This window comes from Mobula birostris, chromosome 2 (genome assembly GCF_030028105.1).
Source record: "Mobula birostris isolate sMobBir1 chromosome 2, sMobBir1.hap1, whole genome shotgun sequence".
In the NCBI taxonomy this organism is placed as follows: domain Eukaryota; kingdom Metazoa; phylum Chordata; class Chondrichthyes; order Myliobatiformes; family Myliobatidae; genus Mobula; species Mobula birostris.
In genome coordinates, this window is record NC_092371.1 from 187,645,038 (window position 1) to 187,717,126 (window position 72,089).

At 42.9% G+C, this 72,089-nt stretch overlaps 1 long non-coding RNA gene across 1 annotated transcript; it reads right to left on the reverse strand.

Annotated features, from left to right (window-relative positions):
* Nucleotides 1–23,525: 23,525 nt before the first annotated feature.
* Nucleotides 23,526–44,447, reverse strand: LOC140209879 (uncharacterized). The gene is made up of 2 exons (XR_011889088.1): nucleotides 44,179–44,447; nucleotides 23,526–24,465 (listed from the first exon to the last, which is right to left on the reverse strand). It is a non-coding gene; the product is annotated as an uncharacterized lncRNA (long non-coding RNA).
* Between the last annotated feature and the right edge of the window lie 27,642 nt (nucleotides 44,448–72,089).

The window sequence follows — 72,089 nt, forward strand, 5'->3', positions numbered from 1 at the left end:
TGTTCAACATGGAAAATGGGTATATTGCAAGTTTGGCTTTGTCTTGTGTTTGTGGGTAGGGTGCTATAAAAAGGAAGGGGACTTCCAACAGTTGTTTTGGATCTGAACAAAAAGGGTGGCGTGACAGCTAAATTCTGAAGGAAGTACAAGAAGGACGAGACTGCGCAGGCGCATGACGTAGACAGCACAGTGCGGAGAGTTTAAAAAGGAGACCACTCTATACAGCGAGCAATGGTCGGAGTGGGCAGCAGAGTGTAGGGCTTTGGCTCAATGGGCTTAGGTGGTAACAGGAAGAGATGAGAGGGAGGCACCAACTTTTTTTTTCCCCTTGGCGAATCGGCCCAGACAGATGAAGGAACAGCAGGGCTCATGCAGCTAATGGTACGAGCTAACGGTTTAAAAAGTTTGTGTGTTTGGCGAGGTAAGTGGGTGCATAGACTTATTTTTCCTTGTTTCATTCCTGTAGAATTAGGTAGCATGTCTGCAGGTTTAGTGCTTTGTTCAGGGTGTCAGTTGTGGAAATCCTGGGAGACCTCCAGCCTCCCTGATGGCCACATCTGCGCCAGGTGCACCGAGATGCAGCTCCTCAGAGACCGTGTTAGGGATCTGGAGCTGCAACTTGATGACCTACTGCTTATTAGGGAAAGTGAAAAGGTGATAGACAGGAGCTACAGGGAGGTAGTCATCCCTAGGCTACAGGGGTCAGAAAACTGGGTGACCGTCAGAGGGAAGGAAAATGCCTGGATAGTGGAGAGCACCCCTGTGGCTACCCCTGTCAGCACAAGTATCTAATTTTGGATGCTGTTGAGGGGGATGTCCTGACAGGGGATGCCCACGGTGACCGGGTCTGTGGCACTGAGCCTGGCGCTTTTGTGCAGGAGGGAAGGAGGGAGAAGAGGAATGCGGTAGTCATAGGGGATTCCATAGCCAGGGGAACAGACAGGAGATTCTGTGAACCTGATAGAGATACCCACATGGTGTGTTGCCTCCCAGGTGCCTGGGTACAGGATGTCTCGGTTCGGGTACAGAATATTCTGAATTGAGAGGGCGAGCAGCCAGCTGTCTTGGTACATGTTTGTACCAAAGACGTAGATAGGAAAAGGGAGGAGGTCCTGAAGAGAGATTTCTGGGAGTTAGGAAGGAAGCTGAGAAGCAGGACCTCCAGGGCAGTAATCTCAGGATTGCTACCTGTGCTATGTGCTAGCGAGGGCAAGAATAGTAGGATCAGGCAGATGAATGCATGGCTGAGAGACTGGTGCAGGGGGTAGGGCTTCAGATCCTTGGATCATTGGGATCTCATCTAGGGGAAGTATGACCTGTTCAAAATGGACAGGTTACACCTGAACCTGAAGGGGACCAATATCCTGGCAGGAAGGTTTAATAACCTGTTAGGGAGGGTTTAAACTAATTTGGCAGGAGATGGGAACAGGAATGATAGTGCAGAGGAGGGGGAAGACAGAAATAAATCTAAGATAGTGAGCAGTAAAGATGTCAGGAAGGACAGGCAGGTGATGGGGCAAATTTGCAGTCATTGGGATGAGTTGCAGTGCAATAAAGTTGCAGTGCAATCAAAGCAAAAAGTACCGAATACTAGACTTAAGGTGTTGTACTTAAATGCATGCAGCATAAGGAATACGGTGGATGATCTTGGCATACAGCTACAGATTGGCAGCTATGATATTGTGGCCATTGCTGAGACCTGGCTAAAGGATGCATGTCTCTGGGAGCTGTACATCCAAGGATACACGGTGTATCAGAAGGATAGGAAGGTAGGCAAAGGGGGTGACGTAGCTTTATTGGTAAGAAATGATATTAAATCATTAGAAAGAGGTGACATAGGATTGGAAGGTGCAGAATCTTTATGTGTTGAGCTAAGAAATCGCAGGGGTAAAAGGACCCTGATGGCAGTTATTTATAGGCCTCCAAACAGCTGCAGTGATGTGGACTACAAATTACAAGAGGAAATAGAAAAGGCTTGTCAGAAGAGAAGTGTTATGATAATTGTGGGGGATTTTAACATGCCAGTGGATTGGCAAAATCAGGTCGGCACTGGATCTCAAGAGAGAGAATTTGTAGAATGTCTGCGAGATGGCTTTTTAGAACAGCTTGTTGTTGAGCCCACTAGGGGATCGGCTGTACTGGATTGGGTATTGTGTAGTGAACTGGAGGTGATTGGAGAGATTGAGGTGAAGGAACCCTTAGGAGACAGTGATCATAACATGATTGAGTTCACTGTGAAATTTGAGAATGAGAAGCCGAAATCCGATGTGTCGGTAGTTCAGTGGAGTAAAGGAAATTACAGTGGCATGAGAGAGGAACTGGCCAAAGTTGACTGGAAAGGGACACTGGCAGGAAGGATGGCAGAGCAGCAGTGGTTGGAGTTTATACGAGAAGTGAGGAAGGTGCAAGACAGATATATTCTAAAAAAGAAGAAATTTTCAAATGGAAAATGGATGCAACTGTGTCTGACAAGAGAAGTCAAAGCCAAATTTAAAGCAAAGGAGAGGGCATACAAGGAAGCAAAAATTAGTGGGAAGACAGAGGACTGGGAAGTATTTAAAGGCTTGCAAAAAGAAACTAAGAAGGTCATTAAGAGGGAAAAGATGAAATATGAAAGGAAGCTAACAAATAATATCAAAGAGGATACTAAAAGCTTTTTCAAGTACTGTATATAAAGAGTAAAAGACAGGTGAGAGTAGATATAGGACCAATAGAAAATGATGCTGGAGAAATTGTAATGGGAGATAAAGAGATGGTGGAGGAACTGAACGAGTATTTTGCATCAGTCTTCACTGAGGAAGACATCAGCAGTATGCCAGACACTCAAGGGTGTCAGGGAAGAGAAGTGTGCGCAGTCACAATTACGACAGAGAAGGTACTCAGGAAGCTGAATAGTCTAAAGGTAGATAAATCTCCCAGACCAGATGGAATGCGCCCACGTGTTCTGAAGGATGTAGCTGTGGAGATTGCGGAGGCATTAGCAATGGTCTTTCAAAAGTCAATAGATTGTGGCATGGTTCCAGAGGACTGGAAGATTGCAAATGTCACTCCGTTATTTAAGAAGGGGGCCAGGAAGTGAAAAGAAATTTATAGACCTGTTAGCTTGACATTGGTGGTTGGGAAGTTGTTGGAGTCGATTGTCAAGGATGAGGTTACGGAGTACCTGGAGGCATATGACAAGATAAGCAGAACTCAACATGGTTTCCTTAAAGGAAAATTCTGCCTGACAAACCTATTGCAAATTTTTGAAGAAATTACAAGTAGGCTAGACAAGGGAGATGCAGTGGATGTTGTACATTTGGATTTTCAGAAGGCCTTTGACAAGGCGCCGCACATGAGGCTGCTAAACAAGATAAGGGCCCATGGAATTACGGGAAAGTTACATGTGTGGATAGAGCGTTGGCTGATTGACAGGAAACCGAGAGTGGGAATAAAGGGATCCTCTTCTGGTTGGCTGCCGGTTAGCAGTGGTGTTGCACAGGGGTCTGTGCTGGGGCTGCTTCTTTTTACGTTGTACATCAATGATTTGGATTATGGAATACGCAAACACGAGGAAATCTGCAGATGCTGGAATTTCAAGCAACACATAAAAAATGCTGGTGAACGCAGCAGGTCAGGCAGCATCTATAGGAAGAAGTACAGTCGGATCTGGTGACGTCATCATCCAGAATCGCAGCTTAAATCAACAGCTCCTCTGGAAAAATGCATATTTGGCCCCGTTAATCCATCAAATATAAGATCTTTCGAAAATATCTGAATTGATAAGGGGGGCAAGAATGGGGAAAAAGAATGGAGATTAAAAAAGCATCACTGTGGAGCCTATGGAAGAGAGAGGTGAAGCATGTCTCTATTGACCCAACTCAAAGATCTATTTTAATATTTTACCATAAACAGACACCATACCACTTGTTTGGATTCCATTGTGTACAAACCTGTTGGAAGCATCAAGGACTTGGAAGGTTTTGTAAATCATAGAGGCTATGATTTTACAATATATATTTTTTAAATAAATCATCAAGTTTATTGTCATATGCTTGGCACCAGCATTACAGGCACATGATGATACTTTAAAATGAAATTTAGATGTGGAGTGCACAACAGATCTCAAATTCTATGTTGCATCTTTTCGTAATATTCTTGGAGTATGTCCTCATGATAATTATTGTCCTGTTCTTAGTCATTTATTGATTGTAATTGTTCCAAGTTGTGTATGGCAAAGCATTTAACTGTCAAGTATACAGTACCTTCAATGTGGATTATATAAACCCGTGTTTCACTGCACTTAATTCAACTCTTTAGTACAGGTGACTTGGGTCTTTATGCACTGCTGTCTTTCAGAGTTATTATAAAATGTTGTAAAAATAAACTGACCAGTTTAAAACTAGCTTTTTGGATTAGTATTTATCCAGATCTGATGGTAAGAGGAACAGGAGGAGTGGAATCAAAATGAAGAACAATGTGAGAGGTCTGAAAACAAAGATAGAAGAATAGCTGAGCCTACCATTATGGAATCTAATATAATCTGGACTTTTGAAACACTGGGGGCTATATACTCTTCATTCCACTGCCTTAGGTCACCTACAACTGAAGACAATTGAGCCTGCTTAATAATGCTTTCATTTGGCTTAATTAAATATTCTGCAAGCTAAATGTTTCAAAGCAAACTGAGGAAAGGCAATTATGGGTGTTTACATTGTATAGAACATTTTTATCTCAAGCATCTTTGCACTTGATGCAATGCAGGAAACACAGTGGCAAGTTGCATAAAGTCCTACAAATATCAGTGAGATAACATAGATACTCAAAAGACACCGATTAAGGAAAAAATATTGGGAGGACTTTTCATACTGTTTTTACTATGACATCTAAGGGTCTTCCATGCCACCTGAAAGTGCATGGAATTGCACTGAATGTCACCCCCAAGACTCTGGAGTAGCACTGGGTCTGATTGATTGACACTTTTTTGAGCAAATCAAGGTACACCAGTGGTAAAACAGAATTCAGTACAGATACCTTTATGAACTGATAGTGTAAAAATAACTGCATCAGAACATAAACGGCACCAACCATTGTTGATTCAGCTCAACCAATAGACTGGGCTCTAAGTTTCAGCTCAGCTTCTATTTAACAGTGGGAATAAAAGCAAGGAGACTGCTCAGTGATTTGACGGCCCCAGTGTGTTGCTACCTGTACCCTAGGGTATACTTAGATCTGAATTTTATTCAGACTGGGAATAAATCATTGCATAATATTATATCATCTTGTTTATTCTTGGTGAGATAATATGCAGCTAGAATGTGATTTGAAATATACAGAGGAATACTGACTGGCAGGAAAAGACAGTCAGGTTTAGAAATACTTTGGGAATGCAGTTTACTTTCACATATTGTATGCAAGTTCCTCATGCTTAAAAAGGTCTTGTATGTCCTTGACTATGTTATAGTTTTTACAAAGGGCAGTCTAGATAAAAAGTAGGGTGACTGAGGGGCAAGAAAGTTAGAATCAAATGGGTTTAGCTTAGATCTTATTTGGAATGGGTTTAGTTTAGCTGACTTTGACAACAAAGAGGTATAAAAGAGTGCAATAGATTTGCTGGTCAAGTGGTATTGCAACAACAACCAACGTCACTCAACATCAGCAAGGTCAAGGAATTCACGGTGTACTCCAGGAAGGGTAAGTCAGTAGAACACACACCAATCCTCACTGACGAGTCAGCAATGGAAAGGAGAGTAGCTTCAAGTTTCTGGGTGTCAACATCACAGCAGATCTGTCCTGGGCCTGCAAAGGCATATTGGTGGCTATACTTCATTTGGAGTTTGAGGAATATTTGGTATATCACCAAAGAATCATAGAGTCACAGAACACTACAGCACAGAAACAGGCCCTTCAGCCCATCTAGTCCTTGTCAATCTATTAATTTGTCTAATCCCATTGACCTGCACCTGGATCATACCCCTCCACCCACGTACCTATTCAAATTTCTCTTTAATGTTGAAATCAAACTTGCATCCATGACTTCCACTGGAAGCTCGTTCCCCACTTGTTCGTTTGAGAGATGTTTCCCCTCATGTTCCTCTTAAACATTTCACTTTTCTCCCTTAACGCATGACCTTTAGTTCTAGTCCAGCCCAAACTCAGTGGAAAAAGTCTGTTTACATTTATCATATCTACACCCCTCAAGAATTTTGTAAGCCTGCAAAAGACATTTGAAAATTTCTACATATGTACTGTGGAGAACATTGTGACTGGAGGCGCCAATGCGCAGGATCATAAGAGTCTTCAGAGGATTGTACAAACGTAGATTCAGCTAGCTCTATTATGGGCACAAGCCTCCCCATTATCAGGGACATCTTCAAAAGGCAATGTCTCAAAATGGTGGTATCCATCATTAAAGACCCACACCATCTGTGACATGCCCTCTTTTAATCAATACCATCATGATGGAGGTATTGGAACCTGAAGATCCACACTCACTGTTTTAGCAGCAGCTTCTTTCCCTCCACCATCAGATTCCTGAATGGTCCATGAACACTATCTCACTATTCCTCATTGGCACTATTCATATACCTGTTGGTTTGTCCATTTATTCTTTTAGCTTTATTGGAACTTATCATAATTTGTTATGCCTGCATTCTACTGCTGAAACAAAACAACAAATGTCATGACTTATGTCAGTGGCAATAAACCTCATTCTGATTTCAAAAGCCAATAGGCTGGTCCTGGACTTATTTCCTGGCATAATTTACATATTACTGTTTAAATATTTATGGTTTTATTACTATTTAATTATTTATGGTGCAACTGTAACAAAAACCAATTTCCCCTGGGATCAATAAAGTATGACTACTACTACGACTAAAAGGTAGGAGGTGGTATGCCTCACTGGAAACTGGTGGGATTACCATTACAGTCATGAATTTATATAAGTGGTAGATGATGTAAATTGATTTTCAATGAACCTGTTATCAGAAAATATTGAGAACACATTAAAAAAAAATACATGTATTCTAATGGAAATAGAATAACATCTAAATCCTCAAGCTTGTTCTACCATTCAGATATAAGGGTAGTCTATAGCTTAGCAGCATCTACAGGTAGTATATTTTTTGTTGGAACTCATAATTTAACTCCTCTAACTATGACATGGTTCCACAGAATTTGCTCACTCTTCTTTTGAGATAGATATATAGTACTGGAGAAGATATACACTGAACTGGATGCAGCACCTAGTACTGCTTCATATAAGAATGCCAGTAGTTCCATCCTTTTTTATTTCATCTTCCTCAAGTCAAAGCTCAACCCTTCTAATGATTAATCTGGTCTTGTTTTTTGTACTTTATTCATTAGTTCTTAGTGATTTCTGTACGGATTCTTTCTTCCTAAATAGATGTCTACAGACAATTAAAATGTATTTGTCTGTCTCTTAAATTCAAAGTGTATGATTTTTCATTTCATCACATTCAACATCACCTACCTTAGTTTTATTTCTGCAACGTTCACTTTGCACTATTCACAATTAGCTATACCCCAAAGGAGAGTAAAGCTTTTCTCATGCACTCATTTTTAAGCATTTGGACTTGCACGGCCAGGTCAATCCCTAGTTGCCATTGAGAAGTGAAAATGAGCCCCCTTCTTGAATTAATATAGTCTTTCTAGTAAAGATACCTCTGCAATGCAATTGGGCAGAAAGGGTCGGCATTTAGACCCAACAACAATGGAAGAGAGGCAATATTTTACTCTCAAATCCAACACATTATCAAATTGAGATGCTATGTAACTTGAAACAAACGTTACAAGAGATGGAGTTCCAATCTACAGCATCATTCACAGACACAGGACTTCCAAAAATCATTTTATCTTCACTGAAGTACTTTTGAAGATTTGTCATGGTTGCATTAAAGGAAAATGCAGCCATTTTGTATACCAATGTGATAATGACCAGTTGTTTGGTTTTTTTTTTGATTTGGATGAAGAGTTAAATATAGGCCAGGCACAAGAGCCAAGTTCCTGAGTGAGTAAAATCTTGATAAGTCTTATTCAATGTGTTGGAATCTGAGTTCATCACTTTGGATTTAAGAAATAGATTACTACAGTGGTCCCCAACCTCCGGGCCGCGGACCAACACATTGCCGCGAAGAATGCAGCGGTGCAGCAGTAGCTGGAACGAACCCAACACATCTTTAAGAAAAAAGCCGAAATAAACAAGCTAATTAATTAGGTGCAGCCCGGCACGTAAATGTCGGCCCAGATCAGAGGCAATGGGCACTGGGCTGACATTTACGTGCCGCGTGGCACCTAATTAATTAGCTTGTTTATTTCAGCTTTTTTCTTAAAGATGTGCTGGGTTCGTTCCGGCTACCACTGTACCGCTGCATTCTTCGCGGCAATGTATCGGTCCGCGGCCCAGAGGTTGGGGACCATCGGATTACTATGCTTGAAAATGACTGAAAGAGAAGTCATACTCGAACATTGCTGGGCTAAAATAGCTGCAGAAAATTATTTCTTCAGTTTCTGCCTTGCATTTTTATTTGGAAGGCACCCCTTACCGCTCAGTAGCACATGGAATGTTGTCAACCTTACCAGATGAGGCATCCTAATATGTACAACAAATGGCAGTTTGATGTACCTTGTGAAGGATATTCACTGTCCAGGGCCATTGGGCTTTGTTTTGCCAAGCTCAGCTTTCTAACATAGCAGTGCACACTTATAGAGATCAAATTGCTTTTGAGTAAATTAAACTCCCAACCAATATTCTTTGTTCAGATTTTTGTCGTAAACAGGAGCAAGTCTTCAGTCCTTAATGTATATTGCAAGCAATAATCATTCTGAAGTTAGAAGGACAGCTTTGCAAACAAACAGCACTGTCTATAGAGCACAGACTAATGGCCCACAGCACGATGCTGATTGCTTGAGAGCTGCAGTGTAAAACAATAGGATTATGTCAATTGGGCCTGTGTCAAACCAGACAACCCTGACTAAATTATTTAGTTCAAGGATGGTCTGCAGACCAGATTGGTAATATCACCTAGCACATAAAACAGCTGATATTTCAATAGCTGGAAGATTTGTGTACTCAGAGGTAGGGGATTCACAGCATGAATTTTGAGTGTTTGGGAGCTCTGTCACCAGAAGTTTTTAGACCATCTGTGTAAAAAAGTAACTGAATAAATAGCATATGTATGTAAAGTCACCCAGGTGGCAAAAAAAGCAGTATAAATGTTAGAGAACTGTCAGGTTTGTTATGAATAGTCAATTAACAGCAATAAGAATGACAAAAAGAGGGGTGACTAGAATCCATTCCTCTGCCTTCAATATCTGCAACTTATTGGTCTAGTTTATAAGAATTGTACCTGCCTTTTGGAAGTTCTTTATGTCTTAGAAGTGGTTTATAAATTTGAATTTTTTAAATAAAATAATGAGTTTTATATGTGATTTAAGAATTTTGTCTGAACTTAAACATGTATCACTAAAAATAAATTAATTGTGTTTGAACTACTTTGTTAGCTGACGTATCTCCTCTCACTCAAATACTGGGTACTGGCAGCTAAACTCGTGGAGGATAAACAGGGAAGTGATCTAGCCTTTGAAGAGTAGGTGGCTACATTATAACCTCCCTTTAGTGAGGGTACCCGTAGCCACCTATATCGACTATGGCTTAAGATCTTCATTTGAGTTTAAAACTTTGTGGATGGGAAACCCAATACTATCACCATCTAAGCTCTCTGAAAGATGTCTTGAGACCCTCCATTGGCGGGCGTTGACCATGGATGTTGCATCCCAGCTGTCAATGTGAAACGCGAGCCAGGGCAGTACGATGTGGAGAGCATCTGTTGCCCATGTGGCAGGCTCCCTCTCTCAACGCAGTTAGTGACTCAAAATGAGCGGCAGAGATTGATACAATTTGGCACCAGCAGCATCACAGGAGTTTCCAGTCAGTCTTGAACTCAATGTAGGACTGCCCTAGGGACACCAGTTCTGAATTTTCCCTTGGAGTTTACTCCCAAAGCTTTCACCGTGAGTGGATGGAGCCTCAAGGCCACTGAATGATGTAACGTTTGTAAAATAAAGGCGCTTGAATATCATTAATGACTCAAGAATCAATGACAACAAATCCAAGTCAAATGGTACAATTTTCTGTTTATCAAGGAAAATGCCTCAGGACTATTGTTCTTTTGATCAATTTGTTGGGTTTTGATGACCCAGTGCTATGTTGCAGGGCTGCAATGTGCCTGCTCCTTTTCACAAGATCAATACGAGGGTGACAGTCAAGTGGAAGGTATAATTTAATATATGCAAATATTTTTGGGGGTTAAAAAAAGAAATGGCAGTATCCACTTAAAGGAAATAAATTGGACAGTTTGAATGATCTTTCCTCATGGTTTAATTATCTGGAAAGTATCTATATGTAGGTAGATAAAGCCTAAAAGTTCGATATAATTTAGTGTTTTATAAAGAGGACATATTGTATAAGAGGAAGGGAGTAATTATGAGTACATGTAGAATGTTGACTAGGCCAGATTTAGATTATTACAGGTATCACATTATGGCAACAAAATTACAACCAATAAGAACATTAGTGTTGATTCACCAGAATAATGACAGGATTGGAAATTATAGGTATGAGGCGAGACATGGAATGTCTCCAGTCTGCTTGCCCTGGTTGAAGAAATGGTGATTAAGGAAAAAATAGAAACTTCTCCAAGTCGAGACACAAGCGACTGCAGATGCTGGAATCTGGGTCAAAATAAAAACTGCTGGAGAAACTCAGCAGCAGCTATGGAGGGAAATGGACAGTCCATGCTTTGGGTGCATTTCCATCGATAGGTACTGCCCACTGAGTTCCTTCAGCAGTTGATTGTCTTCCTTCAAAGTTCTCAAATTGCAGGTTTTTTGGGGACCGATAACTTTTAATCATGCGAATGTCTGAGGAAGAGCTGAGGAAAAGAGAAAGCTTTCAGGATAGCCCAAGACAGTGTAGCGTATAAGCTGCCACAGTTGCAATCTAATGAATGCGTGTCTCTTAAGCAATTAATTCTGAATTGGGATGAATCTTCTGTCACTTCCTCTGTTGCCTATTAGGTGGCATTTAAAAAAAAATGTTTGTATTGCAATTTGTCTTACCTTTGTTTGTTTAATGATCCATCATGGGAAAGACCTTCGAAAAATTTCTGACTCCTGTTTCCTGTTTAGCCTTGATTGTGGTGAATATTTTGTGTCCTTTTGTTAAAAGAATTAAAGAAAAACTTTGAAATTGGAATTTAGCTGCGAAAGTACTATATCATAGAAGTGTTCTTGTATCCTAGATTAGATATTTAAAGTGCACTTAACCTCAAAATCTCCTGATTTCTAAAGAGTTTTTTTTCCTTTAATATCATTAGAGATACTGTCCCTACCTAATCATCCAGATAAAGGAAATTGCTTGGATCTAGTTCATTTAGATCCATTCTTCCCACCAATAGCTAAGATGAACAAAGTTACTCTCTTTCTATCCAATCTCCCCATTCCATCTCAAGACTCTTAACTTTAGTTATAACATTCCATCTCTTGTGGGTCCATCATTGCTATGAACTCATCCTGACACACAGAACACACAGCAGATGCATTTTACTTCACAGTAATCTCACCTCATCCCTCTTTCAGTTTTAATATTATTACTTTTATTGAAGTTAAACTTGTGTTGGAGGAACTCAATTTACCTTAATCCACATATTAGTAATGAATGTACCACATGACTTTATATCTGAACAACTAACTAGAAACTGAATTCCACCGCCTTTTGTTCACCAAAAATATCACTGTGTATCACACTTGCACTTGGCACCCAAAAAAGATAGCAAACTTGTGCAAATGTGCTGCTGGTGGCAAGTTGTGACAAGTAGCAATCCTGGTGACTTGAGATTGGTGTTGGGTCACTACTTTTCACATTATAAACTTCAAAGTTAAAAAGCTCAAAGCAAATTTATTATCAAAGTACGTATGTTTCACCATATACTATCCTGAGATTAATTTTCATGAGGACATTCATTGTAAATACAAAGAAACACAACAGAATCAATGAAAAAACACATACCCATCTATAGATGTTTGTCAGAGTTTTAGATGGCATGCTGAATATTCGCAAAATTCCAATTGTAATGCGCTGGTTAAGATTTTTGCTACTATCTGTAGGTATTTCATTTTAGCATTTCTGTAAGAGCAGTCTGTACTGCTCCTAGCTTGTTTGGATTTGAGCTGAGATAAGAAGCTTTGTTATTAACTTAGGAATGTGGTGTCAGCTAGTCAGGATGGCAGATTTAGGAGGTGGTTCTTGAGGATGCGGGTGGAGAGGTCTCTATAGGCAGGAGGTGGAAGAAGACGGGGAGAAAAATTTGGCTGAGGATCTGCACAAAGTGCTTTGTGCAGATGAAAGGCTTCAAGGAGGAAGAACCAATACTCCTGTGGGAGACCTGTTTGTTCAAGATGGATTTCGAGTGACATTCGGAATGTGGTGTGTGCTTTCACGCAGACCAGGGGTCTAGGGCGTGAGTGACAGACGTTCAAGATGAGCTCCAACTTAATACACGTTTTACTATTTAAGAGTAATGGTTCCTTTTTGTTATTTTCTTTCATTTAATAACAGCTTAACTTAACGTTTTTAATTATAATTCTTTTTAATAGTATGCAGTTTATGATCTGTTATTTCTTGCAGGGACAGTAAATCACACAGCATCCACACAAACCAGGGTCTACGTGGGCAAGACATCCCAACCTCATGGATTTGGTGGGACCAAAGTTGTAGACACCCTAGAAATCTAGCAATCCATAGCACACTATAGGCCCTTTTGCCCTCAACGTTGTGCCGACCAAGTAACCTACTGTAGAAACTACCTAGAATTTCCTTATCGCATAGACCTCTATTTTTCTAAGCTCCCTTGCGTTAGCCATTTCAGCCCTGGGAAAAAGCCTCTGGCTATCCACATGATCAATGCCTCTCACCATCTTATACGCCTCTATCAGGTCACCTCTCATTCTTCGTCACTCCAAGGAGAAAAGGCCAAGTTCACTCAACCTGTTCTCATAAGGTATGCTGTCCAATCCAGGCAACATTGTTGTCAATTTTCTCTGCACTCTTTCTATATCATCCACATCCTTCCTGTAGTGGATCTTAGAAAAATCATAGAACTGAACACAGTACTCCAAGTGGGGTCTGACCAAAGTCTTATATAGCCATAACATTACCTCATGGCTCTTGAACTCAATCCCATGATTGATGAAGGCCAACACACCATATGCCTTCTTAACAACACTGTCAATTTGCACAACAGCTTTGAGTGTCTTATGGACACAAACCTCAAGATCTCTCTGATCCTCCACACTGCCAAGGGTTACCATTAATATTACATTTGGTCTTCAAATCTGACCTACTAAGATGAACCACTTCACGCTTATCTGTGTTAAACTCCATCTGCCACTTCTCAGCCCAGTTCTGCATCCTATTGATGTCCCGCTGTAACCTCTGATAACCCTCCAGACTATCCACAACCCCCCAACTTTTGTGTCATCAGCAAACTTATTACCCACCCTTCTACTTCTTCATCCAGGTCATTTATAAAAATCACAAAGCGGAGGAGCCCCAGAACAGATCCCTGCAGAACACCACTGGTCACCGACCTCCATGCAGAATACAAGCCATCCACAACCACCCTTTGCCTTCTGTGGGCAAGCTAACCCTGGATCCACAAAGCAAAGTCTCCTTGGATCCCATTCTTCCTTACTTTCTGAATGAGCCTTGCATGGGGAACCTTATCAAATGCTTTGCTGAAATCCATATACACTACATCCACTGCACTACCTTCATCACTGTGTTTTGTTACATCCTCAAAGAATTCAATCAGGTTCATAAGGCATGATATGCTCTTGAAAAAGTCATGCTGACTATCCATAATCAGATTATGTCTCTCCAAATGCCCATTAATCCTGTCTCTCAGGATCTTCTCCAGCAACTTGCCCACCACTGAAGTTAGACTCAGAGGTCTATAATTTCTTGGGTTATCTCTACTCCCTTTCTTGAACAAGGGAACAACATTTGCAACCCTCCAATCCCTAACCATGGACTTTTTACTCTCCTCCCATCCGGTAGGCGCTACAGGAGCCTCTGCTCCCATACCAGCAGGCACAGGAAGAACTTCTTCCCTGAGGCTGTGACCCTGCTGAACCTCACATCACAGCGCTAAGCAGTATTGCATCCGTATTGTACTGTCTCAGTACTTTTATATTTGTGTGCTGTAGCACTTACTTTTTATTTGTAGTTATCTTGTAAATAACACTATTCTTTGCATTTCTGGTCAGATGCTAACTGCATTTCATTGGCTTTGTATCTGTTCTCGGCACAATGACAATAAAGTTGAATCTAATCTAATCTCAAACTCCTTGTTCTAACGAAATGCCGATCAATATTAGGAAAGTTAAAATCACCCATCACAACAACCCTATTGTTATTGCACCATTCCAGAATTTGCCTGCCTATCTGCTCCTCGATGTCCCCATTACAAAAACACCCAGTAGGGTTATTGTCTCCTTCCTGTTTCTGACTTTCACCCACACTGACTCAGTAGATAATGCCTCCGTGACTTCGTCCTTTTCTACAGCCGTGACACTATCCTTGATTAGCAATGTCATGTCCCCACCTCTTATGCCTCCCTCCTTGTCCTTTTTGAAACATCTAAAGCCTGGCACACTCAGCAACCATTCCTACCCCTGCAAGTCTCTGTAATGCCCACAATGTCATAGTTCCACGTATTGACCATGCTCTAAGTTTATCTGCCTTGTTTATGATACTTCTTGCGTTAAAGTGGACGTATCTCAAATTATCAGGCTGAGTGCATCTTTGCTCCATCATTTGCCTATCCTTCCTCACAAGCTCCCTACAGGCTGTCTCTACTTTTGCACCCACTGCCCCATATTGAGAAACCCCTCCTCAATAGCATTAGCAACCTAACTGCCGCGATATTGGTCCCCCTGGGATTCAAGAGAAACCTGTCCTTTTTGTAACAGGTCACAGCTGCCTCAGATGATCCCAATGATCCAGAAATCTAATTCCCTGCCCCCGCTCCAATTCTTCAGCCACACATTTATCCACCACCTCATTCTATTCCTATACTCACCGTAGCGTGGCATAGGCAGCAATCCAAGATTACTACCCTTGAAGTCCTGCTTCTCAGCTTCCTTCCTAACTCTCTGTACTGTTTTCAGCACCTCCTCCCTTTTCCTACCCATGTTGTTGGTATCAATAGGTACCACAACCTCTGGCTGCTCACCCTCCCCTTTTAGGATATTGTGGACACATTCAGAAACATCACAAACACTGGCACCTGGGAGGCAAGAGACCAACTGTGTTTCTTTTTCGCACCCATGGAATCGCCTATCTGCCCCCATGACTATAAAGCCTCCTATTACTGCTGCAATCCTCCTCTATTCCCTACCCTTCTGAGCCATAGGGCCAGACTCAGTGCCAGAGGCACAGCTGTTGTTGGTCATCCACCCCAACAGTACTCAAAATGGAGTACTTATTGTTAAGGGAGACGGCCACGGAGGTGATCTCCACTACCTGATGCTCTCCCTTCCCTCTCCTGACAGGTACCTTAGATGTACAAAGGTGGAGAAAGGTGGGTTTATCGCTGCGGAATCCAGGGGCTGTTAGCGAGGGGCTAATGAGCTGGTTTTTCAGAGACGCCCAGCATAAGAGGGGATTCATAAGAAAGTAGAGGGCTGTCCTGCAGTCTTTGTAACAGCGCTTACGTGCTGTACCCAGGAAGGAAATTATTATACTGAGAAAAGTTAAAGTTGTTGACCCTCTCCACCTCTGATCACCTGATGCGGACACGCTCTAGTTTCCTCCTCTGTAGTCAACATGTTAATGACCTGGACGACTGAACTGTTGGCTTGGTGGCCAAGTTTGCAGATGATACGATAGGTGGACGGGCAAGTGGTGTCGAGGAAGCAGGGAATCTATAGAAGGATTTGGATAGATTAAGAGAATGGGCAAACGAATGGCAGAGGTAATATGGTATAGGGAAGTGCACGGTCATGCTCTTTGGTAGAAGGAATAAAGGCGTAGACTATTTTGTAACCAGGAAGCAAATAGAGAAATCAGAGGTGCAACAGACTTGGGAGTCCAAGTGCAGGATTCGCTAAAGGCTAACTTGCAGGTCGAGTCAGTAATTAGGAAGGAAAATGTAATGCTAGCATTCATTTCAAGCATATAAAAGGAAGGATGTAATTCTGAGGCTTGAACGACATTGGTTAGACCATATTTGGAGTATTGTGAGCAGTTTTGGGTCCCTATCTAGGAACAGATGTGCTGGTATTGGAGAAGGTCCAGAGGAGGTTATGAGAATGCTCTCAGGAATTAAAGGATTAACTTATGAGGAGAATTTGATGGCTCTGGGCCTGTACTCACTGGAGTTTAGAAACATTTAGGAGAAATTTCATTTAAACCTATCGAATATTGAAAGGCCTAGAGAGAGTACATGTGGGGAGGATGTTTCCTGTAATGGGTGAGTCTGGGACCAGAGGGCACAAGCTCAGAATAGAAAAGCATCCATTTGAAACAGAGGTGAGGAGGAATTTCTTTAGCCAGAGGGTGGTGAATCAATGGAGGTGATTGCTATGGACGACTGTGGAGGCCAAATCATTAGGTACATTTAAAGTGTAGTTTGATAGGTTCTAGATTAGTATAGGTGTTAAAGGTTACGGGGCAAAGGCAGGAGAATTGGATTGAGAGGGAAAATAAATCAGTCTTGATCAAATGGCAAAGTAGACATAATGGGCTGAATAGCTTAATTCTACACCCATGCCTTAAGATCTTAGGGCTTAAATGCCTCTGTTGTATTTTGTGAACTTTATGTCCTTCCAATGGTGCAAATGAGGCCTTCTGACAGGTTACTTTGGTATTGCATTGGGATATCAGTCTATAATTTGTGCTCAAGTTCCCAGAACACAGGTGAAGCATAATGTCATTTTCTTGGTGGGCTTGGACACATTAACTCTCACCTGTTAACAGTTATTCCATGGTTGCTGGGGAGTGAAAAAGGATGGATTGCTGAGAAGGCACTCCAAGATTCCAGCCATAAGAAGTATCCCTTTGTAATAGTCTGAAGAGCGCGTGTGAACAAAGTTCCTCCGGAAGTGCTTGCTAGTTAGTGGTCAGTGATGCAAACTCTACCTATGTGACCTAACTGCTTGACCATAGTTGGAAAGGAGGCAGAAGATAAAAATATAAATACAACCTATCCTTCTTTGATTGCTTACCCCTTACCGCTACAGGAGGTTCTGCTAATTCTTAATGTATCTGGCTTATTTCCACAACCCAGATGGACCAAACGAGTCAAATTCTGGAGGATAATTTTGGCCCAAGTCTGGAAACAGCCCTTGTATTAAAGCACTATCCTTCCTAGAGAGGATGTTTCCTGTAGTAGGATAAGATAGATAGATAGATGGAAAGATACTTTATTGATCCCAAAAGAAGTCACAGTAGCATTACAAGTGCACAGATATACAAATATTCGAAGAGAACTAAAAAAGAATAAAAAATAAGTTATTCAAGTGGTTTAGCAGGAGGGGGGTCATCACTTCCCCTGGCTATAGGTTGATTCATTATAGAGCCTAATGGCCAAGGGTAAGAATAACCTCATATAGCGCTCTTTGGAGCAACGCAGTTGTCTTAATCTATTACTAAAGGTGCTCCTCTGTTCAGCCAAGGTAGCACACAGAGGATGAGGAACATTGTCCAGAATTGCCAGGATTTTCCGTAGGGTCCTTTGTTCTACAACAGCCTCCAGTGTATCCAGTTTGACTCCTATAACAGGGCCAGCCTTTCTAATCAGTTTATTGAGTTTGTTGGCATCATCCATGTTGATGCCATTGCCCCAGCGCACCACCACATAGAAGATTGTACTGGTGACAACAGACTGATAGAACATGTGAAGGAGAGGCCTAATAATTTTATCATAGTTGGTTGGCACAATTTGAATTTACTGGGAGATGCTAATCAGGCACCTGTGTGGCTTCCAGTCCATCCATTCCACTTCCTTCCTCAATCCTATTCCCAGCAGCAACTTCCCTCCCATTTTCTTTCCCTGGCTTCTGGTTAATTTATGGCTGCATCTCTTCAACTAATCTATCACCATCAGTATTCTCTTTGAGAAACAGTCTTTGATCTTGCTTTCTTGCAGACTACCAGACTACCTCAGAATATCACTGGCATATATCATGAAATTTGTTGTTTTGTAGCAGTAGTACATTGCAATACTTCATAATAAATAAATTTAAATTACTCTCTCTCTCTGTATAATATAACACACACAAGATTAAATGAAATAAGTAGTGCAGAAAGAGAGCAAAAAAAAAGAAAAATGGTGAGATAGTGTCCCTGGGTTCATTCTCCACTCAGAAATCTGATGGCAGATGGGAAGAAGCTGCTCCTAAAATGTTGAGTGCATATCTTACAGACATAGTGTCTTAGAATTGTAGAGCACAGAAACAAGTCATTCGGCCCACCTAGTCTGTGCTGTACCATTAATCTGGTTTGCCCCATCGACCTGCACCCAGTTCATAGTCCTCCATACCCAACCATCCATGTACCTATCCAAATTCAGTTAAATGCTGAAATCAACACCACACCCACTATTTGTGCAGGCAGCTTGTTCAACACTCCTGCTGCCCTCTGAGTGAAGCTCCCCTTTAAACATTTCACCTCTTACCTTTAACCCGTGACCTCTCGTTCTAGTCTCACCCAACCTCAGTGGAAAAGGCCTGCTTGTGTTTACCCTATCTATACCCCTCATAGTTTAGTATACGTCTATCAAATATTTCCTCAATATTCTGTATTCCAGGGAATGAAATCCTAACCTATTCAACCTTTCCATATAACTCAGGTCCTTAAGTCCCAGCAACATCCTTGTAAATTTTCCCTGCGCTCTTTCAATCTTATTTACATCTTTCCTGTAGGCAGGTGACCAAATCTGCACACAATTCTCCAAATTAGGCTTCAGCAACGTTTTACAATTTCAACACAACATCCCAACTCCTGTACTCAACACATTTATGAAGGCCAATATGCCAAAAACTATTTTTATGACCCTATCTACCTGAAACCCATTTTCAATTACTTATGTTTCTGTATTCCCATACTCCTTAGTTCTACCACAGTCCTCAGTATCTTACTGCTCATCACGTAAGACCTACCCTGGCTGGTTCTCCCAAAGTGCAACAGCTCACACTTGTCTGCATTAAATTCCATCTACCATTTTTCAGCCCACTTTTCCAGCTGGTCCAGATCCCGCTGCAACTTTTCATAGTCTTCCTTGCTATCCACTACACTCCTAATCTTGGCGTTGTCCGCAAATTTACTGATCCAGTTTATCACATTACCATCCAGATCACTGATATAGTTGACAAGCAACAACAGACCCAGTACTGATCCCTGTTGCACCCCACTAGTCACAGGCTTCCAGTCCGAGAGCTAACCATCTAGAACCACTCTCTCGCTTCTTCTGCGAAGCCAATGCCTCATCTAATTTAGGTTCAATAGATACATTTAAGGTCAGACAAATGTATACAATATACATCCTGAAATTATTTTCTTTGCAAACATCAACGAAAATAGAGGAGTGCCCCAAAGAATGATCGACAGTTAAAGGTTAGAACCCCAAAGACCCCCCCAGCTCCCCCCCTCCCACACACAAGCAGCAGCAAGACACGATCCCTCCTCTCCCATCAGCAAAAAAGCATCAGCGCCCTCCACCGAGCACTCAAGCATGCAGCAAAACATCAATAAAGACGCAGACTTGCAGTTCCCCAAAGACTACTTGTTCACCCGGTAATTCAATATACCATATGCACTCTCCCTCCCTAAAAAGGGAAAAAGAGGTGTTGTCCCCGGTAAACCTCAGGCTCGTTCAATGCCCTTTCGTCTAAGGAGATCAGCCTTCAGCCCCACCAAACTGGGTAATCAAGCTTGTGTGGATGCTGTGTGATGTACCCCACCACGCCAAATAACAGTACCCCATATGCGATAAAATGATTACACTTTATAGATCTTACTGGAACTATGTAATTAATAGAGACAAAATATAAAAGGAAAGTAAAAGGCACCAAACTTACCAAAGTTCAACCACCTCATGCACAACCGTTGGAGCTCAATTAATGGAGTCCTCTTTCCACCATTTGATCCCCTCCGACCACCTCGACCCACTGCTTGGGACCAACCATGGTGGTCGACCTGACACTCCACATGAGTCTGTCTTCGTCTCCTCTCCTCATTGAAGACCCTAGGCCTCGGACTGCCGCTCAGGGTCTGTCCCGTCGGCCAGCTTACAGCATCACATCTCCTCTCTCTGTCCCCATCGCGCCTTCTGCCCCAACACCCGCAAAAACAATAGCTTACAAACACACAAGAAAGAATAAGATCTATCCTAATTGGTTCATTCCCTCTTATCAATAATATAACCCAAACAAGGGGGGGGGGGGAGAGGGAGAGGGGGGGGAGAGGGGGGGGGAGGGAGAGAGGGGGGGGGAGGGAGAGAGGGGGGGGGAGGGAGAGAGGGGGGGGGAGGGAGAGAGGGGGGGGGAGAGAGGGGGGGGGAGAGAGGGGGGGGGAGAGAGGGGGGGGGAGAGAGGGGGGGGGAGAGAGGGGGGGGGAGAGAGGGGGGGGGAGAGAGGGGGGGGGAGAGGGGGGGGGAGAAAGGGGGGGGAGAGAGAGAGAGAGAGAGAGAGAGAGAGAACTCCTTACATCAGTTATTTTTACAGAAAAGCCATTTTAATTATAACATAGCAAAGAAGCCATTTTGTTAGCCTTCGCAGTAACATAAAAGAAGAAATCCCTTACACTGTCCCCTGACCAAATAAAGTCATGTCCTCATGACTTCTAAATAACTCGCCCACCCTTCCTGCAGACATAAAAACACAATCCAGGTACAAACAGTCACATGGCTCCCTAAACAGTAGACCTTACACCCTGTCCTACGGGCGCTACATAGGCCAACCTATCTGGGAGTTTCCTAATCTTCTGAGACCTCCGCACCCCCTCACCTAAACCCTGAAGGGTCGGACACTACTGGGGATACCTCGGGTCTGCTTGCCAACTCCTCTCTCAATCTCTCACTTATGCCCCCACTGCAACTCAGAGCCCCGCTGTCCCGTGTCTGGGTCCCTGCTTCTTTTCCTTCAGGGTCCTGCAGTAACCCAGGCTGCCCACAGCTAGCCCTCCCCACTACACCTGACTCAGTGGGAGAAGGCCCAAAAGTCTCTTCCTCAATCAAGGGGAAGTTAGTAAAAGGCAGCATGTACCACACATCCAGCACATCCTATCCTTCCTCATTCCCTCGATCGGTAGCTGCTGTTTGATTTTCTACAAACTGAAGCACTTAGCCTACACTGCCTCTGCAGCCTCTTCAGCCTCCTGCAGTCGAGAAGTCAGCTTCTTCTCTGACTCCTCCAACTATCACCCCAGTCTCAGCAGTTCTGACTCATGTTTCATGTCCATCTCCATTGGGGACGCAATTACACCACCAGCTTCTCCCAATCTGTTCTGGATCGATTTCTTGAGTTTCTGCTGATCCTTTCGAAGGTTGGTCATTGTTTCATATCTCTGGATTAATTCATCAGTAAATGACCGCAGTTTCAGTTTGGAATTCCGTTTCTCCGTCTCCACTTTGACGAGCATGAACTCCAAGTCTTCAATCGTTGTCCCGGGCTCCGGCACTCACCTCACATCATCGTCCCCCAAGGTGAATCCAAACCCTAGGCATTCATCCACATACACCAAAACTCCAAACACCTCCACATCCCCCATGGTCTTCCTCATGCCCCGTGGGAAGATTGCAGGGGCTCCGGATATGCCCTGGGGCATCTTCTCGGATCAAAAGAATCCTAGGGAACCTATAACGGCCGTCTTCTACTTGTCGACCTCACTCATCGGGATCTGGCAATATCCACTCCTCAGGTCCAGCACATTAAACCACGTCGCACCATACAAACAGACCATAGCATCTTCGGCCCTCAGGGCCGTATTCTGTTCAATGACAGTGTGCCTGTTCAGAGTCCCATACTCCACACACACGCTACCTACGTCTTCCATGACTACAGGGTCCAGTCGCTGCAACCTCTCTCTCACCGAGGTGTCTTCAGCAGTCAACTCCCCTCCCTCGTGGTATTTCGGAGCAGCTACTAAGAGGGTCTCAGCCTCAGATACTTCCCCCAGCCCATACCATAATCGGCTCTCGTTTAAATTCGGTACCGGCCCAAAGCTGCTACACACGTCCTCACAAGCAGCTCGAAATGCTGGGTGCACAGACAATGCCCCCATGAACTCCAGTTTCACTAACCAATAATCGTCTTCTGGATAATCACTGGCACTGATACCCCAAATCTCCAGTGCCCTTAATGTTGTCAAGGGTAAATACTTCAGACATCGGTTGTAAAATGAACTGTACAGCAACTTGACCTGTGCCCCGGTGTCGAGGATGGCTTTAACATAGCTTCCATCTATCTGTAACAACACACAGGGGCGTGGTCCCTCTAAGCCTTCAGGAATAGGGTCTGTTCCTTTCAGAAGTTCCTTGGTACATTTCTGGGAACGTACTCCCCCAGGGACCCCAAGCCGTTCCCCCACTGGGCCTCCACTAAGTTTCCCGACACCTCTCTGATCAGCTGAACAACTGAGGGAGGGGCTGATCCCCTGAAATGATCCCCCTGGCACTACAAGCAATTTAGCTGCCCTCCTAGCCAGAGAAGATACACTGAAAGCTTTTCCCCAGTCTCCTGACACAGGTATGGAAAGCCCGCCCAGGCACTGCATTTTACTTCCAGTCGAACCAGATGTATTTTCCCTCGCTTTCAGATAGCTGGCAGCTGTCACTACGGGGTAATTGAACCAGACAGCTCTAACACCATCAACAGCCCGCCTACTCAAACTTTCAACCAATCCCTGTCACTCTCCCTCAACCGAGCACTGCCACTCATCTAACAACAGAGATCCGCTCCGCCCATATGTCGTACGCCTCCGCCCCTTTAGGGGTGGACAATATCCCAAAAGTCAGGCGAAGCCTGCCATACACTACCTCCGAATCAAACCACTCTTTCCTCTCTCTCCTAACAGTATGGACAGCCCATGGTCCCGACTCACCCGGGGCACCAATAGACACTGGCAGTCCCACCACCAACTCTTCAGCGTTAGTCTGAACTCGAACAAAGACCCCACCCAACACGCATGCAGTAATAACCAGCAATCCCACAGAGACACACATTACTAACCGCAATCCCACAGAGACACCGCAACACTGATTTAAACAGGGCAATCATACAGCACACCACTGAATCCAACCTCGGACAAAGCCCCCAAATGTAGCCCCTGGTAAGTCTCAGGCTCGCTCAGCTCGCTTTCGTCTCGGGGGAGCAGCCTTCGGCCCTGCCAAACTGGGTAATCAAGTTTGTGTGGATGCTGTGTGATGTACCCCACCCCACCAAATAACAGACAATACACCATATACGATTAAATGATTACACTTTATAGATATTACTGGAACTATGTAATTAATAGAGACAAAATATAAAAGGAAAATAAAAGACGCCAAACTTATCAAAGTTCAACCACTTTGTGCACAACCGTTGGAGCTCAAGTAACAGGGTTCTCTTTCCACCATTCGAACCCCTCCGACCACCTCGACCCGCCGCCTGGGACCAACCACAGTGCTCAACCAGATGCTCCATATGAGTCTGTCTTCATCTCCTCTCCTCGCTGAAGACCCTGGGCTTCGGATTTCTGCTCGGGGTCCGTCCCGTCGGCCAGCTTAAACATCGCATCTCCTCTCTCTGTCCCCATCGCGCCTTCTCTCCCAACACCCACAAAAACAATAGCTTACAGACACACAAGAAAGAATAACATCTATCCCATTGGTTTGCTCCCTCTCTTATCAATAATATAACCCAAACGGGGGGGGGAGAGAGACTCCTTACATCGCAGTTATTTTTACAGAAAAGCCATTTTAATTATAACATAACAAAGAAGCCATTTTGTTAACCTTCATATTAACGTAAAAGAAGAAACCCCTTACAGAGGTGTCCCTGTTTCACAGTGTGAGGGGAGACTTAACATACAACTCGCAGAATTATGATGTTAAAAGTCTGTTGCGTCGCTTTTTCCGAGTTCTGCACTCTGAGAATCCGCCCCGGAAAGCCTCAGGTCTCCGGACACACAGTTCCTGATGTTTCATGTTCTCCCACAATGCCTCAGTCAGGGGCAGCAGCCTTGAATCAACCCATCTCCAGAGCCACAAAAATCCGGTGCACTGAAGGCGGCAATAGTCTTCCAGGCCGTGTCCTGGGCACATCAAAAACTGGCCTGTCGTGAGGCCCTGAGAGAGGATCCTATTCCCGCAAAGAACCGAAGTCAGGGTGTAACTCCAGGTCAGTTTCTTCAAAAGAACCCTGAAAAGGAAAAAAAGAGATATCAAAGATAGAAGAGGAGCTGTTTCCAAAGATGCAAGCAAAGGAATGCTATTTAGCACCATCTTAACTTTGCTCCACCCTCTTCTCAAGCCTCATCTTTAATATCCAGTAACTGAACCTGATTGACCAACCTCCCATGTGGGACCTTGATAAAGGCCTTGCTAATGTCCAATTAGACAACATCCACTGCCTTGCCTTCATCAAGTTTCCTGGTAACTTCCTCAAAAAAATCTGTAAGTTTGGTTAGGCACAACTTATCATGCACAAAGCTATGCTGACTATTCCTAATCAGTCCCTGTGTCTGTACCTCCAGTTGAACTCTCTTTTTGTGCATTTCCCCCTAACTGTCAGTCTGTGGTTTTGTATTGCCCCCTGCTCCTGCTCTACTCCTGCTCCTGTATTACTGAGTGCTCAGTCTCTCATCTGTTTCTCATTATTACCTGTATTGCTGCCACCTGTGTCTCATTGTGCTCCCCCTATCATCTGCCTCTCTGTTTATTGCTCAGTGTATTTCAGTCCTGTGTTTTCACCTGTTTATTACCAGATTGCGCCAATGAATTTTCCTGAGCCTTTCTAGCATTAATATCTGTACTCTGTCTGTCTGAATATTGACTCCGCCTGTTTCCCAATTCTGGTTTTTGGATTTCTCTGGATGATCTCTGCCTGAACTTTGACACTGACTTTGTTTGCACCTCAGAATTTGTTACTCAGTTAATATCCCTGTGTGCATAGAATTGTGTCTGCGATTGGATCCCTGCTCCAGTGCCCTGACACCCTGTTTATCCAAATACAGTATTCATATATCTGGTCCCTGAGAATACCTTCCAATAAGTTTCCCAAAATTCATGTCAGGCTCAGTGACCTATAATTTCCTGGCTTATTCTTGGAGCCTTTATTAAACAACAGAACAGCATTAGATATCCTCCAATCCTCTGGCACCTCACCTGTTGCTAAAGATGTTTTAAATATCTCTGTTTTGGTTCCTGCTGTTTCTGTATTAGCCTCCCACAGAGCCCAAGGGAACACCTTGTCAGGCTGTTCCCACCTTAATTTGCCTCGACAATAAAAATCTCCTCCTCTGGAGGAAACCAGTGGTTTATGAGTCAGTCCTTATTGTGGGATCAGAGGAACTTTAAATTCCTTGGTGTTGTAGCGGTGTGCTACACACAGCGCTAAAATAACCACACATAGTCGGTGAGTTAAAGTTGTGATGAAAGAGATTTATTCAAACTTCGTGGCCTGCTTTAAAGCCTTCCCGTTCCTGCCCTCCCTGGGTGGGACTGCTGTGGGGAATGCATATTCCCAGACCCTTTCCACACGCAGGATTTTCCCCCTGCTGGTGAAGATGGCCTGGCACCCTTTTTGGGGCCGGTCTCTCTGCCTGCGCATGCTGTTTCGTGAGCCCGTTTGTGTGTGCTAGAAGGTGGGTCGCCACTTTGTTATCATTTCAGAAGGCCTGTCCAGGAGTTTGCAAAGATTTGGCATGGTACCAAAACTTTAACAAACTTCTGTAGGCGTATAGTGAAGAGTATATTGACTGGCTGCATCATAGCCTGGTATGGAAACACCAATGTCCTTGGACATAAAATCCTACAAAATGTATTGGATACGGCCCAGTCCCTCATGGGTAAAGCTCTACCCAGCATTAAGTATGTCTGCAGGGTGTTGTTGCAGGAAAACAGCATCCATCATCAGGAATTCCCTACCACCCAGGTCTTGCTGCTGCTGCCACCAGGAGCAAGGTACAGGAGCCTCAGGACTCACAGCACCAGGTTCAGGAGCAGCTATTATCCCGCAACTATCAGGCTCTTGAACCAGAGGTGATAACTTCACTCGCCCCATCACTGAAATGTTCCCACAAACCATGGACTCACTTTCAAGAACTCTTCATCTCAGGTTCTCGATATTTATTGTATATTTATTTATTATTATTATCTTTTTGAATTTGCAGTTTGTTGTCTTTTTGCACATTGGTTGAGCACCCAAGTTGGCGTGGTCATTCATTGATTCTGTTATGGTTGTTATTCTACGCATTTATTGAGTATGCCTGCAAGACAATGAATCTCAGGGTTGTATATGGTGACATATATGTACATTGCTAATAAATTTACTATGAACCTTGAACTTTGTAATCTGTATAGGGTCCATAATCTTGTTGCTGTATTGCCTCTCTTCTATAGACTCTGTATCCATCTCCCGAGTAAATGCAGGTACAAAAGATCAATTTAAACTCTCTTCACACATACAGGAGAAAATCTGCAGATGCTGGAAATCCAGTCCTGCTGAAGGGTTTCGGCCTGAAATGTCTACTGTACTCTTTTCATTACATGCTGCCTGGCCTGCTGTGATCCTCCAGCACTTTGTGTGTGTTGCTAAAATCTCCTCTATCTCTTTTGGTTCCAGGCATAGATTACCACTCTGATCTTCAGAGGATCTTGCTATTCTTTTGCTCAAGATATCTGTAGAAGCCAAAAGACCAGAAGACCTTAAAACATAGGAGTAGAATTAGGGCATTTGACCCATCGAGTCTATTCTGCCATTTAATCATGGGTGATCTTTTTTTTCTCTCCTCAGCTTCATTCTCCAGCCTTTTCCCCATAACCTTTGATGCCGTGTCCAATAAGAACCTATCAAACTTTGCCTTAAATACACACAAGCCCTTCGGATTCTCTTTCACATTGTCTGCGCAAGCAAAATCATGTCTTGTTTTAGCCCTCCTGATTTTCTCCTTTAATATCCTATTGCATTTCATATATTCCTCAAGTACCTTGTGTGTTCCTTCCTGCCTGCCTGTATCTACTATGCACCTCCTTCTTTTTCTTAACCAGAGCCTCAATATCTCTTGAAAACCAAGGTCCAAACTACTTGTATTGCCAGCTTCTATTTGTATCCTAATTACTCCCATCACCACTTCTCATAATAATTCTTATGTTTTAAATTGTCAGACTGTGCAGATGACTTCATAACATCAGTGGACTAGGCTCTTGGCTATTCAGATTCAGTTGCTGTTGGCCTTCCTCAACTTATCCTTTCATTAGATGAGATTATCTCTAGTTTAGTTTGTAGCATAACTCAGTTCATACATCCATCAACTCTGTTCACCAATGCACAGTGGCTTCTATTTAAGTGGCACACACACAGAGCTGGAGAAACTCAGCAAATCAGGCAGCATCTGCGAAAGAGAATAAGCAGCTGGCGTTTCAGGGTGAGAGCTTTCATCAGGACTGGAAAGGAAGGAGGAAAACGCCAGAATAAGAAAGTGGGGGGAGGTAAGGAGTTCAAGTTGGCAGGTGATAAGTGAGATCAGATGAAGGAGAATGTGTGTGGGTGGGGGGTGGGTTGGAAGTTGAAGTGAGAAGTTGGGAGGTGAAAGGTGGAAGAGGTAAAGGGCTGTAGAAGAAGAAATCTGATAGGAGAGGTCAATGGATCGTGAGACAAAGGGAAGGAGGATTGGCATCAGGAGGAGGTGTGGACAGGTGAGGAAAAGAGAAGTAGCGAGAGGTGAACTAGAATGGGGAATGGAAAAAAAGAGGAACAGAAAATACTGGAAGTTAGAAAATTCGTTGTTCACACCATCAGGCTGGAGGCTACCCAGATGAAATATGAGATATTACTCGACAAATTGTGTGTGTCCTCTTCGTAGCAATATTGGTGGTCAAGCAGTGACATGTCGGAATGGGAATGGGAAGTTGAGTTGAAATGGGTAACCACTGGGAAACCCTGCCTTCTGTGATGGGCGGAATGAAGGATCCTGATGAAGTGGTCCCTCAATCTACATCGTGTCTCACTAATGTAGAGGAGGCCACACTGGAAGTACTGAATACAGTAGATGCCCCCAGTAGGCTCGAAAGTGAAGTGTCACATCACCTAGCAGGACTGTTTGGAACCCTGAATGGTGATGAGGGATCAGATGTAGGAGTAGGTTAAAGCATTGTCCTACTTACAGGGACAAGTGCCGATTGGAAGATCAATGAGGAGGGATTTCTAGTGGGCAGAATCACGTGTCCTTATTATTTCCCTAAATCTCTCTATCCTTTCTTTCAATCACTCCTTGTCCAGCACTTTCACCAAGTTTTTGGTGCCAAATTTTGAAAGCCAGCTAAGAACGCAAATCCAAAATAAAAATAGAAAACTGTGGAAACAATAAGCATGTGAGACAGAAGTTGTGGAAAGAGAAATAGTTAACGTTTTGAGCCCAGGACCTTTGATGAATTTTAAGAATCTTGTGCCTGAAATATTAGCTCTATCTCTTTTCACAGATGCCATCTGACATGCTGGGATTTCCCCGCATTTTCTTTGTCTGAGATCTCCTTCACAGGCACTATACAATTACAAGCAGTTGTTGGAAATGGCAAGTGCTGAGAATAAATTGAATACTGTAGTTTTAGCCCAAAGTGCTGAGAATTAATTGAATAATTTTAGTGTACACCTTCATTTGACCTTTGCTTTATTTGGGACATTCTTATCATTTTAGGCAACACTACAAAAATACCTTTTTACTTCCATTACTCAATCAAATGATAATCTGCAAATTAGTCAACTGAATCGGACTTTTCAGTCGAATCTATTTTATTGACTCACATTTAGCCCCTGCCTACTCGTCATTTTTAGTCAGTCAATGCTAGTTCCTGACAAAAAGCACAAATTAAAAAAAACTGTTGATAACTTTAGTCCAACAAGGAGTCGACTGTGTTTGCCATTTGCATTTGTGGTGCAGATGGGCGACATAAAGACACAAATTCATCGTTTTCAAAGCGCTCCAGGATGTTTTGTAAAATTATTCAACATGAATCACAGCACAGTGATGCAAATGGTGCAGGTGTGGACTGCTTATGTCAGTCCCAGATTCCATAGGTCAGAATGTGCTGTAGGCTCAAACATAACTAAGAAGAACTATTGTAGAGACAATATGGCATATAATATTTTAAACCAGAAACAAAGAAATCAAATGTGTTCACCAGAAGGCATCACAGACAACACAGATCAGGGAGTTAAACATTTTGCAACCCTTACTGCTACTAATCTCAGTGACAGCTGAGACAGTTTTGTGGACAATTAGGAACTCTAAATCTTCCTAAAGAGAGAGGCATTTTATTAAAAAAAACCATCAAGGGAGAAACAATCAAGTTTTTTCTTTAATTCCAAAATGCACTTCTGAAGCAAGGCATGCAGCTGTGGTTAATCCCCCAAAACTGCACCATGGTTTAAAAAAGTCGGAGGCATTCTATATTTTGAAAAATCGGGTTTATGTAAGAAGGCAAACTGTTCTGTTTTGGTTTTCTGTTCCCATTTTCAACAGGGTCTATTTAAATGTACACAAAAAGTAGTACTGCTCTAGCAACGGAGGCTTGAATGGTATGTTTCAGGGGCATGCTCACTGTGACAATCTGCATTCAGCTGACACCACGCGCTGCCCAGTTTTGAACTGCATGTGCAGTACCATCTGCTGCTGACATCATCCCTCATAATCTAGACAGGATGGTGCTCCCCCACAGCCATCTCCTCCTGTGGACACATTTCCAGGAAGGTGTTGTTACAAGCAGCTGAAATTATGCAAAAACGATGCCCACATCCTGTATACCAACAGGATATACATGCACCTCACGTTTGAGCACCTATTAGAAATAATGGCTTTCTTGTAAAAGTAGGTAAAAGTTCAATACTTCTGTGAAAAGCCTACAAAGCAGTCTTCTTATTAATCAGATACTTGGCTGATCTGTGTTGGGGTGTGGTGGGGTGTGGTGGAGGGTTGATTTCCACTATGTGTGATAGCTTATGACAAATGCCCAAAAAGGAATTTATAGCTGTACTTGTGTGTTACAAGTTCAGTTCTGTCAATAAGCCACAAAGCTGTAACATCATGGTGCAATAATGGCAGTGGTGAGTGTGGAGAGACTAAGGAGTGGTGAGAAAACTGAAAAATAAACACAGTTTGAGTGCAAAACTTCACAATGATAAAAATCTTCCAGCAGCTGCTGCATGCCCACAGTAGTCTCAAAATACCCACAGTGGTATAGTGGTTAGCACGATGCTATTACAGCTTACAGAGTTGGAGTTCGGAGATCAATCCCTGTGTCCTCTGTAGGGAATTTGGACGTCCTTCCTGTGGAATGCATGGGTGCTGTGATTTCCTCCCACATTTGAAAGACGCACAGCTTAGTACGTTAATTGGCCATCATAAATTGTCCCATGATTAAGCTAGGGTTAAAGCTAGGGGTTGTTGGGCGGCTCAGCTTGAATGAATGGAAGGGCCTATTCTGCATTGTATCTCTACAATAAAAAATAAATACTCATAACTCCTTGTCACCAGACTCACTATGAATTTCATTTACCCTGTTTCTCCACATTACCTTCTTTGTTACAGTGAGCTTTTGTTTCATGGAAATTATTTCCTGGTTCTGAGCTGCAATTTGACCTAATTTATTTCTTGCAGAAATAAACAAAAGTTAATTGTGTTACCAAAGAAGCTTAAAGTCACATCTCACCCTGACCCCAGGAACCAAACTGAATACAAGTTTAAACAAATTTGTCCTCTTCCTATGAAATTATATATATTTAAATAAGATAAGCAACCTCAGGTCATTGCTGGCAGAATCTCAGATGGTGATGAGAGGGCATACAGGAGTGAGATATACCAGCTAACAACCTTGTACTCAATGTCAGTGAGATCAAAGAACTGATTGTGGATTTCAGCGGAGGGTAAGACACACCAGAGAGTGAGCAATTTCAAGCTCCTGGATGTAATACCTCTGAGGACCTAATCTGGACCCAACATTTTGATGCAGCTGTAAAGAAGGTAAGACAGCGGCTATATTTCATTAGGGGTTTGATGAGATTTGGTTTGTCTCCTAAAATACTCACAAATTTCTGCCGATGAACTGTGAAGAGCATTCTGACTGGCTGCTTTACCATGTGGTTGGGGGGTGGGAGAAGTGGGAGGGTCTACTGCACAGGATGAAAGTAAGCGGCAGAGAGTTGTAAAATTAGTCATCTCCATCAAGGACACCAGCCTCTGTAGCACCCAGGACATCTTCAAGGAGTGAAAGGAAGCATCCATCATTAAGGATCTCCACCACCCAGGACATGCTCTCTTCTCATTGCTACCATCAGGAAGGAGGTACAGAAGCCTGAAGGCACACAATCAACAATTCAGAAATAGCTTCTTCCCCTCTGCCATCCAACATCTGAATGGACATTGAATCCATGAACACTACTTCACTACTTTTTTAAATTTCCTATTTTTTGCACTAAATAGTTAATTTAACTATTTAATATTGTGAGGGGATCCTGGAGTGCCCCTATTAATTGTTTGAAGAGAGACAGAGAAGGACATTCATCATTGATGGTTTGTTTGGAAAGGAGAGAGAGACAGAGTTATTTACCACCAATATGTTGCTTTTGAAAAGAGAGAGAGAGAGACGAAGATTAACGGTTGGACTGTCACTTTAAGGCATTGGAAGTAACTTTGGATTTTTACTGAGTTTGGAGTTGGAGACTGCACCGAGCAGCTCGTAAGTTGCTATGGTGACTGAAGGCAGTGTTAATTAATGGACACTCGATGTTACAATTTTCAGCACATTGTTGATATTTCTTCAAGGACTTGTTGCCTGCTTGTGCACTCCTTTACAGACAAAGGAAGGAGGGACTCTTTGAATGGCAGGTGATGCTCAGCCTGGTGAAATAAATGGGAGGTCAGATGATACAGACCCCAGACTCATGACACATGATCTGGACACAATGAGCATTATTGTGCCCGCACGAAAAGTGGGTTTTGGAGGATCAATCAGGCGGATTGATCCAAATTGCTATTCCAACGGTGAAGAAGGGGTTGACTGGTGGGGAGTTGTCTATGTGTCCATCCTCGCCTGGGTGATAGCTCCACCACAGAAGACCGGTCCCCCTGGTTAAAGTCACAGTCGGTGACTTGTAAAGGATTTCGGAGGACGATGAGAAGATCGACGGCATCAGCTCACCTGAAGACTCAATTCACTCTCTCTCTCTCTCAGTCGCTACTCAACTAAACACCATGAACTGAACTGAACTGAACTTTACTCAACATCGTAAGACTGTATCTTTTTACCCCTAGGCTTAAAGAAGCTTGGTTTTCATACATATCTATTCATAGAAACATAGAAACATAGAAACATAGAAAATAGGTGCAGGAGTAGGCCATTCGGCCCTTCGAGCCTGCACCGCCATTTATTATGATCATGGCTGATCATCCAACTCAGAACCCTGCCCCAGCCTTCCCTCCATACCCCCGACTCCCGTAGCCACAAGGGCCATATCTAACTCCCTCTTAAATATAGCCAATGAACTGGCCTCAACTGTTTCCTGTGGCAGAGAATTCCACGGATTCACCACTCTCTGTGTGAAGAAGTTTTTCCTAATCTCGGTCCTAAAAGGCTTCCCCTCTATCCTCAAACTGTGGCCCCTCGTTCTGGACTTCCCCAACATCGGGAACAATCTTCCTGCATCTAGCCTGTCCAATCCCTTTAGGATCTTATACGTTTCAATCAGATCCCCTCTCAATCTTCTAAATTCCAACGAGTACAAACCCAGTTCATCCAGTCTTTCTTCATATGAAAGTCCTGCCATCCCAGGAATCAATCTGGTGAACCTTCTTTGTACTCCCTCTATGGCAAGGATGTCTTTCCTCAGATTAGGGGACCAAAACTGCACACAATACTCCAGGTGTGGTCTCACCAAGGCCTTGTACAACTGCAGTAGTACCTCCCTGCTCCTGTACTCGAATCCTCTCGCTATAAATGCCAGCATACCATTCGCCTTTTTCACCGCCTGCTGTACCTGCATGCCCACTTTCAATGACTGGTGTATAATGACACCCAGGTCTCGTTGCACCTCCCCTTTTCCTAATCGGCCACCATTCAGATAATAATCTGTTTTCCTATTTTTGCCACCAAAGTGGATAACTTCACATTTACCCACATTAAATTGCATCTGCCATGAATTTGCCCACTCACCCAACCTATCCAAGTCACCCTGCATCCTCTTAGCATCCTCCTCACAGCTAACACTGCCACCCAGCTTCGTGTCATCTGCAAACTTGGAGATGCTGCATTTAATTCCCTCATCCAAGTCATTAATATATATCGTAAACAACTGGGGTCCCAGCACTGAGCCTTGCGGTACCCCACTAGTCACCGCCTGCCATTCTGAAAAGGTCCCGTTTATTCCCACTCTTTGCTTCCTGTCTGCTAACCAACTCTCCACCCACACCAATACCTTACCCCCAATACCGTGTGCTTTAAGTTTGCACACTAATCTCCTGTGTGGGACCTTGTCAAAAGCCTTCTGAAAATCCAAATATACCACATCCACTGGTTCTCCCCTATCCACTCTACTAGTTACATCCTCAAAAAATTCTATGAGATTCGTCAGACATGATTTTCCTTTCACAAATCCATGCTGACTTTGTCCGATCATTTCATCGTTTTCCAAATGTGCTGTTATCACATCCTTGATAACTGACTCCAGCAGTTTCCCCACCACCGACGTTAGGCTAACCGGTCTATAATTCCCCGGTTTCTCTCCCTTTTTTAAAAAGTGGAGTTACATTAGCCACCCTCCAATCCTCAGGAACTAGTCCAGAATCTAACGAGTTTTGAAAAATTATCACTAATGCATCCACTATTTCTTGGGCTACTTCGTTAAGCACCCTGGGATGCAGACCATCTGGTCCTGGAGACTTATCTGCCTTCAATCTCTTCAATTTACCTAACACCACTTCCCTACTAACATGTATTTCGCTCAGTTCCTCCATCTCACTGGACCCTCTGTCCCCTACTATTTCTGACTTACTTTTATATATAATCATTGCTAACTTGTTTGATTTATCTACATTTATATTACTGTATTGCGTAGTTACTAATAAATATTATTAGTTTATAGCAATACGAGACTCTAAAGTGTTTTCCATCTCTGCTGGTTCTTTATCCCCGTCACGGGGTACGTGACTATATATATATACACACTTACTAAAATTCTGAGTTTTTCTTTTTCTTCTCTATTATCATGTCTTGCATTGTATTAACCATATAACCATATAACAATTACAGCATGGAAACAGGCCATCTCGACCCTTCTAGTCCGTGCCAAACTCCTACTCTCACCTTGTCCCACCGATCTGCACTCAGACCATAATCCTCCATTCCCTTCCTGTCCATATATCTGTCCAAATTAACTTTAAATGACAACATCGAACCTGCCTCAACCACTTCTGCTGGAAGCTCGTTCCACACAGCCTCTACTCTCTGAGTAAAGAAGTTCCCCCTCATGTTACCCCTATACTTTTGCCCTTTAACTCTCAACTCATGTCCTCTTGTTTGAATCGCCCCCATTCTCAATGGAAAAAGTCTATCCATGTCAACTCTATCAATCCCCCTCATAATTTTAAACACCTCTATCAAGTCTCCCCTCAACCTTCTACGCTCCAAAGAATAAAGACCTAACTTGTTCAACCTTTCTCTGTAACTTAGGAGATGAAACCCAGGCAACATTTTAGTAAACCTCCTCTGTACTCTCTCAATTTTATTGACATCTTTCCTATAATTCGGTGACCAGAACTGTACACAATACTCCAAATTTGGCCTTACCAATGCCTTATACAATTTCAACATTACATCCCAACTCCTATACTCAATGTTCTGATTATAAAGGCCAGCATACCAAAAGCTTTCTTCACCACCCTATCCACATGAGATTCCACCTTCAGGGAACTATGCACCATTATTCCTAGATCCCTCTGTTCTACAGCATTCTTCAATGCCTTACCATTTACCAGGTATGTCCTATTTTGATTAGTCCTACCAAAATGTAGCACCTCACATTTTTCAGCATTAAACTCCATCTGCCATCTTTCAGCCCAGTCTTCTAACTGGCCTAACTGGCAAGCTTTGAAAAACTATTTCATTATCCACAATGCCACCTATCTTAGTATCATCTGCATACTTACTAATCCAATTTACCACCCCATCATCTAGATCATTAATATATATGACAAACAACATTGGACAAACAACATTGGACCCAGTACAGATCCCTGAGGCACACCGCTACACACCATCCTCCAATCTGACACCCAGTTATCCACCACTACTCTCTGGCATCTCCCATCTAGCCATTGCTGAATCCATTTTACTACTTCAATATTAATGCCTAACGATTGAACCTTCCTAACTAATCTTCCGTGTGGAACCTTGTCAAAGGCCTTACTGAAGTCCATATAGACAACATCCACTGCTTTACCCTCGTCAACTTTCTTAGTAACCTCATGAAAAAGTTCAATAAGGTTTGTCAAACATGACCTTCCACGCACAAGTCTATGTTGACTGTTCCTAATCAGACTCTGTCTATCCAGATAATTATATATACCATCTCTAAGAATACTTTCCATCAATTTACCCACCACTGATGTCAAATTCACAGGCTGATAATTGCTGGGTTTACTCTTAGAACCCTTTTTAAACAATGGAACAACATGAGCAATACGCCAATCCTCCGGCACCATCCCCGTTTCTAATGACATTTGAAATATTTCTGTCAGAGCCCCTGTTATTTCCACACTAACTTCCCTCAAGGACCTAGGGAATATCTTGTCCGGACCCGGAGACTTATCCACTTTTATATTCCTTAAAAGCGCCAGTACTTCCTCTTCTTTAATTGTCATACTTTCCATAACTACCCTTCTTGTTTCCTTTACTTTACACAATTCAATATCCTTCTCCTTAGTGAATACCAAAGAAAAGAAATTATTCAAAATCTCCCCCATCTCTTGGCTCCGCACGTAGCCGTCCACTGTGATTCTCTAAGGGACCAGCTTTATCCCTCACTATCCTTTTGCTATTAACATAACTGTAGAAACCCTTTGGATTTATTTTCACCTTACTTGCCAAAGCAGCCTCATATCTTCTTTTAGCTTTTCTAATTTTTTTCTTAAGATTCTTTTTACATTCTTTATATTCCTCGAGCACCTCATTTACTCCAAGCTGCCTATATTTATTGTAAATCCCTCTCTTTTTCCGAACCAAGTTTCCGATATTCCTTGAAAACCATGGCTCTCTCAAAATTTTAACCTTACCTTTCAACCTAACAGGAACATAAAGATCCTGTACCCTCAGAATTTCACCTTTAAATGACCTCCATTTCTCTATTACATCCTTTCCATAAAACAAATTGTCCCAATCCACTTCTTCTAAATTCTTTTGCATCTCCTCAGAGTTAGCCTTTCTCCAATCAAAAATCTCAGCCCTAGGTCCAGTCCTATCCTTCTCCATAATTATATTGAAACTAATGGTATTGTGATCAATGGACCCGAAGTGCTCCCCAACACATACCTCTGTCACCTGCCCTATCTCATTCCCTAACAGGAGATCCAACACTGCCCCTTCTCTAGTTGGTACCTCTATGTATTGCTGCAAAAAACTATCTTGCACATATTTGACAAACTCCAAACCATCCAGCCCTTTTACAGAATGTGTGGAAAATTAAAATCTCCCACAATCACTACCTTGTGCTTACTACAAATATCTGCTATCTCCTTACAAATTTGCTTCTCCAGTTCTCGGTCCCCATTAGGTGGTCTATAATACACCCCTATAAGCGTCACAACACCTTTCCTATTCCTCAATTCCACCCAAATAGCCTCCCTAAACGAGTCCACTAATCTATCCTGCCAGAGCACTGCTGTTATATTTTCTCTGACAAGCAATGCAACCCCTCCCCCTCTTGCCCCTCCTATTCTATCACACCTGAAGCAACGAAATCCTGGAATATTTAGTTGCCAATCACACCCCTCCTGCAACCACGTTTCACTAATAGCTACCACATCATATTTCCAGGTATTAATCCATGCTCTAAGCTCATCCACCTTTCTTACAATGCTCCTAGCATTAAAATAGATGCATTTAAGAAACTCTCCAGCTCCTACTCTCTATTTATCCTTAATGGAGCAAACAACTTTGTTATCTTTTTCTTCCTTGTCCCCTACATCTTTGGTGTGAGTGCTCCTGATCTCTGTCCCCTGCCTATCCTCCCTCACACACTGTATACTAGCTTTCTCTATTTGTGAACTAACCTCCTCTCTCCTAGTCTCTTTAATTGATTCCCACCCCCTAACCATTCTAGTTTAAAGTCACCTTGGTAGCCCTTGCAAATCTCCCTGCCAGGATATTGGTCCCCCTAGGATTCAAGTGTAACCCGTCCTTTTTGTACAGGTCATGCCTGCGCCAAAAGAGGTCCCAATGATCCAAAAACTTGAATCCCTGCCCCCTGCTCCAATCCCTCAGCCACGCATTTATCCTCCACCTCATTGCATTCCTACCCTCACTGTCGTGTAGCACAGGCAATAATCCCGAGATTACTACCTGTGCGGTCCTTTTTCTCAACTCCCTTTCTAAGTCCCTATATTCTTCTTTCAGGACCTCTCCTCTTTCCCTACCTATGTCATTGGTACCTATATGTACCATGACCACTGGCTCCTCTCCCTCCCACTTCAGGATCTCTTGGACGCGATCAGAAGCATCCCGGACCCTGGCACCAGGGAGGCAAACTACCATCCGGGTCTCCTGACTGCGTCCACAGAATTGTTTGTCTGACCCCTTAAATATCGAGTCCCCTATTACTACTGCCCTCCTCTTCCTATCTCTACCCTTCTGAGCTACAGGGCCGGACTCTGTGACGGAGGCAAATTTCACAACATATAGTCTCAGCTGATGCTCCTTGATTCAGTATGTGCCGGCATGGTCACCATTTACTGCCCAGTCTTTATTGCCTTTGAGAACATGACAGTAAGCCACCTTTGTTGAAAGACTGCTTTTCAGTAGGGTGTTCCAGGATTTAGACTCAGTGATGATGAATGACTGGTGGTGTATTTTTAATTACGGTGTCTGATGTGGATGTAGATGGGAGCCTGTAGTTGGTCATATTCCTATGCTCCTTTTGGCTTTAGTGATTAAGGAGTTTGAGCGATGCTGTTGGGTTAGCCCAGGTGGCTAACTGTAGTGCACCTTTTAATTTCACCAGATGGCAAACTTTATGCCCTAGTGATGGAGGGTGTGTATGTTTAAGTGGTGGATGGGATGCCAGCCAAGCTACTCCATTGTCCTCAATGCCATCAAGATTCTTGAAATTTGTTGGGCTGCACTGATTCAGTGAGTGCAGAATGTTCATTCTGGCCCTGATGCAGGGCTGGTCAATGCTGGGTATGTTTTAGGGGACAGTTGGTGAATCACTAGCAGCACGCTACCCATGCAAAACAGCAATCTTTTCCTCGATTTAAAAAAAAACAAAAGAGATGGTCATTGACTTCAGGAAGAGGGGCAGCGTACGGGGCCCTGCCTGTATTAGTGATGCTGAGATGGAGAAGGTTGACAGCTTCAAGTTCCTAGATCACCGGCAACTTGTCCTGGTTCAGCCCTGTGGATGTTATGGCAAAGAAGGCATTCCAACACCTCTACATCGTCCAAGGCTAAGGAAATTCAACATATACCTCATGATCCTCACCATTATAAAAGCTTGAGAATATGTACCCCAATGCATAAGGACAGTCTGCTTCATCATGGCTCTTGCAATTTATTTGTCTACCTGCATGGCACTTTCTCTGTAAATATAACACTATATTCTACATTCTGTTTTCTTTTCCTTTTTGTAGTACTTATGTTTGATGAAAATGTCCTGATGAAGGGTCTTTCATCAGATTCTAATGCCAAAAGGGGCATGAAATCTCTAACACAAAAAGGGGATGGTCTCTCATGTATATCAGCCACTATAATCAGAAATAAATCCGAGAACGTCTACGGAATTAGAAATTCATCAGCATCCTGATGATGGGTTGTGGCCTGAAACATTGACTCTTTCTTCCTATCCATAAATGCTGCCTGATCTGCTGAGTTCCTCCAGTATTTTGTGGGTGGTACTTATGTATGGAATGATTGGTCTGGATGGGATGCAAACAGGAGCATTTTCTCTGTATCTCAGTACATGTGATAATCATAAAGCACTTATATTTCATTCAGTCAGCTTGGTTTTTGGTGATATTATCAAGCTAGTCTTGGTGAGGAACAGTAACTCCCCTTCCAAGGTATATTCAATGTCTTGTTCCTTTTGGTGCTTCTTCCAAGTGTTGCTTATCATCTGTGAGTGGACAGTAGGAGGTAATCCAGAGGGGGTTTCTTTGCCATCTGACTTTATGGCAATGCTGAAGGTCCCATACTCCACCCCTCTTCCTGAAGTCAATAACCATTTCTTTTGTTTTATTTCCTGCTTGCATAGAATGTACCAGTATCTTAGATGGATCTGCCTTGTCATTGAGAGAGAAAATGCCCAACGATTATGATGGAGCTGTGTAAGGTGACAATAGGTGACAAATCTGTGGGACAGCTGTCCCAACTTAGACACTGCTCTCCACATATCAGTATGGACACTTTGTAGAATTGATTGGGTTTTACTGTGTTCAAGATCAGTGCCAAGACTGGTGCCCGGTCATCCATCTATTTTTATCATTTTTCTATTTTAATGTTGTTTTCTTTCATAAGACAAAGAAGGAGGCCACTTGGCCCTCTGAGTCCATGCTGGCTCTTTAACCAGCCCCATCTGTGCTATATTCCCACTTACTTTCCTTACAATCTATTCTGCAGTGCACTCTATCAACCTCCCTCCACTCTGTGCCCCGCACCTAAAATAGTGGTCAGAAAGACTTTAGGATGCAGGAAGAAACCATAGTACCTAGAGGAAACTCATACTATCACAAGGAGAACACACAAATTCCACACACAGAGCACCCAAGTTCAGGATCAAACCTAAGTCGCTAGAGCTGTGAAGCAAATTATCATAAGACTGGATGGTTTTCATAGTGACTTTTGGGAGCAGTTCAGTTAACTACATTATTGCCAGACTGGGTTGGCATATAGATCAGACTAGATAAGTGCAGCGAGGTTACTGACCTGAATGACATATGTGAAACAGATGGGTTGTTTGTTTGCAAATTCCACATAATTTTTAACTGGATTTAAAGGCCATAACATTATAGTGAGGTTTGAACACTCCGCTGGATCGTTAGTCTGGACCTCTGTTCTGTAATTTAATCAATGATCCGGTGAAATGACTCAGTTATCAGTGTTTTTTTAAACTCTGGATATTTTGCATGAATTCAGCAATCTGTCCCCGATCTATACAAGTTATAACATTACGTTTCATGTAGCTTGATCAAATAATTCTTATTTGGAGGTTTAGAAGCCAAATGGAAATCTCACATCTCATTCTTTAGGTATATTGGTTATTTTCAATGCAATGTTCTTTAACTTTCAAAAGTTAAGAAATAAACAATAAGAGATTCTGGCTTAGTTAACAACTTGGAAACAGATTTCCTTAATTAGAAAGCAAATGAAGGAACAGTTGCAGTGATAAATTAGATTATTGTGCTGTACTGGTACCATTCATTTGACTATTCCTGCTAGAAAGATAGAACCAAAATGTTTCAGACTCCAAACAAGTAAAAATGAACGAAAAGGATCCACTTCTCTGGCAGCCTATTTCAAAGAACTGTCGACTTGATTTCTTACCACTTGTAAAACTGTGCAAAACATCCGATGGACACATTCCACCTGATCATATCCCAAAATTGTAATCCAGCGTCTTATCTTTATTATAGAACTTATTTGAATTGATTAAATTATCAAAATCTCATTAAACTCTTAAATTCTCATATTTATCCTCATGCACTTTCTAGTTATCCTCTTGCTCCTTCAATAGGATTATGACACATACCCAGTGATGGTTGGAAGTGAATGGCAATGGTGTAGGAGATTTCTTCCAAAACAAAGAAATTTCATTAATTATGAGATTTCCAAAATATGTATTTTTTTTCTAAAAATGAATGTCCTGTGCTCATAAAAATGTTCAAGGATGAGGACTATAACAACTGATATATATTTTAATGGCTTTGTTTGCTTGGTTCATAATGGATCATTTCAGTCTGGCAAAGGTTAATCTTAAATGAAAGAGAAAAACTCTGTAAAACGTGGAAATCAGAAATTAAAATAAAAAATGCTTGAAAATGCTCAGCAAGCTGGGCAATATTTGTGGAATGATAACACTGGACAACAAATTTTTTTGAAAGTGCTGCTTCCTCAGAATTTATTTTGGTTAAGAGACCGCCAGAAGCTGAACACAAATATAATTTCAGACTACTTGTATCACAATGGAATTTGGAGAAATTAACTTCATTGAATATAATACACTTAATTGCATAACAGTCTTGATCCTTTGCAATAGTTCAACTAAGCTAAAAATGTTCTGTTGATTATCTTCATTTGTACTCAGCATCTGAGGCTAAAGTGTCCAACAATAATCAGCCAGCATTGATCGGTTCCAGTTGCACCGATACTGGTCCTCCGATGTCCTGATGGAACCTTTCACCATGCTCGTCACTGACAGTGCCACGATTTACAGGGAAGAAGCCCAAAATGGGAATGCAGAAAATGTGAAGAGACCAGGTTTTGGCTTGGTTGTCAATTTTACACACAAAGTAGAGCTCATAGGCTTTCTTAATAAGAGGAGTCATGCTCCATCTTTGTCACAAATATGACAGAAAGTATTGTGGCTGTTGCAACGCTGGCGAGACATTTTGCTATCACAAATACCCCTGAAAATACAATTACTTTATTATAGTGAGCATGCGCCCAGAGCATGCCAATCAATGTGATTGCAAACCGATATACATGTAAATGCAATGCATAGAATGGTGGCTTGCTTTTATAGCTTCTCTATAACATGTCCCACTTTACAGCATTTGGCCTGCCTAAGCATGCCCAGGCATGCCTGGAGAGAAAACTTTTCAGCTTACATTGTGGGCAACATTTTAATTGACTTGAGTTATGAACTGAAATAACAAGTATAGGTGATTACAAAAAAAAGTGTGTGGTAAGAAAATTTCATAGTGATTTTCATGATCAGCAGTTCAAAATTCTTAAGATACACCCAAAAGTATTCAGGAAGCAAAATCTTTGTTGTCCAGAGTAAGCACAAATTAGAGGTAGACTTTGGTGTCAAGCGAAATCTTGATCTCTGTACAGTACAACACATCAGTTTTAAATAATACATTAAATTGTTCATTGCTTTCACTTAGCCCTGGATTATTCAAAGAGATTATTCGTGGATTTGTGGAATTCGTTGCCACGTACAGCTGTGGAGGCCCGATCATTGAGGGTGTTTAAGGAGGAGATTGATAGGTATCTAATTAGTCAGGGTATCAAGGGATATGGGGAAAAAGCTGGAAATTGGAACAAGATGGGTGAATAGTTTAGCTCATGGGAGAGCTGTGGAGCAGACTCGATGGGCCGAATGGCCTACTTCTGCTCCTTTGTCTTGTGATAAGATTTTACTAATAAATTTAAACTGTGTTGCAACTTGTGGACAGTTCTTATTAGAGCTGCAGCCATGTAATTATCATGTACAAGCCAATGTTGAGATCAGGCGACATCTGGGGAATAATTGGTAATTAAACATGACAAACCATGCCATTTTTAGATGGAAAATTTGGGGAAAAGAATGTAACAATGAGAACATAAGCAGCAGAATTGAAATTGGGATATTTCAGTAAGAGTGATCAGCCAGTAGAAGCAGAATGGGTTAAGTTACAGTACAGAAAAGGATGCATCTCATTAGAAGTTGCTTTCAACATTCTTGATGGTTGTGATATAGCAGATGTTGTTTAAATATCAGGGAATGGTAGCGAAAATGAGCTGGTAGTTATGGGAGGTTTTGACCAATAATTTAAGCTATGCATTGTCTAAATTTGTACATTTATACTTCTACAAATCTCTCAGAATTTTGGGAAAAAAAGGCTTGTGTGTCATTTGCAGATAGATACTGTATATGATCTCTGTCAACTGGGAAAGTTGTTCTTTAGTGCCTGTGAACTAGCAAGCATTTGGCCCTATTGATATATAAACGCCTAAGCTAGACAGCACCAGCTTCAGTTTTATAGTCCTGTCGTATACCCTTCTTGATTCTGCATTCTCTTTTTTTGGGTGCTAAGATATTTTGGCCTCAGATGTGGCTTGATGCTGATCTGTCAAATTAGCCCCAGGCTTGAAAGGGTTAATTTATGAGATCATATTACAAAAGCTTTGCTTGTATTCTCCTGTGTTTAGAAGATTAAGGGGCGGGCTAATCGTGGTACTTTAAATATCCATGGGAGTCAAGGATGTAGAAACAGAGAAACTATTTTTCGCCGAGGGAAGGGTAGTGAACAAGAGGGCATATACATAAAATTGGAGCTGGTCAGTTCAGCAGTGGAAGCAGGAAGTACTTCTCCAGACCAAGAGTAGTGAATTAGCCCTCTTAATGGGCTGTAGCTGCTAGGTCAAGTGATATTTTCTAGACTGAAAAGACGGACTTATTCAGTAAAGTATCACTTCTCCAAGATCTCCATGTCTCCTCTTGCAGTTGTACAGCTGCCATTGGAAGAGTGTTCCTGTGGTTTTACGTTATTTACAGTTTATGATTATGTAAGTGAAAATTTTATGCTGAAGGAGCAAAGAAAGTGGGGAACTTTCAAAGCAGGTAGAAGCTTAGATCATTTTAGACTTTCAAAAACAACCGATCAGTTCCAAGCTGCAGAGAGAGAAAAAAAACATTAATGTAAAGAAAACAAAGTGTGGGGTAACTTACCACAAAGTTCGACTTCCTTGGAGTTACTTCATCATTCCAGTGACAGCTGTGTCCTCTTGCTCATTATCTGGTGGTTCCATTCTTTAATAACAATGTGTGTGCAAGCACCATATCACTCAGTGGCCCTGACACCTCAACTTCCTGTCACAGAGTCTATCTCTGCTACTTTTTAAACATCCAGCACTTTATCTGTGGCTGTTTCTTCTATTTATTTCCTGACAGCTGCCACAGGCACTGTAGCCTGCCCAGACAAATACAACATCCGGTCATTTTATGTTAACCTGTTGTAGCCTGTCCAGTTTTGAGTGCGGTAGATAATGTAGCAAAAAACAACCGAAATATTTCTTAATTTTGCTTGCTGTCATCTTTAAACTCGATCAGCAGCCCACAAATACACTGAATAGCTTTGAGCATTTTGAAAGAGGTGGAAAATTTACCTGTTGGGTATAGCAAAATTAAGCGTTTACTTGTAGAATCTCTAAATTGCTCCTTACTGACATTGACACTTCATAAACTACGGATTAAAGAAAGGGGTTAACCTTTCAGCTTTCAACTTGGAACTAAAGGACAAAAAAAAGGTTGTGGCATTAGAAGGTTTTTCAAACAGCTAGCCAAGGTACTGTGAGCTGAAAAGCCTTCCTCTTGCTATTTCATGCGATGATCCTAGCAGTGACTAAATTATTAAACAACATTAGAAGTATCCTGACTAGTTGCATCATGGTCTGGTACAGCAGGAACTTAAGAAACTGCAGAGAAGCTGCTGAATACATCAGGGGCACATCCCATCCCAAACCCTTGGTATTATCTATATGATACACGGCCTCAAGAAAGCAACATCTATCATCAAAGATCCCCACTATTTGGGCTGTGTAATTTTCTCGCAGCTACCACAGAGCAGAAGGTACAGAAACCTGAAGTCCTGCACCACCTGGTTCAAGAACAGCCACTTCCCTTCAACTATTCAGTTCCTGAACTAACTTGTAAAGGCCAAATCACTGCAGTTTAGCAACACTCTGACCACTTGGATGACCACTTTGCAGTAAACTAAAATGGTCTTTGATTTAGTTTTGATCTAATTATGTCAATTTTCGTGAAAATTCTATACAATTTACATTTAATATATGCTTTTCTTGTGAATGCTGCTTATATGATGCTACATACAGTACTTGTAATTCTGCTGCAGGTAAGTTTTTCATTAAATCTGCACATACATGTACTTGTGCAAATGACAATAAAATTCATTTTGTCTTTGATGCATTTAACAGAATCGATGACTTATTCTGAGCGCTGAGCATTATTCAGACCAGGCAGACTTCCTTGAATATTCCAGTTATGTTTCACTAATAAAATTTAAATTCTTCAAAACTCATTCAAATCTAGAGCTTGGAATCAAGCTATTAATTCAGCTTAAACTGTGCTACACATTTTTAAGCAGGTTGAACAGTGACTTAATGCTGCACAGGTCAAGAGTGGGTGGATTTTAATTTGAAATTCCGTGCCAGATAAGGATGTACGGTTAAGTAACTGGATCATGGTGAAACTCTGCAGTGGTATCTAGTTATCAGGAGCAGTGGACAACTAAGTAATGGGAGGAGGAGACTTCAAGAACCATCCTCCTACTGAATAATAGCAGGGTCTGTCATGTGACTGCAATGTTCAGCCAGAAGTGGCGAATAAATTATTCACTCTGGTTTCCTCACCTTTGTTGTTCATCTGCTTCTCATTATATTTTGCCAAAACAGTGCTGCCACAATTTTCCATTGTCTTGAGGTGCCTATTGTATATCATCCTAATTTCAGAATTATATAGGAGGGCAGGTACCACTTCTCCTGGTAGATATCGTCTATGTGTACTTCAGTAAGGCATTTGACTTGGTCCTATGCAGTAGACTTGCCTAGAAGGTTAGAACACATGAGATCAAAGTGAGCTTGCCAACTGGATGCAAATCCAATATAGGAGGCAGAGGGTGGTAGAGGAAGGTCGTTTTTCAGATTGGAACACTGTGATAGAGTGCCACAGGGATTAATGCCTGGTCCCATGTGGTTTGTCACATACTCTATATTAAACGATTTGGGTGAGAACATAGGTGCTATGATTAGTAAGTCTGTAGATAACATCAAAACTAATGCTATGGTGGAGAGTGAAGAAGATTATTTGTGGTTATAACAGGATATTTATAAGCTAGAGAGGTGGGCAAAGTAATAGCATGTGGGATTTAAGTCAGACAAGCTATGTATTTTGAGAAAGTAAACCAGGCCATGAAATCCACAGAGAATGGCAGGGCCCTGACCAGAGGTCAAGAGGAACAAGCACATAATTCCCTGAAAGTGGCAAACAGATAGGCAAGGTGGTGAAGAAAACAAATAGGGCATTTGCCTTCTTTGGCCAAAGCTTTGCGTACAGAAGTTGAGAGATCATGTTGCAGCTGTACATAAATTTGGTTAGACCACATTTGGAATATTATGTGTAGTTCTAGTTGTCACACTATAAGAAGAATATGACTAAGCTAGAGAGGATACAGAAAAAATTCACAAGAATGTTGTCTGGCCTCGAGAGCAGAGTTGAAAAGAGAGACCAGTAATGATGGGATTGATTTTACTGGAGCAAAGGAGGATGAAGGATGAATTTAGAAAGGTATACTTGCTAGTATAGAGAGGTGGATGATCACAGAATATTTCCCTGGGTAGGGAGTCTAAAACTAGAGAGCACAGGTTAAAGAGGGAATAAGTTTCAGAGGGGCAAGGTTTTCACATGAGAGGATGGTGGGTAAATGGAATTAGACCATAAGACATAGGAGTAGAATTAAGCCATTTGGCCCACTAAGTCTTCTCTGCCATGTCATCGTGGCTGATCCACTTTTCCTCTCTGCCCCAATCTCCTGCCTTCTCCCTGTATGGAATGAGCTCTCAGGGGCAGGGGTGGAGGCAGGTCCATGCCTTCCAAGCTTTCATTCTTGTCAAGGAGTAGTGTGATTCAGAGAGGGCCTTGGTCTTGTAGGTATGGAATGTAAGGCCAATCTTTTCAAATACTTTGGTGAACGAGCCAACAAAGTCCTGGAATATGGCCTCAGAGAGTGCATAAACACAAGTTTTGTTTACATACTGCAGCTCAGCTACTGAGACTTGGATGACTTTGGCCTTGGAGTGCAGCCACTGTAGATTGAGCAGTTCCCCATTTAGTTCTGAAGGTTAGACTCGGTCTCCTGCTCCATTTATGGAAAAATCTGCATTTCCACATTTGCCTCATCAGCCATCTCGGAAATGCCAAGCAATCCCAAGGGAACAGTGTAGAAAGTGTAAGAAATGTGACTCCAGTAGGTGCCTCCAGCGGTGTTATTATGTGGCACCTGCCCCTCTGTAATCTCTTCACTGAAGCCAGGATCACTTGGCTCTAGTCAAGGTGAAGATTCAAGGTAAATCTACAATTGCAACTCAGATGGTTTCTGGAGTGGTACGAGAGTGATATACAATATTTTTTAAACGTTGGAACAGGCCAGTTTATCTGTGATAGTTCTATCTTCTCCTTTCAATAAAAAATCCTGTGATGTTACATCATAGAACATAGAGCAATTCAACACAGTATGGGCTCTTCTGCCCACAATGTTGTGCTGACCTGTATAAACCTACTTCACCATCAATCTAACCCTTCACAGCCAATAACCCTCTAATTCTCTTACATCCATGTGCCTATCTAAGAGTCCCTTAAATGTCCCTATCGTATCGGCCATCCCTGGCAGTGTGTTCAGGCACTTACCATTATCAGTGTAATAAAACAACCTCCGACGTTTCTCTGGAACTTTCTGCCATCCACCTCAAATGGTTGTCTTCTGATATCGACCATTGTCATCCTGAGAGAAAGGTGCTGTCTGCCCACTCTAACTGTGCCTCTCATAACCTTATACACCTCTATCAAGTTGCATCTCATTCTCCTTCACTCCAAAGAAAGGAGCCCAAGTTCACTCAACTTTTCCTCACAGGACACGTTCTCTAATCCAGACAGCACCCTGGTAAATCTCCTCTGCACCCTCTCTAGAGATTCCAGAGAAGACCGCAATTGAATACAATATTCCAAGTGTGGTCTAACCAGAGTTTCCTTGTGTCTCACAACCCCTGAACTCAATCCCCTGACTAATGAGGACCAACCACACTTGCTGAGAAGTTAAAACCCTTCTCAATTCCACACTTAATATGATAGCGAGTAATCCAGTGATAATTCATTAAAGGGAGACAATCTTCCTTTAAGGCACTTTCAAAGACTTCTTAATCTCATGTTTTTGATACTTATTGTTTATTCATTTCTTCTTCTTATTTTATTAATTCTGTTTGCATTTCACAGTTTGTTGTCTTTTGCACATTGGTTGTTTGTCCTGTGCGCAGTTTTTCATTGATTCGATTGTGCTTCTTTGTATTTAGTATTTACTGTGGATGCCGCCAAGAAAATGAGTAGTATATTGTGACATATATGTACTTTGATAATAAATTGACCTTTAACTTTTTGAACTTTGAATTTCAAACAGTGAATCTAAGCACGCTATCACAAAGAGGCATCCAGATACGCAATTGTTACGATGGTGGGTCTTTAACCTAACACCGATTAGCTTTACTGCTAAGTCCTTCTCACTGGTCCCAATAAAGAAGGAAAGTAGAGCAAAATTTTCATGGATCCGCATTTCTGTCACTGGAATAAAAGCAGCAAATGTGATCGTATAAATGCTGGAATTTGGTTTACACGAGCTAGTCTAAATTAGCTGTAAGCCTGGGAGGTGGAAGATCCTCGGATGTGTAATTTGTTCCATTCCCTGCCTCTCCTATGGAGACTGTCATCTATGGTTTCCTCTCCTTGCAGGAAGAACCCCACCAAGAAAAGCAATGATAATCATTAAGTGTGTGGCACCATGATAAATGACAACTGAGTGTTATCTGTACTGTTTCTGGATGCTGAACTCTTCACACTTTATCAATTCTGAATTTTTCAGCCTCTGAGACTCCCTTCATCGTTCACCCTACGTAAACTGCTTAGCCTATATTCACAGATGCTCTTGTGATCTTGCTGTTTCTTGTAGTCTTGTAGTCACAAAGATATCTCTGAAGACCTTTTTGGATTGTTGTACACCCATTATTCCTCATCCCACTCCGAGCCCAAATCTTTCTGAGCCTACCGCTGGGGAATAAACTCTATCCCAATCTACTCGTAGTTGCACTTATAAAAAGTCACCACTACATTTCTGCAGCTGCCAAACTTCTCTTCATCTTCAGCAAGTCTTGAAACCCTATATTGTCACTTCATATCTACTTGAGGGAACCGGACCAGAACTAGTGTGGTGACAACTGATTTATCTAATCATTTTTGGGCCTTGCTCCACAACTTGTCCAGACTCGTCCGCAATTTTTTAAAAAAAATCTGAGAAGTGTTTTTAACTTCAATCCCTTGCCTCATCCTACATTGCTTCCAGCATCTTAGTCGTTGTTATATGACTGAAAGCCTCTGCTTACATTCCTTTGATGCTTCCCTTTGCAATGTCACTTATCAATCAGCAAGGATGTTCTGTACAGTGAAATAATTTTCCTCATCCTTCTTGACAAAGACCTGACGTTGAGCTATGTCAGATAATACTTGGCCACCATCTCTATTGTTATATATAGAACGTAGAGCATAGAATGCAGGATAATTCAGCTCAGGAACCGTCATTCCCTTCTCAATCTCCTGGGTAAATTCAAATTCCTGGGCACCACCCTGACTAGAGATGTAGCCTTGACTCCTTTTTGCTCCCCATTTCTATGCTTCACTTCTGAAATAAGTGTCAGTAAAATGGCTAGAAAGGTGCTAGCAAGGCTTCGTATCTCAGAGTGCAACAGCACTGGGGACAGGTAGGCTTTGTGGCTTCTAATATTAGTAGAGCGGGGTGGAAGGAGGGAGTGATTTCCCATGAATGCACGGTCCATGAAGACGTCTGCTATATAGCTGTGTAGGTCACAGTCAAAGTGGGCAGAGCTTTCTGGCCTCTGAATCTGGACCGCTAAGCTGTACAAATTGTTCATGAACATGAGCAAGGTTGTTGTTTGTTTGCAGTGAAATGATTGATACTTCAGGAAACCTGCAAGAAGTTTTTAGAGCAGTGGATCAATCCAACACTGAAGAGGCATAAGGTTTTTCATAATGCTCCCTGCCTAACTATTCCAAACTGGAAATGGTAGCCAGTTCCGTAAGTGAATTTAGACACAATAGACCCAATAATAAGCAAAGCCTGTTTAGCTGAATTCTCTGCTTTCATAGAACATAGAACATGGAGCTGTACAGCACAGAATAGGCCCTTTAGCTCATGATGTTGTGCCAGCCTTTTAAACTGCTCCAAGATTAATTTAACATCTTTCCTCCCACATAGCCTTCCATTTTTCTTTCATCCATATGCCTATCTAAAAGTTTCTCAAATGTCTCTAATGCATCTGCCTCTACCACCACCCCAACAGCGCATCCCACGCTCTCACTACTCTCTGTGCAAAAAATCTACCCCCGACATCCCCCTATACTTTCCTCCAATCACCTTAAAATTATGCCCTCTTGTTTTAGCCATTTTCATTCTGGGAAAAAAGTGCTGTCTGTCCACTCTATCAATGCCTCTCATCATCCTATACACCTCCATCAAGTCACCTCTCGTCTCCTCTCCCAAGCTTTGCTTATAAGAGATGATTTCTAATCCAGGCAGTGTCCTGGTAAGTCTCCTCTGCAATTTCTCTGAAACTTCCACATTCTTCCCATAGTGGGGCTCCAGGAAATGAAAACAATATTCCAAGTGTGGTCTAACTAAAGTTTTATACAGTTCACAGCTCTTGAGGTCACCTGACTAATGAAGACCAACACATTGTATACCTTCTTGACCACCCTATCATCTTACATGGCAACTTTAAGGGATCTATGGAAGTGGATCTCAAAATCCCACTTTTTCTCCACACTGCTAGGAAACCTGCACTCTGCCCTCGTTTGACCTTCCAAAGTCTTCATACTTTTCCAGATTGAACTCTCTGGTTAAGAAAGCATACGGTGCATTGGCCTTCACCAATTGCAGGATTGAGTTTAAGACCTGAGAGGTAATGTTGCAGTTTTATAGGACCCTGGTCAGACCCCACTTGGAGTACTGTGCTCAGTTCTGGTCACCTCACTACAGGAAGGATGTGGAAACCATAGAAAGGGTGCAGAGGAGATTTACAAGAATGTTGCCTGGATTGGGGAGCATGCCTTATGAGAATAGGTTGAGTGAACTCGGCCTTTTCTCCTTGGAGCGACGGAGGATGAGAGGTGACCTGATAGAGGTGTATAAGATGATGAGAGGCATTGATCGTGTGGATAGGCAGAGACTTTTTCCCATGGATGAAATGGCTAGCATGAGAGCACACAGTTTTAAGGTGCTTGGAAGTACGTACAGAGGAGATGTCAGGGGTAAGTATTTTTACACAGGGAGTGGTGACTGCGTGGAATGGGTTGCCGGTAACAGTGGTGAAGGGGGATACGATAATGTCTTTTAAGAGACTCCTGGACAAGTACATGGAGCTCAGTAAAATAGAGGGCTATGTGGAAGGTAAGGGCATGTTCGGCACAGCTTTGTGGGCCGAAGGGCCTGTATTGTGCTGTAGGTTTTCTATGTTTCTATGATTCTAACTCCTTCTGCCACTTCACTGCCCAGCTATGCATCCTATCAATGTTCTTTTGTAAACTGTGACAACCTTCTAAGCTATCCACAACATCACCAACCTTCATGTCATGTGCACACTTACTAACCCATCCTTCCTTATCCAAGTCATTTATAAAGTCTTAAAGAGCAGGGATCCCAGTACAGATCTCTGTGGCATACCACTGGTCACCAACCATCGGATAGAATACACTCCATAAACTACCACCTTATGCCTTCTGTGAGCAAGCCAATTTGGAACCCACACAACCAAGTTTCCCTAGATCCCATGCCTGCTAACTTTCTGTAAAGCCTACCATGGCAAACCTTGTTAAGTGCTTCACAAATGTCGATATGACCACATCCATTGTTGTCGTTTCATCAATTTGCTTTCCCACTTCCTCAAAGAATTTAATTGGGCTTGTGAGGCATGAACTGCCCCTCACAAAACCACACTGACTAACGCTACGCTTCTCCACATGCATATAAATTGTAGGATACAAGAGCAGGGATGTGATGCTGAGGCTTTATAAGGCACAGGTGAGGCCTCACCTTGAGTATTGTGTACTGTTTTGGGCTCCTCAAATTAGACGAGCTGTTCTCGCATTGGAGAGGGTCCAGAGGAGGTTCACAAGGATGATTCCAGAAATGAAATGGTTATCATACGAGGAAAGTGTGATGGCTCTGGGTCTGTACTCGCTGGAATTTACAAGGATGGGGGGGGGGGATTTCATTGAAACCTTTCGAATGTTGAAAGGCCTAGACAGAGTAGATGTGGAAAGGATGTTTCCCATGGTGGGAGAGTATGGGACAAGAGGGCACAGCCTCAGGTTGGAGGCCTTAAAACAGAGGTGCGGAGAAATTTCTTTAGCCAGTGGGTGGTGAATTTGTGGAATTTGTTGCCACATGCAGCTGTGGAGGCCAGGTCGTTGGGTGTATTTAAGGCAGAGTTCTTGACTGGACATGGAATCAAAGGTTACAGGGAGAAGGCCAGGAAATGGGGTTGAAGAGGCGAAAAAAAAAGGATCGGCCATGATTGAGTGGCACAGCAGACTCGATGGGCCAGGTGGCCTAATTCTACTCCTCTGTCTTATGGCCTTATAAATTCTGTCTCTAAGAATCCTTTCCCATAGTTTGCCCACCACAGAAATAAAACTCACAGGTCTGAAGTTCTGCAGTAAAGCAGAAGACACTCAACATCCTCAGTGAAGATCCTATCACAGTTTACAGTGGTAAATTAGCTTGAAAATCTCACAGTAATTGAGCAATTTATTGAGAGTGGCAGTTGGTCTCAGGAACATGAATGTGGTATCCTCTCATAATGACAGCTTTTGTACTCCCTCTATTACCCACTTCACCAGTCTGCTGGCTGTGACCTGTGAATCGGTTGGCAAAGTGTAGACTGAAACTAGGTTCAGAGCTGCCCCAAGCCATTTTCCAAAGCCATCTGGATCCCCTACACTGAAAATCAACAGCCTCCTATTACCATTGACACAGCCATCCACGGGGGAATTGTACAGTCAAACAAACAGTGCAAAGGTGGAATGGTGACTAGTTGACTTCGTAATACGTGGCAAGATTTCATTTGGAATAGCTGTTTGGTATTGGCGTTTCACTTCTGCTGCATCCTAGTAGCACTATGATTGTGAAGAAGGTGACGGACTTTTGATGAATGTGGAATTAGGAATATCGATACTGACATTGAACTTGGATGAGTACTTCATGGACAGGCCAGACGGAGGGGCTGTCTAGGTTGACCCTTTTCCTCCCAGCCCGGTTTCTGTTCTCTACCTGGTGACAAGGTTTGTCCCTCTTGTTAATGATGTGCAACACACTCCACAGTATCTCTATTCTTAACTGCTAAGAAATGGGCGGTGTGAGGGAGGGGGACTACCATATTGTAATCCAGGCAAATGAATTGTTTTTGTAAAACAAAGATCCACACTGCCAGATTTTGTATGGAACATAACTTTAAATTTCTAGCTCTTACAATGCTTCCATCACACTTTCCATCATTCTCTCAACCATTTTACTATAGACCTGAACCCACATCTCAAGAACATACAGGGCTAAGGTGGGAATAGACAAGTTAGTCTGAATCACATAAGCCTAACAATAAAACTGTACAAATGGACAGAGCAGAGCACAATTCATGGACATGAACATAAAGGGAGTCCTTGTCTTTGGATTCCTTGGTGGGAAAGCAGAGGAATACAGTTACTTCAGTGTGAAATTGTTTAGGCATTTTTGAGTGAGTCATTATAATGACGTGAACATAGCCACAAAAGGCTTCAAAAATTACTAGTCGTACTGAGCACAAGGTAATAATATATATCACTTTCTAGATGTAGGCATGAATGAACAGAATAAATCATTTAAAAACTATGATTGTAAGATGAAGGGTATCAAGGTTTTGCATGTCTCTTTGCACTATCACATGCTGGTGTAGAATGGATTAACTTCCACTGTTACTTCATGCAGATGAATTAGACAGTTGTTGCAAGCTGACATCCAGGCCAGGCAAGAGAATAAATTAAGTAAAGGCCATCTGAGACAGCTAGCCAATTGTAGCTATTTGTAGAATGGAGAGAAAATACAAAAAACTGAGGTGCAAAGGGACTTGAGAATCCTTGTGTAGGATTCCCTGAAGGTTAATTTGCAGTTTGAGTCTATAGTGAGGAAGGCAAATGCAATGAGGACTAGAATCTCAAAGCAAGGATTTAATGTTGAGATTTTATAATGTACCGGTGAAGCCTCACTTGGAGTATTGTGAGCAGTTCCGGGCCTCTTATCTTAGAAAGGATGTGCTGAAACTGGAGAGGGTTCAAAGGAGGTTCAGGGAAATGAATTCCAGGATTGAATGGCTTGTCATATGAAGAGCATCTGATGGCTCTGGGCCTGTATTCACTGGAATTCAGAAGAATGCGGGGTGATCTCAGTTAAACCTATCGAATGATGAAAGGCCTTGGTAGAGTGGATGTGTTTCCTATGGTGGCAGAGTCTAAGACCAGAGGACACAGCCTTGAATACATGGGAGTCTTTTCAGAATGGTGATGAGGAGGAATTTCTTTAGCTTGAGAGTGGTGAATCTGTGGGATTCTTTGTGGAGCCCAAGTTTCTATGTATATTTAAGGAAAAGGTTGATAGATTGTTGTTTGGTCAGGGCATGATGGGATACGGGGAGAAGGCAAGAGATTGGGCCTGAGAGGAAAAATGGATCAGCCATGATGAAATGGCAGAGCAGACTCGATGGGACAAAAGGTCTAATTCTGCTCCTATATCTTATGGCCTTATGGCTTTGAGAGGCTTAGAGTAATGTGATGAATATTCACTCCAGTAGGCCTCTTTTTCCTTCTTTGCTAACCTTGCTTTCAAACTGCAGCAACCGATACTTGTAAGATCACAAACAGATGTAAGTGAGCTTCTAAATAACAATTGTTTGACTTCCGGTTGTAAAGGGAAGTCAGTCTCCAGTTCTTGAAATGTAAATGGCAAGCACTAATCATCTTGAGGTTAAAACAAGTATTCTCTAAAGTCCAGCTTTGCAAACAAGCTTTGTGGATCATAAATGTTCTGTCTGGGAGAAGTAAGGTTTAGCTCACTACACCTGCTTTATTACTTCTTAAGATGAGTATAAGACAATGGGTTGTTTCAAACAGACAAGCTGACTATTAAGTTGTTTGGTTCAAGGAAGCTTGCAGAACAGACGGATAACATTATTTAGCACCGCAATAACTATGATGTGTTTACAGCTGAAAGGTTTTATTTGTTCAAGGAACTTAACTTCACAGCTTTCGAGCATTAATTGTGGGTAGCTGAAGAACTATGTTTCCACAATGCTTTTAGACCATTTGTATTGAAAGGACATCTTAGGATATTTCATATCACCCAAGTGGTCGAAAAAGTATATAAATGTGGAGAGCAGTTCAGGCTTATTAGGAGTGGTTGAAGAACATCAAGAAGAATGATAGGAAGATGGGATGAATAGAACACATTCTTCTAGTTTTTGCTTCTGAGACGAACGACTCGCATCATGGTAGATCTTTTTAGTTCATTGGAATTGTACCTGTGTTTTGGATATCCTTTGAGTTAATGAAATACTTTGTGTTTTAGAAATGGGTTGTAATTGGGAAATAAATATTTAAGATGGAAATATTCTGTGAGGTTTAAATGTGTGTGGATTCAAGTGGGTAACTCTGTAAATAAAGGAACTGTAGTTTAAACTATTTTGTTAGCTGGAAGTATCTCCTCCTTGGTAGGGAGAGGGGAATTACCACTCAAATAGTGGGTATTGGCAGCTGAAACTCCCTGCGGAAAATAAATTGGGAAGTAAACTAGTATTTGAAGATTGGGTAGTTACAGTATTACCTCCCTTTAGTGAAAGTATTTGTGGCTATTTAAATCTGATAAGGCTTTAAACCTTCGTTTGAGTTCAGAACCTTTGCAGAAAGCAAACCCTATTCCATCACAGTAAGCCATCTGTTCCACTCTCTAATGATGGAGACAGTTTGCCACCAGGGTGGCACCCTAATGGAAGGAATGATTTTTTTGTTAATTTTTCTGATTAAAAATAGATCTTTTCAAGTAAAAAAAGTAAAATGACAGTACAAGCTACAGTAAGTGGCCTGTGGTGGCACTGATAAACATGGGGAGCTATGATCCTTATCAAGTCGTAGAGTTCAGTGAACGTTAGTGTATGGGTTTGGGAGAACAGCTGTGATACCGGTTGCCCAACTTAACTTCCGACTCAACTGCCGCTGAACCTGGACGCAGCTACAGCCATCGCCAGTGATTTCCTGCTGATGGCGAAATCAAGTTAATTATGGTAAATGGCTGACACCATTTCTTTGGAAAAATAAAGCAGCAGCTAACTCCTGGAGTTAGAACCCAGGCACTGAGAGTTTCACTACAAAACTACAAAAGGTTCAGAAAGAAATTAAAAATAATTTTTGGGATACTTTCAGTTCTTCCGTGGTGCTTGCAAGGGTAAGGAGATTGTTTACATTCGTGCATTATTGACCTGCTTATCATCCTAGTGGAAGAAAGAATGAAAGAATACCTTTAGTCCTCCCAACCATGCATGTGATCAGATGAAACTGCATTTCAACTTTTTCCAGATTTTATTGGTGTTGCTAGTAATGCTTTAAAGGTGTCCTCCCATACTTTTACAACTCAGCAAGGCCGACCTTTCAGAGGAGACTCTTTGAAGAGAAAAGACCTATCTATCTGCTCCATTTCATGGTCATCCAGGGCCACTACATAGGTCTAAAAGTAAATGCTGCCATTTTTATTGGTCTATTCCACAAGGCATTGCTCCTGAAAATGGAGAGATGACAGAGTTGCAAATATTAATACCCACATTCTGCAATACTCTTTTATTGAATGTCACTCAGTTACACCAGGTGACCACACCTTAGCATTTGGTGTGCATTTTGCAAGATGAGGGTCATTGGGGCTGCCCCAGAGTGAGGGTAGCAACTGATGTTGGGCTGCAGATTAAAATTGCTTTGAAATATCTCTGAACATGATTTCAACACTGATTGTAATTTCATCCAAAATGCGGATTGTTGGAAACATTGCAACAGTGGTCACTAAGCTCTGCCTCAGATGCCAGCAATTGATTTTTGTCACCATGCTTGTGGCATTACTGATTGCTTGTGTCTACATTTTTGTTCGGGCAACTGGCTGTACTTTCTGTAGTCTTCATTCAGGATCACCTAAATCAAAAAGATGTTACTATCTCTCATGCCAGTGGGCCGTGAGCACTTGCTCGAGACTGTCTTGATGTTATGAGCGGCACATGGCTGACATGCAGGGGTTTTCAAGTGAGCACCGTCCTTCCTCGATGTTTCATTGATTTGCCTACTACATCCTTAGAGGACCTGGCAATGACTTCTGCTGGCACAAAGTCCCCCCGCTCCCCCCCCGCCCCCGCTGTGTCCTCCCACTCTCTTGATGCCGCCTTGGAGTCCAGGAGAGGAGGTCTTTTCGCTTGATCCAGTGACTGCTTCTTTCCACCACCTCTGATGTGGCTGGGATGGTTTGCCATACAGTCTGACCATGGATTCCCAGCTCCTTCAGCAATTTGATGGTAGGTGTGGCTATAAATCCCCTACACCCACTTCCACTGGACAAACTTTAGTTTTCCAGCCCTGTCCCTGAGCTTTAGCTGCTAGATCTGCATTGCGTAGCCTCTTGTGCTCATATGCTTTAGCCACTGAATCTTCCCCCGGGACTGTGAGTTCCACATGTAGAAGATCTGTAATGAATTGGACTAGAGAACCAAGTCTGGCCTAGGGTTGATGGTAGCAATTTCTGGTGGAAAAGTGAGTAGTTTATTGGCATCCACCAGCATTTTCCAGTCACGGACTGTGTTCATTTGTCCTGTTTCTGGCTTAGGAGGGAGATTAGTTCGTCTTTTCCCTCTCTCTCGGATGACTGCTGCTGGTGTCAGAGCATTAGTTGTTCTATGGAGTTGGTTGCTATACTCTTGGTCTCGATTGCCACTGCTAGACTCTTCAAGATCTGGTTGTGATGCCACGTGTACCTGCCTTGTGTGAGGCTGGTTCTTCAGTTTCATTTAGGACCACCAAAGTCAGCACTATCCACATACCCACCATACCACTCAACATATACAATGCAATGCATGTTGTTGGATTGGCCTAACTTTGAGGCCTCTGGACAGTGAGTGTCACCTCTTAGGCAGCCTGTAGCTTCTCTGCCAAATTTAAATGAGTCTTGGTTTAAAAATCAAGGGACTCCTTCGCCACTGGAACAGATGGCTGACCAGAAGCCAAAATAGACATTCATATCTTTTCTTCTCCACTGTATGTATTTTAGCTTAGATCCTGTTTCTTTCTGTGGTACTTCTCTTTTATATACATCTGTTACTTGTTTCTTAAACTCTTCCTCTTAATTTGTCCTTTTGATGTTATAAGACAAGACTAGCACAGATGTACAGGGGAAAAAAAACATTGTTTTCTCAAAATTCTAGAAAATATCCCTTGCGTGTCAGATGCATATTGACTGGACTATTGTGGATTAATAATCTCATCCTATCAGTTTACAACTCAGTATGAACTTCATATCTAAATCACGCAATACTTTGAATAGATTTCTCTGTTAAATCATTAGCCAGTTTTGTCTGGGGTTTGTGGATCCTCTCCAGTCCCACATTACAATAATCAAAATCAGTCCAAATTAAAATTAATTTTTAATTTTTGAGCTGGAACTCTGTTGTTTTGCCTTAATTAATTTCACATCTAGTAAATCCCAATATCCTCTTTTCTTTCACCTGCTTTCCATGCAAATTAAAGGTGTACTATTAAAATTAGCTGCTGGAGGAACCTGGTGAGTTACACAGCCTCCGTAATCACGTGTGTTTCCATTTTACTGCTCCGCTGCTAAGTATCTTTGAGTTATACCCAGTGTGAAGAAGATTTGCTCACACTTTTCACTCACTGGAGGATCTGGCTTTCTTCATCAACTTCTCCTTTACTCCAGAGCTGCAGTCTTCTGTTTCTCCATTGTGCTGAAACCGTTCCTCCTTATGTTATTCACATTCGTGGTATCACCAAGCAGTTTTCTTCTCCTGTGCTTTTGTCTCTTCCTGATAATGTCTTCCCCTTTTCTTTCATTGTCATGCTCTGGAGTCTCAAGGCACTAAGCCAAAGTTACTGTTCTCACTCAAGTAAAAGCAAAATGACTGACCTGGGTTATTTTTGAATTTGCAGAATTTCTGTATGGCTGAAATATTTTGTGAGGTTATTTTTAATATGTCCATTCTTTGGTACTTCTAGCCTTTATGACTAAGGTTACTTTAACTGACATATTTGAAGTTTACTAGGATAATGCCGGGGATGGAGAGGTTCAGCATTAGACCTTGACTTACAGTGGCTAACGAGAGCGTAAATGACTTTATTGTTTTTTTAAAGTTCTCAGGAGTTTTGAAACTGTGAGAATGGAAAGACACTTCATTCTAGTTTGGAGTTTTAGGGTGATCAATTGAAACAAAGCACCAAAGCAGTGAAAAGAGAAGTTTGGAGGCATTCTCAACACATCGGGTCATTGGAACATGCCATAATTTTCCGAAGGAATTCTAAGGTCACGTCACAGCACTATTTCAGGAAAAACTGAACAAATATTTTGAACAGATAGAAAGTTTCAAAATTGGACAATGGTAAAAGAATAGGGCAGTGGAATTCATCTTGGAGTGCACTAACTGGAACAGGCATTTATAAGGTGAACAATCTGTGTGATAAGTTTCTGTGACTCTGGTTCTTATGGATAAGTATCATCTTCCGGCTGCTTTGAGAGGATGTACCTTTCTCCTGAGTAATAGATAATCTTTTGGTGGAAAGTGAGTCCCTAAATTCAAAGTTCAAAGATGAAAGTAAATTTATTATCAAAGTACATATACATTACCATATACAACCCAGCTATTTATTTTCTTGTGGACATACACACTAAATCCAAGAAACACCAACAGGACAGACAAACAATCAATATGCAAAGCCTTAAATGGAAATTACAGGATGGTTTCATCAGAAATTACTGAACCTACAAGGTCCTGTGCTATGAGACAGGTAAAATTCATGATCTTGTAGTCCGGGATCCTCTTGAAAAGACTGATCGCAGTATGATTGAGTTTCTCATACAATTGGAGGGTGCAATAGTTCAATCTAAAACCAGTGTATTATGCCTAAACAATGGAGATTACAATGGGATGAGGGAGGATTTGGCTAGTGTAGATGGGGAACACAGGCTATATGATGGGACAGTTGAGGAACGGTGGAAAACTTTCAAAGAGATTTTTCATGATGATCAACAAAAGTATATTCTAGTTAAAAGCAAGGACAGAAAGGTTGGGGAGAGCCAGCCTTGGATAACCAAGGAAATAAAAGAAGGCATGAAACTAAAAGCTCATGCATACAAAGTTGCCAAGAGTAGTGGGAAACTGGAAGATTGGGAAAACTTTAAAAAGCAACAAAGAACCACTAGAGCAATAAAGAAAGGGAAGCAAGATTATGAAAACAAACCAGCACAAAATATAAAAGACAGTAAAGGTTTTTATAATTATATAAAGTGGAAAAGGGTGGCTGAAGTGAATGTAGGTACTTTGGAGGATGAGAAGGGGGAACTAATATCGGGTAAAGAGGAAATAGCAGAGGCTTTGAATGAATATTTTGTGTTGGTCTTCACAGTAGAGGACACATTTAACTTGCCAAAGGGAGATATCACTAAAGAGGTAGTGCTGAACAAATCTGTGGGCCTGAAGATAGATAAGTCCCTGGTCCTGATAGAATGTATCCCAGAATACATAAAGAAACAGCAGAAGTTATAGTACAGTTGTAACCCTAGGTTCGGCCAGCACGTGTTTGTCTCGGGAAAGACAGCGTCTGGCCCAGTCAAACTGAGAAATCTCGTTTGTGTGGATGCTGCCTGATGTGTTGCCCGGTTACAAATCCGAACCGCAAAATATCAGACAGTAGAACATATGCAATTAAATGAGCAAACTTTATAAGTCTTAATCTGACTATAGGGTTAGTAAAGAAAATAAAAAGAAAAAGGATCCATTTTAATGAAACAGTCTAATGTGCACGTTGGAGCTCACGGTTCCGTCCATTCATTTCCCATTGAGTGTTGCCGATCTTCAGACCCTTGCTCCTAATCCACTCTGTCCGGCTGCCTACCAACTCTCTCCACTCACGTCTTCCCTCTTCATCTCTCGCAGACAAAGGACTGCAAAATCCCTGCTCCCAGACCCAAAAGAAAGAACAACATGCCTCTTATTGGCTAGCGTATATTCCAAAGGCCCCGTTATCTGTAGTCATAACCCAAACATTACTGCTACAGGGAAACCATTACCTTAGCAGTGAAACATTACAGTGCAATACACTCCTCCCCCTCCAAATTTAGTCATGTCCTCATGATGTTGAGATAATTTGCCAACCCTTCCTGCAAGACACAAAGTCTAATCCAGGTGCAAAAGACAGTGACATAGCTCCCCCAAATGGTAGGGGTCACACTCTGTTCTCTCGGTGCTATGTAGGGCAGCCTACCTGGTGGTCTCCTAATCCTCTGAGACCTCCGCACCCCCTCACCTAACTCTTCAGTTTCAGATACTACTGGTGACACTTCCAGTCTACCTGGAGAGGCCTCCCCCGATCAATCACTCATGCCTACCTACAACTGTGACCCCTCTGTCCTGTGGCCAAACCCCGCTTCATCCCCTGCAGGGTCCCGTTGCAACCCAGGCTGCCCACAGATAGTGTTCCCCCCACCCCCCCACTTCTCCTGACTCAGCAGGAGAAGGGCTGGGAGTCTTTTCCTCAATCAATGAGGAGTTAGTGAAAGGCAGCATATACCACACATCCAGGTCCAGAGGCCCCGCAATCTGCAAGTGGGACAAGGGAGCTGCCCTTGTAGGCAGTGTCTTCCACCATATGCATCAAATGGACGACTTGCTGTATTCTTCGACCTCTGACTTCATTCGCGGCCAGTAAAACCGGTCTCTGAGCAATCCATAGGTCTTTTCCACCCCCAATGTCCAGAATCATCATGAAGTGACTTCAATGCAATCCTCCAACCCTTCTCCGGCAGAACCAGCTGTCAACGCCGATGTCGGTTAGGGGGTGATGTGACCCGGTGTAAGATCTGGTTCCGCAACTCCAACTGAGGCCATTCTCTCAGTAATGGAGGCACTGCCACGTGTTTCATCTCCTCTGCCCGTGCCATGTCTCCCTTTTCGACCGCTGACCAAATGGTACCGATGCTCAGGTCATTTCGCTGAACAGCTGCTGCTTTTCCAGAGTTCAATTCCGGCAGCTGATTTGTCTTCAGAGCAGCCAGGTTACGGTAAACTTGGGTGAAGGCGTCATCAGAAGCCCCCAATTGATCCACCGCTCGATCCTGCCCCTCCTTTTCCTCTGCCTTCACGGTGATGGCAAACTGACACATGGCCTTCACCCCCGAGGCAGGAACACTCTCGCACTCCTCATCCCTGTCCAGTCCCTCATGCACCTGTCGGGACAAAGCATCCGCATCAATGTTCCGGCTCCCCGGCCGGTACTTCAGGCTGAAATCATAGGCAGACAACGCTGCCAACCACCGATGGCCTGTGGCATCCAGTTTCACTGAGGTCAGGATATAAGTTAGGGGGTTGTTGTCCGTACTCACCTCAAACTTGGTCCCGTAGAGGTAGTCACTCAGCTTATCCACCACTGCCCATTTCAACGCCAGAAATTCCAACTTGTGCGTGGGATAGTTTTTCTCAGAGGGCGACAGACTCCATCTGACAAATGCCACAGGCCTCAACCTGGTGCCCTGATCCTGATACAAGATGGCCCCTAAGCCCTCTCAGCTGTCATTCGTGTGCAGTACTTACGGCAATTGGGGGTCCACAAAACCCAATACCGATGCCTGAGTCAGCAGCTCCTTCAATGACTGAAAGGCCTCCTCACATTTTGCATCCCACCTCAATCTAAAGGGCTCTGACGGGCTAAGATACTCTCCAACCTCCTGCCCTTTCCTCCCCCTCCCTTTCTTCCCCATGGGAGGGTAACCGCACAGAAGCTGATTCAAAGGGTGACTCACATTTGTGTAGCCTTTCACAAGCCTCCGATAGTAACCATAGAACCCAAGGAATGAGCGCAGAGCGCTCACAGTCTGGGGTCTTGGTCAAGTGGCCACCGCCTCTATCTTAGCCGGATCAGTAGCTACTCCATTCTAGTAAGACTATGTGCCCAACGTAGCTAAAAGACATTTTGCAGAACTGACACTTGTCCAGGGAAGGTTTTAACCCTTCAGCTTTCAGGCGGCCGAGCACCTTCAGTAGCCTCGCTTCATGTTCCTCCAAAGTGGATCCAAACACTATAAGGTCATCCAGATACATCAGTACCTCAAGCAAGTTTATATCCCACAGCCTTCTCCATGACCCGCTGGAAGGTTGCAGGGGCTCCTGACACGCCCTGGGGCATTCTTTCCAACTGGAAGAATCCCAGGGGATGCATAAATGCCATCTTCTCTTTGTTGGCTTCACTCATGGGGATCTGGTAATATCCACTCCTCAAGTCCAGCACACTGAAGCACTTTGCACCACTCAGGCAGGCCAGCGTGTCTTCAATCCTTGGGACAGTATACAGGTCAGGGATGGTGCGCCTGTTCAGAGTCCTATAGTCCACACATATCTGTACCTTCTCATTCTTCTTTTGGGCCACTACTATTGGGGACACATGGGGGCTTCAGGACTCAGTGATGATCCCAGCTTCCTCCAACTTACACAAATGCCACTGAACGCCTTCCACGTCTGCAGGGGCCAGTTTCCATGGCCTTTCTCTAAACAGGGTGTCCTCGTTCACTCGGGTAGTGTGATGAGTGCTCTTGGAACAACCCGCATCAAACTCGTCAGTGGAAAAGACTCCTTCCAGCTTCAACATCTTCTCTACCAGCTTGCTCTTCCAACCCACAGGCACCGGGGAGTGTCCGAAGTTGAATGTCAACTGTCAACTTTCCTCCCTTTTCCAATAGTTTCTCCCAGGCTTGTCTCACAGGGACACTAGACATTACCATCACTGGGAACAGATATGCCAGGGGCATCCCCCACTTGAAGGAGACCTCCCTCTTTGTAGTGTCACTGCCATTCTTCTCGCCTCTACAACTGAGGGCTTCTGCAGCTTGGGGCTCACCAGTACCCCAGCAGGAAATCTGACTCCCCCTCGTGGTCTTCCAAAGCATCCACTAAGGGGGCTTCACCCTCAGGCACTCTGGGAAATTTGGGTGTCCCCATCACTCGCTACTTCCCCGGGCCGTACCACCATTGGCTTCAACTGGGTGAACCACACAGTCTCTTGTCTAAATCCGGTATCTAACCGAATGCAACCACGCACTTCCACAAATTTAGCTCAAAACACCGGGTGCATGGACAACGTTCCCAGACAGCTCTCACCAGCCTTCTCCTTGCAGGCCCCCATGAGCCTCCCCACAATAGGGATGTTGGTCCCCACCAGTGCTGAATCGCCGCCCTTCTCAGCGAGGTCCGAACAAATCAGCACTAATGTACAATGGACCTCAGACACTCCCGCATCGGCCTCCAAAAACTCCAGCTTCACTGACAAGTAACCATCGTATGGATAATCACTAGCACTAAGCCCCCAGATCTCCAGTGTCCTGAATGGTGTCAATAGTAAATGCTTCAGATACCGGTTGTAAAACAAATGGTACGACAACGTGACCTGCGACCTGGTGTCGAGTATGGCTTTAGCATAAATACCCTCTATCTGTAGCGACACACTGGAGCATGGTCCTACTAAGCCTTCAGGAATAGGGTCTTTCACTTTCGGGGGTTCCTTGATATATTTCTGGGCACAATTCCCCCAAAGACACCAGGCCATTCTCTCACTGGGTCTCCTCTAAGTTTCCCGACACCTCTCCCTGCATAGGTACCCAGGGGCGCACTCTCTGAGGGACTTCCAGCTGCTCACACTCCCCCCTGAAGTGTCCCTCTTCACCATAGTTATAGCAGACGATAACCCCGCCCCCCGCGGAACCCTGGCCACCCGCAGCCCTCTGCGTAGTCCGTCCCCTTAGGACTCTACCAGTCGTAAAATACTGGGAGTCCACACCCTCTGTTAACACCCGGGACATCTCAGTTCTCAGCTCTGCCACAATCTCCTCTACCATCCCCAGGGTTGGGCTGGTCAAGGTCACTTCATTTTACAAGGGGCTACTACCGAGGACTCTACTCTGCTGACAGAACCCTCCCACACCTCCAACGCGTTCTCCTCCTCCTGTACCTTTCTAATCAGCTCAACAAAGGAGGGAAGGGGCACATCTTGTGGGACTGTCAGAGACCCCAAACAATCATGTCCTGGGACTGGGGACCCTTGGATATCTGGTCCATCTTTAACTTATCCACCTCAGCTGCCTGAATGCGCCGCAAACAATTTAGCTGCCTCTCTAGCTGAAAAATGTAAGAAGGAAGCTTCTCTCCCTTCTCTTGACACATGATCTGAAATCCCACCATGAGCTCCAGTGGGCTTCCTCTCCAAAGCGCCCAGATAGCTGAAGGTTGGCACGTTTTCACAGCTCTCACCACACCAGTGGCCAACCCCCTCAAACTTTCAACCAATCTCTGTCACTTCACGTCATCAGAGAACTCATCTAACAACTGTGAGGTCTGCTCTGCCCAAGTCTCATACTCCTCTTCCCCCTTGGGGGTGGGTGTTATTACGGAGAATATTCACAGCTTCCGGTGGGGACCCTCTGCCTGTGCACTGAGCCACTTATTTGCCAGAGAGGTAAGGGCTGATGTCAACTCAGAACTCACTTTTCACTGGGGGACGGGGACTAATTAGACATTCCAAATCCAACCACCCCTTCCCCTCACTCCTCAGAAATGATAGAACCTGTCTTTGAAGTCTGCGCCCCCAGCTGCAGGAAGCTCGACTTGTGACTTGGCCTGCTACGCTACCTCCTCCTCCTCCTTGATAGTATGGACAGGCCATGGCCCCGCCTCACCTGGTGCACCGATAGAACTGGGCAGTTCCACTACCGTTATGTCAGAGCTGGTCTGAACTAAAACAAGGTCTGAGTCCACCATTTTATCAAACCTCCATGCTACAACCTCAACTTTGCCAACAGCTTTAACAGTACTTAAAATTGAATTAACAATTCATCTGGGATACGAATATATACCCCATTCAACACGCATGCATTAGTTACCGGTAACCCCACGAAGGCACACCACCGCTCCACCCTGGCAGCATCCATCCCAGCACAGACTTAAACACACAACCCACTGGTTCAATGCTGAGGGCAATCAAACAGCATCAATTGGAATCAATACCAGACGAGCCCCCACAATTGTAACCCGAGGTTCGGCCAGCACGTGTTTGTCTAGGGGAAGGGAGCCTTTGGCTCAGCCAAACTGAGAAACCTCGTTTGTGTGGATGCTGCATGATGTGCTGCTCAGTTATAAATCCGAACTGCAAAATATCAGACAGTACCCCATGAAATTAAACGAGAGAACTTTATAAATCTTAATCTGACTACAGGGTTAGTAAAGAAAATAAAAAGGAAAAGGACCCATTTTAATTAAACATGTTGGAGCTCACGGTTCCGTCCATTTGTTTTCCGTCAACCTCCTCCAAGCATCGCCAACCTTCGGACCCTCACTCCAAGTCCACTCCATCCGGCGGTCTACCAACTCTCTTCACTCACGTCTTCTCTTTTCATCTCTCGCCGACAAAAGACTGCGAAATCCCTGCTCCCAGACCCACACGAAAGAACAACATGCCTCTCATTGGCTAGCATACATTCCAAAGGCCCGTTATCTCTAGTCATAACTCAAACATTGCTGCTACAGAGAAACCATTACCTTAGCAGTGAAGCATTACAGAGAGGCCATTACATTAGCAGTGAAACCTTACAGCGCATTAGAAGAGGCTTTGGTGATAATTTACAAAAATTCCCTGGACTCTGGGCAGGTCTCGGCAGATTGGAAGACAGCGAATGTCATACCACTATTCAAAATGGGATGTAGGCAAAAGGCAGGTAACTATAGCCCAGTTAGTTTAACATCAGTAGTTAGGAAAATGCTTGAAGCTTTCATTAAAGAAGAAATAGTGAGGTATCTGGAAAGAAATGGATCCATTAGGCAGATGCAGCATGGATCCAGCAAAGGCAGGTCCTGTTTACTGGAGTTCTTTGAGGATATGAAGAGGGCAGTGGATAGAGGGGAACAGATGAACATTATTTACTTGGATTTCCAGAAGGCGTTTGATAAGGTGCCGCACAAAAGACTTATCCATAAGATGAAGATTCATAAATTTGGGGATGATGTATCAGCATGGATAGAGGATTGGTTAACTAATAGAAAGTAGAGAGTTGGGATACATGGCTGTTACTCTGGTTGTCAATCAGTGGTGAGTGCTGTGCCGCAGTGGTCAGGGCTGGGCCCGCAACTGTTCACAATACACATTAACGATCTGGAAGAGGTGGCTGAGTGTAATGTATCTGAGTTTGCTGATGATACTAAATTGAGTAGAAAAGCACATTGTACAGAAGATACAGAGAGATATAGATAGGTTAAGTGAGTGGTCAGGGGTCTGGCAAATGGAGTATAATGTTGGTAAATGTGAGGTCATCCACTTTGGAAGTAAAAATGAAAGAGCAGGTTATTATTCAATAGTTAAAAAATGCAGCATGCTGTTGTGCAGAGGGACTTGGGAGTGCTTGTGCATGAATCACAAAAGGTTGGTTTGCAGCTGCAGCAGGCTATCAAGTGGGCTAATGGAATGTTGGCCTTCATTGCTAAAGGGATTGAATCACCTCTCTGACGGTGGTGTCTGAAAAGAGGATGCTGTCCAAGTTGCATGCCATCTTGGACAATGTCTCCCATCCACTACATAATGTACTGGTTGGGCACAGGAGTACATTCAGCTAGAGACTCATTCCACTGAGATGCAACACCGAGCATCATAGGAAGTAATTCCCGCCTGTGGCCATTAAACTTTACAACTCCTCCCTTGGAGGGTCAGACACCCTGAGCCAATAGGTTGGTCCTGGACCTATTTCCTGGCATAATTTACATATTATTATTTAATTAGTTATGGTTTTATTTTGCTATATTTATACTCTATTCTTGGTTGGTGCAACTGTAACGAAACCCAATTTCCCTCGGGATCAATAAAGTATGACTATGACTATGACTATGTTGCAACTGTACAAGGGTACTGGTGAGGCCACACCTGGAGTACTGCATGCCTTTCTGGTCTCCTTACTGGAAGAAGCATATACTGGCTTTGGAGGCAGTGCAGAGGAGGTTCACCAGGTTGATTCCAGAGATGAGGTGGTTAGACTATGAGGAGAAATTGAGTTGTTTGGAACTGTACTCACAGGAATTCAGAAGAATGAGAGCAGATCTTATTGAAACATATAAAATTATGAAAGGGATGGATAAGATAGAGGCAGGAATGTTGTTTCCACAGGTAGATGAGACTAGAACTAGCGGACATAGCCTCAAGATTCGGGGGAGTAGATTTAGGATGGAGATGAGGAAGAACTGCTTTTCCCAGAGAGTGGTGATTCTGTGGAATTCTCTGCCAATGAAGCAGTGAAGGCTACCTCAGTAAATATATTTAAGACAAGGTTGGATAGATTTTTGCATAGTAGGGGAATAAAGGTTATGGGGAAAAGGAAAGTAGGTGGAGATGAATCCATGGCCAGATCAGCCATGATCTTATTGAATGGCGGGGCAGACTTGACCGGCCAGATGGCCTACTCCTGCTCCTATTTCTTATGTTCTTACGTTCTTTTGGTCCTTGATGATGGATACGGCTTTCTTGTGGTCGTGCTCCTTGTATATGTGCTCATTGGTGGGGAGGTTTCTGCCTGTAATGGACTTCCAGCACTGTTTGCAGGCTTTTCCATTCTTGGGCATTAGTGTCAGAATGCTCTTCACTATAGAAGCTTGTCAAAGTTTTAGATGACATGCTGAATCTGCACAAACTTCTCAGGAGTTGGAGGCACTATCATGCCTTCTTCGTAACGGCACTTACTGTTTGTACTGGACCCAGAAGAGATCCTCTAACACCAAGTAATTTAACGTTGCTGACCCTGTCCTCCTCTAATCTCCTAATGAATTCTGGCTCATGGACCTTCACTTCTTTCTCCTGTAGTCACTAATCAGCTCTTTGGTTTTGCTGGCGATGAGTGAGAGATTGTTGTTTTGGCATCATTTTCAACCTCGCTCCTATATGCCAATTTGTCACCATCTTTGATTTGACCAACAATAGTGGCATTGTCAACAAACTTAAAAGTGGCATTGGATCTGTACTTAGCCTCACGGTCATAGACATAAGGCATGTTGAGCAAGGAGATAAGTACACTGCCTTGTGTTGTTGCCAATCTGCACTGACTGGGGTTTGCAAGGATCCAGTTACACAAGGAGGTATTGAAGCTTAGGTCTTGGAGCTTAGTGATTAGTTTTGAGTGGATGATAGCTGTAGTTAATGAAGGGCACCCTGACATCTTCAGTTGCTTTACAGCTGAGCGAAGAGTCAATTAAATGGCCATTGACCTGTTGTGATGCTAGAGACAACCAAAGAAAGTTGCTTTGTTACATTATTGCTTTTCTCCCCCAAGCAGGCATTGTTGCACCCCATCCACGGTAACTTCAGAATAAGCTGAGTCAGCAAGTCCTTTGCACAAATGCATTCATAGGCACATAGTATGTGTCACTAGTGATTGAGGCATATTTATTCCATGTGCACAAAAGCTGATGATTCCTCACTTCAGAAATCTCGGCCTGTTCAGGGAAGTATCAGCCCTGAAAATGTCTTCTGGCTCTGAAGTTCCCAGCTGGAGATTGTTATCACCTGAACTTTTGGAACATTTTTGTAATAATATCACTGTAGAATCAACTATTAAATGTTGAAGTTGTAAACAACCCGTTGTGAACCAATGGATCTGTGAGCAGCCTATCGCCATTGTCCCTGCTTAAGCTTAAATCATTAAATCATAAATATATTTCTATCTTTGATAACTCTTGTTTTCCCTTTTCAGGGTTCTTTTGAAGACCCTGATGTGGAGTTACACACTGGCTTTGGTTCTTTGTGGAAATGAGACCCACTCTCAAGGCCTCATGACCGGCGGCTTTTCGATATGCCATTTATGTGGCGTGGAACATTAGCATGCCTTCAGGGTGCCGGATTTTCGTGGATCTGGAGGCAGGTGGATTCAAGGCTGGTGCTGCCGCCTGATGCACTGTGGGAGACAGAAGATCGTAAGCAGTAATCTGGCTGCTGGCTGTATGCCCAGAGACACGAGTTTTTTGGGCACAGAGCTCGGAAGAAGTGACACAACAGACTTTTAACACTGTAGATCAGTGAATTACTTTGTTATGTCTCCCCTCTTGCTGTGAAATGGGGATACTTCTTTTTCCCTTATTAAGGAGAGAGAGAGCCTGTGGTACGATGAATTACCAGGTGAATGAGTAGTCTTTGAGGTGCTGTAAAGGCTGATTTATACTTGTGCGTACTAGCTTACACCGCAGCATATGCAAGTTGGTTATGCCGTTGTGAGCATTTATACTTGTGCGTTGGTATGTCTGCGTCACTCTGCAATTCACCGCCAAAACGCTAGTTGGCAGTGGGGTTTCTATGCCATTGTGTTGAGTTTCTTTATGCTGAAATTCAACACGAAGAAGCTCAAACTTCAAACAATGGCGACTGAAACAGAAGGAGGGTGAATTTTCTGTGCTTGTCTGGCCACTGAGAGACATGGACGAGGAAATGCATTTCAAATATTTTCGGATGTCGGCAGGTAGATTTGACGATTTGGTTCATCATCTCCAACCATTTATTTCGCATCAGTGTACACATAGTATACTCAGAGACTGGCAATCACCATTCGAGTTTTAGCTTCTGGTGGAAGTCAGCAGGCTGTGGCAGCTAGCTACAAACTGGCGGCAAGCACAGGGTCCTCCATAATTTCGGAGGTCTGTAAAGCTTTATAGAAAGCATTGCAGCCAGAGTTCCTTCCTTGCCCTTCAGTCCCCCAATGGGAAGCTATTGCAGCGTAGGAAGAAACGCGATGCTACAAAGCAGACCAATCGCAGTTATTGCGGTCTGCGACACCGTGACGCGTAGTTACATTTTGGGAGAGGTGCACGTTAGGCTATGGCTTAGGGTTCAACGTAGATACTGCTTAGGGTTCGCGGCTATGCCATACCTACGGTGTACACTTAACGCACAAGTATAAATCAGCTTTAAGTCTGTGTCTTTATTGATGTTTTATTGCAAGCTTGGGTGCTCAGTGGGGTTGCCGATGCTTTTTTGCTGATGGGGGAGAGGGGTAGTTGCTTTGCTGTTGCTTATGCTTGGGAGGGGTTATGTGTTGGGCTTTGGGGTTGTACTATTTAACTGTTATTCATTCTTTGGGGCACTCCTCTGTTTTCATGGATGTTTGCGAAGAAGGAGAATTTCAGGATGTGTATTGTATACATTTCTCTGACATTAAATGTACCTAGTGAACCTATTGAAACCTATTATTAAATTGGCAATCCTGTTGTATTTAGATATATATTTTAATTTTCATTTTGGGACTAATGCTACACTCTTAATGTAGAGAATTACACAATTTATGGAAGAAGAAAGCTGATGCAAAGAATGTGGTGGCACACGTTTGGAAATGATGCTGATGGAAAAATTTATACCTGATTCTTTGGAGAGTTTTCATCATTGGCATT